This window comes from Coenobita brevimanus, chromosome 44 (genome assembly GCF_032717465.1).
Source record: "Coenobita brevimanus isolate Jiangsu-jjx chromosome 44, ASM3271746v2, whole genome shotgun sequence".
Classification (NCBI taxonomy): domain Eukaryota; kingdom Metazoa; phylum Arthropoda; class Malacostraca; order Decapoda; family Coenobitidae; genus Coenobita; species Coenobita brevimanus.
In genome coordinates, this window is record NC_136997.1 from 19,583,577 (window position 1) to 19,651,076 (window position 67,500).

Sequence of the window (67,500 nt, forward strand, 5' to 3'; positions counted from 1 at the left end):
AAATATACCATGAAAGTCATACAAGTATATGTACCAACTTCTCAAATCCCAGATGAAGAAATAGAAACATTCTATGATGACATATCCCAGATTATGGAATGAAGAAAAGACAACATATATTATTCTCATGGGAGACTTCAATGCAAAAGTTGGGAAGTCGAAAAATGGAGAAGCATGTATGGGAAAATTTGGAGTGGGAGAAAGGAATGAAAGAGGAGAAATGCTGGTAAATTTTGCTGAAATGTTTAACATGAGAATAATGAACACATTCTTCCACAAAAGAACAGGAAGAAAGTGGACCTGGAGAAGCCCAAATGGATAAACAAAATATGAAATCGACTTCATTATAGCAGATAAGAATAACACGATCACAAATGTCCCAGTTATCAACAAAGTAAATATAGGTAGTGATCATAGAATGGTGGGTTGCAGATTCAATTTCAGAAATGAAAGAAAGAAGATGATTAAAGATAAAAAGATATGCCCAATAACAGTAAATGAAAACAAAGAAGCCTTTCAGTTGGAAATAAGGAACATATTTCAGGCTCTAAGTAATGTTGAATGTGACACTGATGAGTTGAATGACAGACTAACAAAAGTGCTAAGAGAATCAGCAGAGGTAGTAGGAAATCCTAACACAATCAAAGCCAAGAAGTATTCAGAAAAGTCACAGGAGCTTATGAAAAAACGAAAGGAAAGGAAAGGAAAGACAAAGAAAGACGAAATAGAACGAGCAGAATTAAATAAGTTTATCAACAAAAGACAAAGAGAAGAAAAAAGAAAGAGAAGCATGGATTAGATCAAAGAAACCATAAAAAATGGAAAATGTCTGAAACAGATCCGACGTAAAATAGCTCTAGGAAACCAACAAATGACATCACTGAAAGAAAAAAAAACGGCGAAATCATTAAATGCAGAGATAGGATGGTGAAGAGAGTTGAAGGGTTTTGCAAAGAACTGTATGCATCAAAGACAGTAGTACCAATAGCTAACTTTTCAGTTGACACAAGTGGAATACATGAGGTAACACCAGACGAAGTAAATATTTGTCTTAAAAATATGAAAAGAGGGAAGGCTCCGGGAGAAGATGGAATAGTAACAGATTTACTGTTGGATGCCGGAGTAGAAGTACAAAGTAGGCTTGCTCAATTATTTACCCACTGTATAAAACAGAATAAAAAAATCCCAAAACATGGTGTAATGCAATAGTTATCTTACTCTACAAAAAAGGTGAGTCAAAAGATCTTGGTAACTATCGACCCAATAACTTATTATCAGTCATTTACAAACTCTTCACTAAAGTCCTTACGAACAGAATAAGAACAATTTTGGAGGAAAACCAACCTCAGGCATGATTCCGAAGCGGGTATTGGACCCTTGATCATCTACATACAATGAAGCAGCAAACTGAGAAAACTATAGAATATAATAAACCACTTTGCTAGGGTTTTGTTGATTACGAAAAGGCTTTCGAATCAGTGGAGCACATAGCAATTATATATTCATTGCGAGAACAAGGAGTGAATGAGAACATTGTAAACCTGCTCGAAAACATATACAGTACCCTCGTGTCCAACACGCGTTAGTCCAGCACGATTCAGGTCCAGCACGGAGAGCAAATAATTAGTATTATTTAATATGATTTAATTACTGCAACACGAGTGTGTGTTAGCATAACACGGACAGAGCTCCGAGAAGTGGGCGAAATCCGCAGAGTTCAGCTCTAGCACGATCACCCCCGGTCCAACACGGTCATACTGGACATTCCCATGATGATGATAGCCAATGAAAACTTCTGATCAAGTAGCCTTCCCCGCCCGCTATCGTGACGTGCTCGTGATGCCGCCCAATTAAAAACGCTTCTGGTGTCACGTGATGTTTTGTTTAAATTTCTCCCGCCACAGTGCCACTCAGTTACATAATTGCATTGGAAGGTGCTTTTTTCTTGCCTGCATTTTCTGCCCTTGTTACTGCATTTTACCCTGCTCACGATGCCTAGGAAGCCTTCTGAGAACCCCAAGAAGCGTTGGCACCTTCCTCAGGCCACCAAGCTAGAAAGCATTGAGAGGAAGAAGGGGAGAGGAAAGTTGACATTGCCAAGGCCTACGACATGAATGAAGCCAACGTGAGGACCATAATAAAAAACCAAGACAAGATCCTGGCAGCCGAAGGCTACACGGCACTTCATACCAGGTTTGCCGAGGATACGATGGTAAATCGGAACGGTAACGTTGTAAAATTGCCGACGATACCACGGGCATTTGGAATTCATCTGGATGGATTCCTGCTGAGGATACGACGGGCAAAACAGTGTGACCAAAACCCAGGCGACTCGACAGAGAATGTATCGTACTACAGCACTGAACATTTAGCCTGACACTGAATACATATTAATATTTTAGAATAAATCGTTTTGAAACCCTTCTCATCAGCGTGTGTACCAGTTTATAAACAAAGTTGCTTCTCCTTATTCTCTACCGAGTCAGCGACAGCGATCACTTTCCACAGTCACGAGACGGGGCTCTGGCAACAGTGTGAGAAGCATGCCGTTTGCCGAGGATTACAGAGTGCTAGGACAGGCAGAAGCAGGGCCTTCCATGGCTGTGGACGAAGATAGTGATTCTGAGTGTGATTTCGAAGGATTTATGAGGGAGGTTGAGGAGGAGCAACAGCCATTACCCGCTAGTGACGCCAGCAGCCATTCTCCAGGGACCCAGTAGGACTACCTACAGCCTTGGATACCAACTTCCATTCCCAGCAAGCCCACCAACACTATCCTAAAAGGTTAGTTATCATTCATAGCACAGTACCATTTATTATAATTACAATAGTACCAATATATGTATAGGTATATGGTAGGTATTTAGGGTGACTTTTCCTAGGGTTGCTGACATAATTCATTTTTCTCCATAAGCTCTGTTGTTAGTCCAACACGTTTTTGGCCCAACACGTGACCCATGCATGACAATATTACCATGTTGGACGCGAGGGTACTTAAAGAGGGAACTGCTACAGTTAAATTACATAAGGACTCTGAAAAAATTAAGATTGAGAAGGGTTTGCGTCAGGGAGATACAATTTCACCAAAATTATTTACAGCATGCCTAGAAAGTATTTTCAGAAAGCTAGACTGGGAAAACAAAGGAGTGAACATTGATGGAGAAAAGCTAAACCATTTAAGATTTGTAGATGACATTGTCCTAATCTCAGAAACAGCGGAGGCATTGCAAGAAATGTTAAATGACCTGAACAGAGAAAGTCTGAAAGTAGGACTGAAGATGAACCGAATTAAAACTAATGTTTAATCCACAATCGCCAAAGTGTTATCAGAATAAGCGATGAAATTCTTTAAGAAGTTAAGGAGTACAACTACTTGGGACAAATGCTAAAATTAACAAAAGATCATGATAGCAAAATAAAAAGATGCATTACAATTGGATGGAAAGCTCTCGGTAAACATAGAGACATTATGAAAAGTAGTTTGCCAGTTTGTATGAAACGAAAAGTATATAACGAATGTATAATTCCAGCTATGACGTATGGTTGTGAGACCTGGAAACTGACAAAATCAATGGAAAATTAATTAATCCGTTCTCAGAGAGCAATTGAAACTTTAATGTTGGGAATATCTTTAAGAGACAGGAAAAGATCAACTTAGATGAGAGAGCAGACTAAAGTCAAAGATATTATAGAAGTTACAAAAGAACAGAAATGGTGGTGGGCAGACCATATAGCAAGAAAAAGGGATAACCGATGGAGTAAGAGGCTGACGGACTGGACACCAAGAGAATGTAAGTGTAGCAGAAAAAGGCCAGACAGGAGATGGAGAGATGAGATAGAGAAATTTGCAGGGATAACCAGGCAAAGATTGGCTCAGCCAAGGAATTCGTGGAAAAGGTTAGGGGAGGCCTTTGTTCAGCAGTGGACTAGTTATGGCTGATATATATATATATATATATATATATATATATATATATATATATATATATATATATATATATAGATATATATATATATATATATATATAGATATATATATATACAGTATATTTACCAAAATGTCTCATCATTGACGTAGTACCACGTCATTACAATGAAAGGAAGTCAGGGTGAATGACTAAAGGCAGTGTCCACTTTTTCTAAAGTTACCCATTTAGTTTCTTCGTTTTCTTCCTTCACAAGATCGCAGAAAACATTTTCATGGTTAACCAAACAAATTGTAAATTACGGTGGCATTTATTTGACATTATATTATTCTCTACAGTATCCCTGCAAGCCTTGTCACACCCTTCCCTGCTGACTCTCTGCCCCCTCTCTGGACACGTACAACCCTACTAGTTATTTATAAGCCATTTTGACACTATTGCTGACCGTCCATCTATCCCTCCTTTCTCCTTTGCTGAAATACTTACTAGCCCGTCTCCCATCCTTGCCCCTTCCTACCTTACCCATCCCATCCATGTTTATACTGTCTTCTGTAAATACCGGGAAGGAACTGTTTATCTTGCTTATAATTATTCTGTTTCTCTCATATTCGCCTAAGAAGAGGTGTTAGGGAGCTTGCTGAACCAACGAAAAGACTGTCTACGTTGCTCTCTCTTTCTCTCTCTCTCTCTCTCTCTCTCTCTCTCTCTCTCCTTACATATATATATATATATATATATATATATATATATATATATATATATATATATATATATATATATATATATATATATATATATATATTTACGCGAGAAAACATTATTATTTTTTCTCTGTAATTTCCAAATTAGGGAAATATATATAGGAATTTTTTAAACTATAATTTCCATCACGTAATCACGTTTATTAAACATATCTTGAGAGACTGGCCAGTTTTCTGGTCGGTTGCTCCCTATCACCTTTTCATAAACGATTCATTTTGCTTATTACACCATACTGTCCCCATCCTTTCAGTAACGCCATACCCTGTATTAACAACGTACAACACGATATTTACCAAAAACCAAAAATGAATCGCTAAGGAAGAGGTGCTAGGGAGCTCTTTACCAACGAGAATGCGGGGCTTAACCCTTAGCAGCCGGGGTGGGGGTGGGTCCCGGCCTCAGCGATTTCCCAGATTTAGGAAAAAGTACCCTTACTTCAAACCTTTATATCTGCCAAACTATAATAGCTAGAGAATTCAATGAAGGTTCATAAGACTCAGCATGAGTCTTACGAACCTTCCTCTTTCCAATGAAGGTATCCCGAGTCTCTAGGTGGTCCCGTCGATGAGTAAGGATGAGTTGAAGACGAGTGGTTTTTCACGTTTTGGCGCGCCGTTCCGAGCGCGGGCCACACTGGCCATGGCATTAGCCCAGCCGGCTAGCGTTGGCAGTACTGATTGGAGAGGTAATTGTAACACTGCCCGAGCGTCCTTGGAATGCGGAATAGTCCACTCGTTTTTTTTTTTTTTTAACTCCTGCTCACCACCGTGAAAATGAGTCATCACCCAGTTCATGTGGCTCACCCAAGGATTTACCGCCCACACCACCACGCCACTAAGCCCCGTAGGTGTGTGAGAAAAGATATATCTCGTCGTTATTCTGTACTCACTTCTTCCGTAAATAATCATATTTCTCCTTTACTAAGACACTTAGAACTGCACTTTACATCACGATTACGGGTAATTGCACTTTGACAAGTAAATGCTGTTGCTCTTTCATGCATTATCGTAGAGTATGAGGTAATTATTTGTACTGTAAATCAGACTGTTTTGTACTAATCAGGGTTATAGTGAAAATCATATAAATGTTTTACACAACTAACATTATTTGTACTTACACAACTAACATTATTTGTACTTCGTATCACAGATACATTGATGCTCATATTTGGCACAATCCCCCTGAGTACTGAGTGAAATAATTAAGGTATACCGAGGCAGGTATTGTTCATTGTGGCCCGCTCACAAATGGTTTTCTTTCACGTAACAGGTAGGCAAACTCAAGGTATATCCAATAATTTTCTAACCAATATTCAATAAACAGTATCAACTCCAGTATTGCACTTACTATAAATCACTGATATGCACTTGCAGAACTTTTAAAAGATTTATATCTTAGCACTCTCTATAATTCACTGACAATATCACACATTTCACTCATTTATGAAAATACACTAACTTCTGCACTGCTGTACACTATTTACATTTCCCCACACACCTGCTCAGTATTCATACCACTCCCGGAGGGCCTGGTTGTGGAGATTCTGCCCTTGAAGTGGTAGGCTGAGGTGTGGGGCAGCACATGCAGGCTGCGAGAGTGTGGGGGAAACGGCTCTGTGGCGATTTTTTTCCTCAGATGACCGCCAGGTCTGCGTCACTTTCCCGATGTCCTGGGTCATCTTGCACCGCCTCATCGCCGAAATCATCACTCTCGTAGACTGTCCCTTCCTCCTGGAGAAGTCGGAGAGCCCTCTCTGGCGTCGGAGAGCGAGTAGGGGTTGGAGAGCGAGAGAGCTCACTCTCCACGGGGTAGCTTTTTTTTCTCCTCAGAGGACATACTCGTGCTGAGTGTACGAGAGGAGACAGTATCGTCAAGGGCACGTTCTATGGCACTATCACTAAGCCCTTTACCTGGCAATAAGGGCTGAACTTCGCGGGGATTGATGAGGCAATCGGCCCTTCATGCAGTGGGACAGAATCGGACGATGTCAAGGAAGAAGACATAGCACCTCTCGCTACCACTGCCGAGTACAAACTGAACCGTGCAACCGCAGGGTACCTGGGGGTCCTACCTACCCCGTAGGTATCACAGAAAATGGGCCTGCGCTTAAACAGTGGCGGGAAGGTGACTGCGGTATATCAAGTCAACCGGCGGCCCTCCACACCCTGAATCCTGTTGTGCATACACGTCAGCCGGCGGATAGGGGTTAAGCTCAATATAAATCGCTAAGGAAGAGATGTTAAGGAGCTCTTACTGGACCAAAGTATGGGTCTTTAGCTCAAAATAAATCGTTAAGGAAGAGGTGTTAGGAACTCTTATCGGACGAACACACGGGTCTTTAACTCAAAATAAATCGCTAAGGAAGAGGTGTTAGCTAGGGAATTCTTTACCGACGAGGAAGTGGGCCTTTATCTCAGAATAAATTGCTAAGGAAGAGATGTTTGGAAGCACTTACCCGAGGAAAATACAGGTCGTCAGCTGAGAATACGTGGAAGCTGATCTTTATAAAATAGTCATGATTTTTTTTTTTTTTTTTTTACAGGATACATAACAAACGCTACGACCTTATCATTGCATTTATTTCTGTTTAATCATTATAATCTCTTTAATAATCATAATCTCTTTAATAGTTATGTGTATGATCTCTAATAATTATAATCTTTTTAATAATTATAATCTCTTTAATAATTATAATCTATCAGTATTATGCTAATAAAAACCAATGGATTTTTTTTATATACCTAGGACATGAGCAAAATTGAAACCTTACTTGCTTTTGTCTTTATTTTATTATTTTACTTATTTTGGGGGGAAGGGAATTAATTTTAAATGTGGTTGGTGCTGGCTCTCACCGTCCACGTACTCAATGTATTGCAACCTTGAGATTCTACAGTATGCTACAGGTCAAATGGTTACGTTGGGTGGTAATCATGTAACCAAAAAACAAAAGGCACATATTTGTAGTCCGGACTAGCGTATACTACTACTATACTACTAATACTACTACTAACTCCAGTACTTAAGAATAGTAAAGGTAATTTAACAGAGAGGGGGGTGTGAGTTGGGAGCAGGGGAGTGAAATGGCGGGGGACAGGGCGACTTGGAGGCGATTTGTTTGTGGCCACCCCAAACGGGATTGAGGCGTCTGGCAATAGATAGATAGATAGAATTTAACAGACTAATAATTATAGGCCTGTAATGCAGTCATCTCGTATATTAAAAATGTTTGAGATGATAATACTGGATGTTTTAGAAGAAAAAGTTATTCCATGTTCAAGGCAGTTTGGCTTCCAACGAGGTATGTCTATGACATATGCTTGTTTCTTGCTTAAAGAGATAATGATTAAGTACAGTAGCAAGGGTAATAATGGGATTATAACTTTTATTGACCTCTCACAGGCATTTGATTTAGTTAACCATTTCGTTTTAGGGAAGAAAATGTTAAGGTTGAATATTCCAATAGATGTTGTGTACATAATTATGCACTATTTAAGTACCAGATGGCTAGTATTAAATGGAAGGGAGCGCATGGTGCACCTTATGACGTGGAACAGGGGGTTAGACAGGGTGGCGCTCTATCTCCCTTTTTATTTGAACTGTACATACACATTGCTTTATCAGAAATTTCAAGCATGAGCCAAGGATGCTTGATTGGTGTAAACAGAATCAATATTCTAGCTTATGCCTATGATATTGTGCTATGTGCAAATTCCATTGCAGCCATGAATAATTTGTATACAAAATTTTCATCAATAATAAGTGATATAAAGCTTAAAATTAACAAAGATAAAACAAAATGTATGCCCCTATGATCAAAGGTAAAGCAAAATGATATAACTCATTTAACTTCAAACAGCGATAAATTGGAGCTTGTCTATGAATATGACTATCTAGGACACATATCAGGCGTGAACTTAAACATGACAAAGATGTAGTGAAAGGGCTTAACAAGTTTTATTCAAGTTTTAATTGCATTTTTAGAAATTATAGTGGTGTAGATATTAATATGTTATTCCAGACTAGGGTCTGTCTCTTTTAAACCATAAGGATACAGGATGATCATGTATATGTCAAGAGGGGGCTTACAGTAAAGCTTTAAAACGAATGACTGGAACTCCAGTCTATGCCAGCAACCATGATGTGACTGCCTCCTGTAACCAGCTGTTACTGAGGCACCATGTGGCCCTCACACAGTGCCGCTGTTACGAAGGGTGGATGCAAACTAATAACGCCATCATTAAATTTAACCTGCCATATATAAAACTGGGTTTCTTTTGTAAACATGTTATAAATTATTTTAAATTACACTACACAATGGACATTACCTGTCACACCATGGATATAATTCGATCACGAGTATCTTGGGTGCAGAACCATGAGCACAGATGAAACCATATAGTAATTTTAAGGTGAGGCAACATTATTTCTTTTGCACTTTATTAACTGCTAATTTTTATCGTATGTTTTTTATATAAACATTGTTATTATATAGAATGAGGATTTTATTGGCAATAGGGATATGTATAATCTATTTTAACTTGTATGTGAATCATCTTGTTTTATGAAAAAAAAAAAATGGGGTTTTTGACAGCTGCTGCTGTTACCTCTCCTCGCTAATCATAAACAACGACCAAATGCTATATCCACAGCAAAGTTACTGCTACTATGTTCTTTATTCGAAAGGAAAAACTGCTATGAATATGTCAAACGTATACCTTAAGTAGTAACTTGTCGCACACTGTACTTCAGTATGTAATGTATGAAGATTTTATAATGTTTGGTATTTATCAACTTCTATTTTATTTTCTAAGCAGTAGCACTATGAAATAAAGATATGATTGATTGATTGACTACTACTAGCCTACTGCTGCTGCTGCTGCTGCTACTGCTGCTACTACTACTACTACTACTACTACTACTGCTGCTGCTGCTAGTACTTCTACTACTGCTGCTGCTGCTACTACTACTACTACTACTACTACTACTACTACTACCACCACCACCACCACCACCACCACTACCACCCCACTATTACTACTGCTACTACTACTACTACAACTACTACTACTTCTTCTAGTAACACAACTGCTACTACTTATGTTACTACCACCACCATCACAGCTGCTACTACTACTACTGTTACCACCACCACCGCCACTACTACTACTTTTAACCAGCCCCATCCCGACCAATATTGGACAAAAAAAATTTTGGCTCAAACCTCCGCTTTTGGTGAGAAACAACGAGAATTCATAGAGAAATCGCTCACCTGAGGTTTAAAATACTCGATACAGGCAGCGGGACCCCGTACCTTACTGGGTTTTCTATCAGGTTGGCTCCAAAGAAAACGAGTTCTATGGGAGGGTAACCATTCCACACCACTCATAATCGGTATTTATTTATTTATTTGGTACGAATTTATATGTAGTATGAGAGTATATTTGTTTTCACATAGTAATATAGGCAATATAAGCATTGTTTCACTCACCAAACACATCAACATACCTGAAATTTTTGGCGACATTACCTGATCATCATTTCTGACTGTTTCTTCCTCTAATGCTACGTAAACTTTGTCCTCCACATTGTCATTGATTGGGGAATCACTTTGGTCTTGAATTTCGTACCGGGGCACGACATGTCTTTACTGGCCAGGTCACTGGTAACAGGTGAATTGTCGAGACAATGGCATGCCGGGGGGGGGAGGTCATGCAGGGTAAGGCATTGTCCCTCCCTGGCATCTTGTAGAGGAAGGTCTCCCGTGTATACATACCAAAAATCACGCGCAAAAATTGAAAATTTTGCAAATTAGGGACCTTGCAATTGATGCGCATTTATATATGTCAACGGGACCCACAGTGACAAAACGTGTGGACATATGTATACATTAACGGGACATGGTGGTTTAATGCAGTTATTTCATTTATAAATAATTGCACAGTACATCAGATATGCACTACTGCTACTACTGCTGCATATTCAGTGCTTCAGCTACAACTACTGTACTACTACTGCCTTGATGATGACGAAATGTATTTTTTTTTTTAATGTATCGAGATATATGAAATAAAGCAGATTGATTGGTTTACTGACTACTACTGCTACTATTACTACTACTACTACTACTACTACTAGTACTACTGTTACTACTACTACTACTACTACTACTTCTACTACTACTACCACCACCACCACCACCACCATCACTACTACTACTTATCCTACTACTACTACTACTACGTCCCTTCGGTGTAAGAAAGGTATTTATATTTAATACACTGGTCTATTGGTAGCAAAAATAAAAAATAACCATCAAACAGGATGAAATAAGAAACTTTCTACAGCACATTCACTCTAACCTGGCAAGGCATCCTAACCCCTTTCAGCTTAGATGGCCAAGGTCCACATTCCCGTCAGTTAAGGAAGCTCCATAATACCTCTTCCTAGGCAATTTATTTTACTTATTATACCTTCCTGTCCTCTTCTGTGTTACTTAAGTCATTCTAATATCACCGTACTCTGCATAAATAACGTATAAAACGATATTAACCAGTCATATCCAAAAATAAATTGCTAAGGAAGAGGTGTTAGGGAGTTTTCTTACCTGACGAGAATATTATGAGATTATTATTTATCAGTGGAATATATTCATTTATTTATTTATTTATTCATTCATTCATTAACAGTAGTAGTAATAGTAGTAGTAGTAGTGGTGGTGGTAGTAGTATCGATGAACGTAGTTTATCGTTGTTCACCACTGCCGCCAATGTGGATAAACATAGCTGAGGGGATTGATTAGATGGAGAGATGTTCCGTAGTTAAATGGCTTTCCCTCTGTCACCTGTGGAGTGTAACATGGGCTGCTGCCAATAAAACTGTGCATCGTCAGATAGAGTGAATAGGTAGGTCTCTCTCTCACCTTCCCCCTCTGTGTATCGTAAGCGAGGTGGGTTACAGAGCACTCATGGGTTAATCATGTGCACAGTACTGTCTAGGTGGCGTGCAGATGTATGTGCCCCCTGCCCCAGGCATTAGTGTGGCATTCTGTGTTATCCTTCCTACTCGTTGTGCAGTGTTAATAACATTAATTCCCGGCAAGGTCAGTGTTATAGGTAAGGGGAAGTGCAAAGCCAAACTAAAGCAGGGTGCCAGCCCTCCCAGTAGTAGCTCACAACACAAACTGCTACTGCACCCATTGCTGTCCCCCTGACTGTTGTACCCAGTTCCACACACTTCCCGTGCTCCCCACTCAGGTTTATTTCAAAGATCTGAGGTGACGTATAATGGAGGTTTATTCCAGAGACAACTTCTATACCTGTGATCTGTTAGGTGGCAAGCCCTATACTGACTCACAGCGAGCAGCGGGCGTGGGAACTGTAGCTTAAGTCAGCAGTTTAGAGAAGTGTGCTGATTTCATCAATGGTACTGGTTACATATACATATATATATATAGGTTTTAGGGGTACATAGTATGGGTACAATACTTCCCCGGTAAAAATGGAACTGGTGTCTCCTGACACAGTGAAGGTAGGAATGCAGTGGAAATTCAATAATTATGAAAAAAAAAAGTGGGGGGGGGTGTTTAGTAGGTATATAAGTAAATGGGTTAATTATTATTGGTTGATAAAAACAATCTATAGGAATTGTAGCAAGGCACAGGAATATAGTATATACAATACATGGTCATGTGAAAGAAAATAAAAAAAAGTAAATACATAGGAATAATATAACAATGGGTATATAGACATATGATGTAAATGCACAGTACGTAGGTACAATATTAAAAGAATAGACTGAAGGGTAATATATCATTTGTGGAGCACATATGTGTGGAGGTCACTATATTTATAAGGATCCCATCCGACTACATGATGCACACTATTATTGTCTTTGTCGTATGAATCCATATTTGGTTCAGTAATTTCACACTGGATTTACTGTTCCACATATATTCTATATGGTTATGCTACTAGTAGAAAATATTGATAGTATTTTGGCTGTCACTACTTTTTTCTGTTATTCATGAACTGTTCGTTTTCTGTTTGGTTACACCTTTTTAATATAATGTAAGGCGTTTCTGTTCAGATTTCTTACATATTATATTTATTTTCTGATTTTCTTTTAATAGAAGGCATTTGGATGCTTCTGCACTTTTAGTTACCATGGATGGACACTAAACACTGCCTTCTTCTACAGCCCGGGGAGGCTGTACAACTCCTGTTGCGATTCTGATTTCTTGAAGGCGGCGTTCCATTTTCCTTACACAACAGTGCATTGCACAGATCATAAGAATGAAACCTATCAAAGAGATGGCCACTGGGGGAAACACAATTGTTGGATGTACCCATGAACGGCTGAAGGCCATAGAAAACTGGTCCATAATGAAGTCACTTTCATTTTGAAAGGCTAGCATGCGCAAGTTTGCAGAGGTGATAGAGATATTATCAAATGGTAGAGTGGAAGTCATGTTGAGTGGTTGAAAGATGTCATAGGTGTGATTGCGGACAGCTTGGTGGTAACGAGTGGCATAAGTGATCACAGATTCAGATGTGACTGTACAATAGTCAGGTGTCTTATAGAGACCATTAGCAAGCACTGAATGAATAGAAGAACCAGGACACATGATGGTAACAGGATAGGAACCGTGAAAAAGAAGTACTGGACATGGTTAAGATGAGCGTGATGGACTGGAAGTTCTAGAGCCGGTGCAAAGGAACAGGCAGAGTGTACAGAATGGTTAAGAACTAAGGCAGACTCGCAGGGCGCGGCGCTACTAGGGAATAGTTAGAAGGTAAGCAGCATAAAAGGCGTGACGTAGGGGTTAGGAAAGAACATTTGGTGAGATCTTTTGAGGAGATAAAGGCAATGGAAATGTGATCATGGGATAGAAGGAAATATTCCGAGAGAACAGATGCTTGTAGTAAGGAATTACTAAACCTGAAAGGAAAGGGAATAAGTTGGAAGAGGTTAAAGGTGATGGCAGAGCGAAGAGGAATATGAACCATGACATAGTTTGCAAGAAGGGATAGTAGAATTCTAGAGAGGAAAAAGAAAGTAGTGGAGACAAGTCGAAGGTAGAGTGAGCCCATTTCAATACAGAACGAAGAGCAGAAATAGGTACTAAGTCCACAGTGACACGTCCATCAACAGCATCAACTAGAATACGAACCAAGGTGGAAACTTGAGAGAGGAGAGTCAATTGAGAGTTGGAGGTTGTCGAGGTGAAGTTTTAGATAGACGAGCTGAGAAACAATATTAATCTTAGAAATCTGTTGTCTGAGAATGTCTGTGAAGTTGTTCAGAGTGTAAGTGACTTCACTGAGGTGGACTGTAATTTTTTGCAACATAGTGTGTTGGACTTTAATGACTCCACTCTGAGATTCTAGGGCCGTGGCCAAGTGAGCTAGGTCGGATTTGAAGTCAGAAAGGTCACGAGCTATAGCTACGCCAAATAAGCCACTACGAATTTCACCTCCCAAGTCAAAGAGAGCTCGTTTTACACATGAACGACCTACTGGTGTCTGACTAGAGAACGTGTTGTTTAGTTGAGAGAACCTGTCATAGATGTAAGTCAATTGCCAAGAAAGTGGGAGATACAATGGGTACCAAGGTTGATTAGGATTGTGTTTCCCCATGATGGTTGACAGTTGGGCCCTGATCTCGTCCAATTGGCGTGCGAAGTGAGGAAGGGCGATGGCTACGTCGGCCAGGGGCTCTAAATCGTAGCGCAATGAGATGACGTTCTCAATCACCATTACATCGCCTCCTGAGCCGACTAAGGCCCCGGGACGTACTCCACCATCGTCCTCACCCCACCCAGACCCTATGAGGGTCAGCACTGCCATCAGGTAGACCGTTAACATCTTACCTAGAAAATAATTTTGAATTAATGAGAGAGATCATGAGGATGTTTATGTGCGGAGCGCAGCTTTGACCGATAATGATTGGGTGAAGAAGGTTCAGACTGAGGAACAGGTGGAGAAGAAGTAGTGGTAGGTTGTGCAAGGGACTCTTCCAACACCAGGCCTCGAGGTGCACGCTTTAGGTCATCTGCATGCACCCACTTGGTATCTTTAATTGACAATTCTTTTACTTGAAATTTGTTACCTTGTTTATTTGTGACGCGGTGGGGGCCTGTAAATATGTCATCCAATTTGGAGGTGCGAGTATAGGAACTAGCAAAGACTAGATCTCCAATGTTGATACTGATAGGTGAGGCAGACTTATGTTGGCGTTGCAACATGTCCTCCTGAGATGCGGCCAGATTTGCCGTGACATAGTGATGGATTTTCTGGAAGTTCATCATTTTCACTTTCATGTAATCATCCACATTATAAATGGGATCAGGCTTTGAAGATAGGATGGAATAGGGAAGGTCTTTATCGAACCCAAATAAGACAAAGAAGGGAGACTCACCAATGGATGAATCGATGGAACTATTAATAGAAGTTGCTACTTGGGGTATCCATTCATCCCAGGAGGCACTATTTGACCCTAAATGTCTGAGACACTCCAAAACCTTTCGGTTGTGTCGCTCTACGAGGCTATTTGAAGCTGGATGGTTGGGGACAACATTGCATTTGTTGATATTGTACTGTTTACAAATTTCCTCCAGAAGACTGTTGTTAAACTTAGTTCCATTATCTGTAATTATTGTGCTGGGTGTAGTAAATTAGCAAATTACGTGGTCGATGAAGGCACGCGCTACACTTTTCGCGGTCTTATCTGCAAGTGGTACTAGGACACAGTAGCGAGAGAAATGATCAACAGCTACAAATAAATACTGAGCGCCTGATTCCATATGCGGAAGTTTTAGAAGGTCAATAGAGACAGTTTCCCATGGATGTGACGGAATTGGGTATTGTAAGAGCGGTGCAGGTAATCCGGTTGATCCTTTGTGACGGTGGCACTAAATACAAGAGTCACAGTGTACATTGATATCCCGACGCATAGTTGGCCTGTAGTATGCATGATGTGCTTGTCGCAAGCATCGATCTTTACTTGGATGGGATGCATGAGGTGTGTCATGAACTATTTGAAGTACCGCAGATATTAGATCAGTAGGGACAACAAGTTGGTGAACTTCCCTATTGGGCAATTCCTTCCCTGTTAGAAATGTTTTCCTGTATAAGATATTATCTTTTAGCATGAACTCATCAATTGGTGCTGACAGAGTAGGTAAGGTAGAATTATCTCCCGGTTCCATGAAATAAATCACTTTGGACCAGGCAGGGTCCTTGTGCTGATGATGTTGAACGACTTTTGTTGTTAGTGGGGTGTTATCAGTGTTGTTTGGCCGCACTGATGTGACAGCCGCTGCCATATTGCGTGAAAGTGCGTCCGCAACCACATTCGATTTTCCTGGGACATACTTAAAAGTCGGTTTGAAGTCCTGGATGATGACAGACCATCTAGCTAGCCTACCTGTGAGGTTACATCCTTTGAACAGATCGCATGGAGGTAGGTGGTCTGTTTGGATATGCACTGGGTAACCATATACTATATCTCTGAAGTGTTTCAAGGACCAGACCACTCCCAGAGCTTCGAGATCTGTAACACTATAATTACGTTCGGCAGGGGTGAGGGAGAGACTAGCATACGCTAATACCCCCTTCCTTGATCTTTGATCCAATTGCATTAAAACTGCACCAAGGCCTGTGCCCGAGGCATCTGTGCACAAAAGAAATGGTTGTGTATAATCAAGAAATGCTAAAACTGGGGCATTTACAAGAGCTGTTTTCAGTGCTTGGAAGGCTTGTGACTGATCGTTTGTCCAAACGAAAGGCACATTTTTCTTTAGTAAGTCAGTCAGAGGAGCGGCGATCTGTGAGTAACTTTTGATAAATCGCCGGTAGTAACCACTTAATCCCAGGAAACTCTTTACAACATCTGTACTGGTAGGTTCCAGGAAGTTGATTATCGCCTTAGTTTTATCGGCATTAGTATGAATCCCTTGTGCATCAACTACATGCCCTAGAAATTTAATTTTCTTTCTTAGGAAGTTACATTTACTGAGGTTAATCTTCAGACCAGCCAGCTGAAGGCGCTGAAATACTTGCTGAAGTTTAACAAAATGTTCAGGAACGGATTTGCTTACAACAATAATATCATCTAGATAGGCGAAGAGAGAATGGCCCATCATGCCACAAAAAACTGAATGGATGAGTCGCATGAATACTGAAGGGGCATTCCTTAATCCGAAGGGAAGTCTCTTGAACTGAAAATGTCCCGAAGGGGTACTAAAAGCTGTTATAGGGCGAGATGATTCTTCCATTTCTACCTGCCAGTAGCCACTGAGTAGATCAAGTGATGTAAAGACTATGTTGTTCTCACCTAGTGACTCCAGTAAATCAGTCAGGACTGGCAATGGAAAACGATCGGGTACAGTAACTGAATTTAGTCAACGATAGTCCACTACTGGTCTAAATTGGCCATCTTTCTTTGGAACTAAGAAAAGTGGGCTATTCCACGGACTGACAGAGGGTGCAATGATATCTTGATCTAACATTTGTTGTACCATCTCGTGAGTCTTGTTCCTCGAGCTGTGAGGCAATCGGTAGGCTGGTAAGTAAATCGGTTGTGTACCCTGGACCAGTTCTATGTTGTGCTTCACTAAGTCTGTCCTACCCATAGGTTCTCTGGGTAAGGCTACTACGTCTCGATATGATTGCAATAGATTGACTAATTGATCTTTATGTTGTGGATGATCATCACAAGTCAGGCTTGAGAGTAGGTCAGGTGAAAGGGTTGGAGCAGATCCCTTAGAATTAATGGCATACACACCGATTGGTTCACCATCATTATCATCATGTTTAGTAGGTATGGAGATTGGTACCTCTTGGCACTCCCTTACGACCGATTGGTAAACCAGAAAGTCTCCAATCTTTATACCACTTTTAAGTTTGATAGGAGCATTACTGGTATTTAATAAGTACAGGTGACTTAAGTTATCCTCCAAAACAGCACACAACGCCGACTCATAAATTAAGCCATTCACACAACACGTCTGGTAATGTTAGTACATTCACTCCAGCTGTCGCACCTACAACACGAACAGAGACTTTGGTAAACTCATGCGGCAACAAAGTTGTGCACTGATTTGTTACTACACACTTTGTCTCTGCATGTTCTAGAACATCATTCAAAGTTTGTGAGGTAGGTAACTGAGACGCGTCTGAGTCGGCTTGAGTGCTGTCATTAGAGGGGTTATCATGATTTACTGTTGAGTGATTAGAGGGTGCATCAGTAGCAGTTGGCGAATTTACTTCAACACTCCCAGGAAGTGGGGGATTTATTATTGTACTCTCAGAGAATGTTTCTCTGAGGAGCATTCACCTGTACTCTCAGGTAGTGGTGAGGATAGTGGGGACTGAATGACTGAGTTACTATGGGAAAGGACAGGACGCGGATAAGCCATGCCATATACTGGAAAGCCATAAATGTCTATACTAGTAGAAGACGGGATTAGAGCTATGTTGTATTCTGCCATGGTGGGTAAGCCTAGAAGGGCATCTGCTGGATATTTGAGGTCATTTGTAACATGAAATGTCACTGTAAAAGGTGTCAAAGCTTTATCTAACTGTATTTTCAAAACAACTCGCCCTTTGACTCTAAACTCGGAGCCATCCATACCACATAAACGAATGTCCGGTAACTCAACAATGCCGACCCTTTTACCTGGTCCCCTAATGCTCTTTAAGGAGCTTTCAGATATCAGATTTACCATAGACCCCGTATCCATGAAAAACGAGGTTTATTCGTCTTCACTCCGCCCTAGAATGACTAAGCATGAAGAAGTGATAGGCCCTACCCGGCGGATGGGGAGTTGGTCTTCTGCATTTACGTGATACGGGCCTGGTACGAGCGCTCCCCTTCCCCCAACTGGCGACTGTTTAGGAAACGACACTCCTCAGTAGTGTGAGTCGTACTGTTCTTATGATATTTGCACTTGGGGCGACACGTTCGTGATGGCGTAAGCTGGCGACACTGTGAGGGATGACGTCGGTAATCGCGGTCGCAACTGGATGCTCGATGTCTGATATGACTACAGCGCCAGCACATGATCGAGGATTGTCTACCCCGGCGCACATTGGACTGATCACGACCGCCGGTTGGTGATCTACAACATGAAAGGGAACGGTTAGTGTTAGGTTGTCCTCTCGCACTTGGTCGCGAGCGTGAGTGATCCGACGAAGCAATGGAGGGATGGAGAAGTTGGGAAAAGGAAGGGCGATTAGTGGCCTGACGTGTGAGGTTGGATCCAGTTCGTTCCCTAATTGCCTTGGAGACATTTTGAATTTTGTCTCCTGGGTTGAATCCTATCTGTAATGCTAATTCTTTCTAGGTGGGGTCAAGCCAATTCATAAATCTCAGATAACCCAGCAAATCTCCAAAGTCATCAAGGGAAATCATAAATGTTCCCTGAATGTCTTTGACCCACTGGGTGCCACGCGACAACTGGCACATCTCAGAACTAGTGGCTTTCATTGCTGCTGCTGCCTCATACAATTTTGCACCTTTAGGTTGGACCTTCATATCCTCCTCCATTTGGGATAATAAATTGGTAAAACCTATGAGAGAGGCGGCATTTGAATGTTGACAACAAAGTCGAATTAACTCACGATGCAAGGCATCAAATGTTTCACAGTCCTCAAAATGGCCTGAACGAATCGCGGCTCCTATTGGGGACCTGCCTTGATGGAGCCTTCCCATAAGATAGGAGACTTTGAGGGGTTCATTTGTGATCTGTCTGTTACGAATGTCCATTTCTACCTTGCTGAGGAAGTCGTAAATGGACACTGAGTTATCTTCACCGGTAAATTTAGGGCGGTTAGCATCGTCCAAACATATTGACTGTAGTGGGGGGGGGGGTTGCCATGGTTGGAAGAGGGTGAGGTTGGATACGTGTGGAAGTAACTGAAGTAGTAGGTTGAGAGGTAGTGAAAGTAATGGTAGTTATGTATGGTTGAGTTGGGAGCTGAAGTGTTGTATCAGAGACAACTTGGGAAGTGGAAGTAGTAGGAGGTGAAGGAAGTTCTAGAGAGTCATTTAAAGATGAAGGTGTATCTGGATTTAATTTATCTGGGAGAAAGATATCTGGGTCCTCTAGAGCAGAAGAAGTAGTAGTAGTGGTAGTGGTGGTAGTAGTAGTAGGGGTGATGGTGGTGAGAGTAGTATCAGAATGTTCAGTTCTAGGAGTTGTCTGGGTGGATGAAGAATATTTTTGGTACGATCGACCGCTACGAAGAAGAGTCACTGAATCGTCATTATCGGGAGTTACCGGCTTACTTTCAGTTGCTTGTCGCTGGCGAACGGGAGAGAGCTCAGTTTTTCCAAAGTATGACATGTAGGGAAGTAGAGAAAAAAAAAAGAAAATGTTAAATGATAATGAGAATGAAAATTATTTTATACAATGTGAGAATGAGGACATATGAAATATGTACAATAGTAATGGGAGTAAATATTTACAATGGAGACGAAATGAACAAGGTAAATCAGATAAAAAGAAATGAGGTGAGAGGTGAGCGTGGTGGGTGGTGGTGCGGAGAATGAAGGTAAATATAAGCAATGCACGATAGTGAATAAAAGACAGATGAATGGTATTATGAGGTACAATCTGTAGAGAAAATCCGGAGAGTAATCTCTATAGAAAGACAGGGTTTGAGCTGATTAGAATAAACTATAGAAGTACATATAAGGAATACCGAAGGAGTGAGAATGAAGGGAAGTCTTGTTTGGAGGAAGGGAAGTTGAGACGGTACTTGAATGAAGGACCTCTCCCCGGCGGCGAAGGTGGCGGGGGGGTGGGGTGGCGATGACATCACAGTTTAGGCGACGAATGGGAGGCCAGCTGAGGGTCAGATGATCACCAGCGAGACGTTGATTGAAGAAAGCCAGCGATGACGTGGAGACATGCGCTCTGGGGCAAGATGCTGGTGGCCGCAGTTGCCAGGCGGTGCGGGTGGGGTAGGTTCTGCTTGGTCAGCAATGCGGAAGGTGTGGGTGAGAGGGGGCAGTTGGGGTGTGGTGGGGTGAGCCGGGATGGTAATCATAAAATTATGAAGACAATGAGGATGGAAGAGGTGACACCTGATAGTTCCTTACTGAGTTTCAGTAGAATAGCAGCTGGTGAGAAGCTATGTGTCCCGCACGTTGGTGGCGACACGTCAGGGAAGTTGCAGGAAGTGTTCACTACGGAAGAAGTAGGTGTCCCAAACACAAGGCAGGCAAAAGGCAGACGTGTGGCAGGTGTGGAGAATGCACAATCAGGTGTAGGAATCACCCCCATCGTGGCACTAAATCACGGTAGAGGCGAAATAAGGTCCGATACACCGCTGCTACCAAATTGTTTCAATGGCCCCGTGCTCCCCACTCAGGTTTATTTCAAAGATCTGAGGTGATGTATATTGGAGGTTTATTCCAGAGAGAACTGTACCTAAGATCTGTTAGATGGCTAGCCCCATACTGACTCACAGCGAGCAGCGGGCGTGGGAACCTTAGCTTAAGTCAGCAGTTTAGGGAAGTGTGCTGATTTCATCAATGGTACTGGTTACATATACATATATATATATATATATATATATATATATATATATATATATATATATATATAGGTTTTAGGTGTACATAGTATGGGTACACAGTACTGTCTAGGTGGCGTGCAGATGTATGTGCCCCCTGTCCCAGGCATTAGTGTGGCATTCTGGGTTATCCTTCCTACTCATTGTGCAGTGTTAATAACATTAATACCCAGCAAGGTCAGTGTTATAGGTAAGGTGAAGTCCAAAGCCAAACTAAAGCAGGGTGCCAGCCCCCCCAGTAGTAGCTCACAACACAAACTGCTACTGCACCCATTGCTGCCCCCCTGACTGTTGTACCCAGTTGCACACACTTCCCGCCAACACTGACACCCCACACACTTCAGCCCCGGCTTTTGGTTATCCTGCTGCATTCAATGAACCTACTACTGGAACAATTAAACGCATCAGGCTCGATGTTGCTTGTGGTGATGATGATGATGCTAGTGCCTTACACTTCCCCATAAGGGAGAGTGCTGAACTGGCAGTAAACGACCCCAACATCCCCGCACCAAGTGTCAAGCACCCAGAACGACCCTCTGCCATAAATTCACAGCCCTCCAGCCATGATGATCATGCTTCAGCCCTCACCACCAGCACCCTAACTGTGACCTCATACCCCCTTCCCCGGCCTCAGCTCTCTTCTGTCATACCACGAGACCAGTATAATTATGCGCCTGGCTTTCACCTACATGTGCACACTTGCTGTCCATGGTGTCTGGCGTCAGAGTGCTTCCACCCACCACCTCATCCCTTGACACCCTAAAGTTGTTCACCTTATGTCTCCTGCATCTCCTAACATCTACGTCGAAGGAATCATCCCGACCTCATCCAGACCCTAAAAACTGAGGGGCTTTTGGGCGTCAAATTTGTTCACCATGATGCCCTAATTACAGTAGAAGAAAAAAGTAGCTGGAATACATAGTCAAACGCCTGGCAACTGACTGTTATATTACAGTCCTACATAAAATACCTGGTTTCAAGCAAGCATGTTGCATAAACAACTCGTTGGGCTGACCCATTAACCGTGCCATTCTTGTATGGGAGGGAGAGGACTCCCCACCTCCCAGATACCGCTATGAGCAAAAATCTTATGCAGTTTGTGCGTGCTTAACGTCAGTGGTATCTAGGAGAAGATACCACTATCCTTAAGTGCAAAAGCGATATATATATATATATATATATATATATATATATATATATATATATATATATTGAAATACACACCCCTATGGATACACCCACCCTAGGACAGAACCACGGACCCTGCCCCACCCCAGAAGACCACGGAGGGGCAGGTAGAGAGCGCACCAGGCCTGAGTGAGATGGGCCCAGGTAAACCACTGCCCTATGCCCCTCTTCCCCTCAACACGGCCAAAGACAAATAAACAGTATCGGCACACTACACCACAGCCGGGCCAGCACTCGCCAGGATCGGGGTGGGACTCGTCCACAGACAGTCCCAAGCAGCACTGCGGTATCGGCCACTGTCCATAACGGGGAAGGATCAGCCACTGTACGACCTTCAGCCACAGTCACTCCCGGAACCAGCCCCACCGTGGCAGCCACTGTATGCCCTGGGTTAGGCGTGATGGCCACTGTACACACGTTGGCTGGCAAGCCAGGTAAAGGCAGAACTGCGACGTCGGCCACTGTCCACGTCAGGGAAGGGTCGGCCACTGTACACCCTTCTTCTGCCTCCTCCTCCTCCTCAGGGAGCAGCACCGCAGTATCGGCCAATGTCCATACCAGGGAAGGGTCAGCCACTGTACGCCCTTCTGTTGTTGCCCTCAGAGCCTGTGGAACTGCGAAGTCGGCCACTGTCCACATCGGGGAAAGGTCGGCCACTGTACGCCCTTCGTTCACAGTCTCTGGGGCTACCCCTTTGGAGGAAGTCCCTGGCTCGGCCCGCCTGTCATACAGAGGCCGAGAGGTACGCCCCTTTCACTCTCCTCACAGGTGCAGTCCCCAGGAGGAGCTGCCATTCAAGGAGTGGTGGCAGGGCCCAATCTCAGGAGGGGATCCACGCCCTACAGGTTGCCCCAGGATGACGCCAGGCACTGGTGGACGCCACCCGGAAGGGACACTACAGGCAGTTCCTGATGACGGTCCGATCCAGTGGTGACCGCAGCTCCCAGCCACCCAGGGACGTCCCCAGAACCCCGAGATGGGACCTCCGGAACCCATCCTGCCGACGACCCTCTGCCAGGAGCAAATGACTGCAGACACATATGTTGGCCTTGTTTGGCCCCAGTCCTGAAGGATACCTGCCGGGTCAAGACCCCATTAACCCGCCCCATCCTGACCACTTTTCCTTCACTGACTCCCCCCAATCCCGCCCATTTTGGAAAATTTTTATTTTGGCTCAAACTTCCGCTTTTGGTGAGAAACATCGAAAAATCATAGGGAAATTGCTCACCTGAGATTTAAAATACTCAAGACAGGTAGCAGTACCTCCTCACCTTACTGTGTTTTCTATCAGGCTGGCTTCAAAGAAAACGAGTTCTCTGGGAATGTAACCATTCCACACCACTCATAAACGGTATTTATTTATTTATTTGGTACGAATTTATATGAGAGAATATTGGTTTTCACACAGTAATATAGGCAATATAAGCATTTTTTCACTCATGAAACACATCAACATACCTGACCTTTTTTGGCGACATTACCTGATCATCATTTCAGACTGTTTCTTCCTCTAATGCTATGTAAAGTTTGTCTTTCACATTGTCATCGACTGGCAAATTTCTCTGGCCCTGAATTTCGTACCGTGGCATGACATGGCTTTACTGGCCAGATCACTGGTAACAGGTGAATTGCTGAGACAATGGCATGCTGGGGGGAGGGGAGGTCATGCTGGGTAAGGCATTGTCCCTGCCTGGCATCTTAGAGGAAAGTGTCCCATGTATATGCACCAAAAGTCACTTGCGAAAATTGAAAATTGTGCAAATTAGGGACCTTGCAAATGATTCGCGTTTATGAATGTCAAAGGGATGAGCAGTGACAAAACATGTGGACGTTAATTCACGTCGATGGGACGCCGCGGGTTAAGGCCTCCTTGTGCACTAGACCGCAGCCACATCCAGGCTACCTCACCTCCTGCAGTAGTCCCGTGTCCCCTGCGAGAGGGCACGCCCGATGACTAGCCTCCTACGCCCACTCGCAACTTATGATTAGCCCAGGTTCAGCAGCCCAAGAAGCCCAGTAGTGTAATACCAGTGTCACCATATAGAACAAGTACTGAAAGTGTCTGTGTTATATGTCTTATTCATATCTGTGTTACACTAGATTGTTAGTGTCCATACTCACCATAGTGACACCTCTTGTATACAGTGAGAATTATCCAAGTCTGAAACTAAAGAGTGGTACACTAGGACTGTAAGGTAAGGACTATATAGATTATGCCTATAACTCCTACATACTATTAGTGAGTATTGTTAACTGACGGTGATTACACTTGTATATGTTGTGTGCAGAAATTATTTTGTACCAAAGCCTGACATTATCCACATAACTTGTGTTGTATATAATTGTTGTATATTGTACGGAAATCAAATTAAGGCAATATATGTGTAAGGGTGGTCTAACAGGTTTTTATGCCCTGTTCCTCTGGTTGTGTGTTCTAGTTCAGGTCTCAAAAGAGGACCCTGCTCAGCAGCTAGTGTTCGTAGCACAAGAAGTCGACCTAAAAACACCTAGCATAATATATATATATATATATATATATATATATATATATATATATATATATATATACCATGGGCGTATTACAAAAATGAAAATCGCCCCCCATTTAGTGCATCCAAGGGAAGAAGGGATGCTTCCAGAAGTTCTTACACAAAAGAAAATTATATCATGCACAGTTGCATGCAGAATATAAGAGAGAAGGGGAGGAACGATTGGGCAAATATGAATTGGAGCAGATGGGGGACGTGGAAGGTGTGTGCAGGATATTCATAGAAGAAGTATGTGCAGCATGTGATGTGGTGTGTGAAATGAAGAGAAGACGGAGGGGTGTGCAAGGAGCAGCGTGGTGGAATGAAGAGGTGAGACAGACTGTGGCACAAGAGAAGAAAGCATACAATGAATGGATGAGAAATAGGGGCGTGGAAGAAGTTGAGAGGCGGAAGAGAGAGTTATATGTAGAAAGAAAGAGAGAAGTGAAAAGATTAGTAAGAGAGAGTAAGAAGAGAGTGGATGAGGAATTTGAAAAGAATTTGAGCGTAAAGTGGAAGGACTGCAGGGAAATATTCTGGAAAGAGGTGAAGAGAGTAAGACAGGGTGGAGGTGAAGTTAGCAGGGGAGTGAAAGATAAAAATGGTAGATTACTAGTGGAGAAGGGAGAAAAAGTGAGCAGATGGAGAGAACACTTTAAGGAATTGTTGAGCATAGAGGATGGAAGTGATGCGAGTATAAGTGGCTGGGGAATGGCTGGGAGAAGGAGGGAGGTGAGAAGACAGGAAGAAATCAGTAGGATAGAAGTTGTGGAAGAAATGAAGAAAGTTAAATTGGGGAAAGCCCCAGGAACTGATGGAGTGTGTGGTGTAATGTTGAAGCATGGGGGAGAGATAGTAGCAGAATGGATGTGGAAGATGTGCAGATTGGCCTGGGAGGAATGTAGTGTTCCGGAGGATTAGAAGTCATGTATAATTATTCCCTTGTAGAAAGGAAAAGGGGAAAAAGAAGTGTGTGGTAATCATAGGGGCATATGTCTTGTTAGCATAATAGGAAAAATGTATGGTAGGATACTTATTGACAGAGTTAGGGAAATAACAGAGGAATTAGTTGGAGAAGAACAGGGAGGCTTCAGGAAGGGAAGAGGTTGTGTAGATCAGGTATTCATTCTTAGATCTTTAGTGAAAAAGTTTCTAGAGAAGGGAAAGAAGTTGTATGAGGCTTTCATGGATTTGGAGAAAGCTTATGACAGGGAGGATAGACAAGGATTGTGGAAAGTATTAAGAACATATGGAGTAGATGGGAAGTTGTTGAATGCTGTGAAGAGTATGTATGATGGTGCTAAGGCTGCAGTGCGTGTGGATGGTGAACTGAGTGAATTTTTCTCTTTGAAGATTGGGTTGAAACAGGGATGTGTCATGTCTCCATGGTTGTTCAATCTGTACATGGATGGGATAATAAAAGAGGTACAAGGTAGGGTAGTGGATGTTGGAGTGGCCCTGGTGAGAGAGGGTAGTGTTTGGAAACTCCCTGTACTTTTCTTTGCAGATAATATTGTGTTGTTGAGTGAAGACGAGGGGGAGCTGCAAGGCTTGGTGGATGAGTTTGGAAGAGTGTGTAACAAACGGAATATAAAGGTGAATGTAGGGAAGAGTAAAGTGATGGTCTTTGAGAGAGGTGAAGTCAGTGAATGTACAACGAGGTTGGAGGGTGAGTAATTGGAAAATGCGAATACATTTAAGTACTTGGGTAGTGTGATGAGTAAGGATGGAGGTTTGGAAGGTGAAATGCTTGAAAGGGTACAGCAGGGAAGAAAGGTTGCTGGTTCCTTGAAAGCAGAGATAAGAAACAGGGAAGTGAGCATGGAAGTGAAAAAGTTACTACATGGCAGTATTGTGATACCAACTCTAACGTATGGAAGTGAAGCTTGGACGTTGTTGGAAGGGCACAAGTCAAGAGTGAGAACAGTGGAAATGAGTTATTTAAGAGAAGCCTGTGGAGTCACATGGAGAGACAGACTGACAAATGAGGATATAAAGGAGCGTTGTGGTGTGGATGTGGATGTGATAGGAAGTGTTAGGAGGAATACACTGAGGTGGTTTGTCCATGTAGAGAGGATGGAGGGTGAAAGACTGACGAAGAGAGTGAATGTGAGTGAGGTGGAGGGGGGGGAGAGGGAGGGGGAGGCCGAGGATGAGATGGAGGGATGGGGTGGAGAGATATATGAGAGAGGGGTGTGTGAGTTGGGAGCATGGCAGTGAAATGGCGGGGGACAGGGCGACGTGGAGACGATTTGTTTGTGGCCACCCCGAACGGGATTGAGGCGTCTGGCAATAAATAGGTAGATAGACAGTTGCGAGGCAAGGTGGGTGGGAAGAGCAGAAGAGTTGGCCGCAGCCTCCTTTCCTCCCGATGTGATTAGTGTTATGCTTAGTGTTGATGGGTCTGCCAGGGTTGTCAGGCTTGTTTTGGAAACGCCTGCTTTCCACCATATTCCTGACTTACATGGAAAGCAGAACTCCAGGGATCAAGGCTAGCAAGAAAAGTTGTACCCTTTGTTTGGCTGTGAATGCTACAGGTGACTGTAAAGTTAAGCATTTGTTGAACCACAATTTTCCCCATTCTAAGTTTGTGTGTGTGTGTGTGTGTGTGTGTGTGTGTTAAGGATGAATAACTTAACATTCAGTGAGAGCATAAGTGGAAAGGATAGGCAACAGCTCCAGTTTAGATGGATTAATTCAAATGAATGCTTAGGAATACTGGAAACCATGTAGGTTACCATTCAATATCATTTTGGTCATGGGTAACTACCTGCTATCGTCCTTACATTGTTGGCATTGGCCCACTGGGATTTTTTTTTTTTTTCTGAAAAAAAGTCTAGATCCAGCCCTTGGATCAAGAATACAGGTTTGTTACCTAAGGTCCATTAGTGAACAAATGCACAAAGCCATGACCAGGAGGGAGGAGCTGGAGGGCTTGGTGTCAGGATTCTAAAATATCATAATACAATACATAATAGCTAGTGGTGTACATATGGAATTTAGAGGTTAATTGAAAGTCATGGCTAGGGGCTGAAGGAAATGGTGTTCGCACATTCTCTCTCAGGAATGTCAGACAGCACCTCGTGATGCCTGATAGGAAAATCCCCAGGATCGAGAGAGTTCCACTCAACCATGCATTACAATCTCTCCTCTATGGGAGAGAAGGAGTTAGCAGGCAGGAGCTGGGTGAGAGAGTGAGAAGGGGGTCTGGAGAGAAGCACGGTGGGGAAAAGGGCAGGTTTGCGAAGTTAGCAAGCATAAAACACTCATCCCATTACAATCTGCGAGACTATATTACTCTTGAGCTAATTCCTTTGAAGAAATAAATTACAATCAAACCCCAGTACTCATCTTTATCTTTCTCCTGTCATCGACGACAAGTATAACTACGATTACCTCCTACAAATCAACTCACTGTTAACTACAGCTCGGCTACGAATAGGATATAATTAGCTACAAGTATGGTATATTATTTTGGCGTCAGCGAACGTATGCACCACGTCAATGAGTCTACGAGTCTACAGTTGAATCTACATTATTAAGACAGAAAAAAAATACTACAAGTTCGAGTCACACGACGCCTCACAACTTTACACTGGCAGTGGTTTGACAATATATTGTTACAACCAGTCTTCCAATTTCTACACCAATTTACAATCAGCGAACAAACGAACTACAAGTATCTGCAATTGCTACGGAACAAGTAGGCGAGAGCAGGGAGAGCGCTGACTCACAAACCACTACCCCATCAACCCCCGCCTGATCCCACCCTTCTCTCCAACCTCCCTCCACCTTCATCACCACCACTACTACCAGAGGAGACGCTGATGCAGGGGAGACGGGGCAGACGACGCAACCAGAGCCCTCACTCACCACTCACATCACTCATCGTTACTCACCATTAATCACCGTTACTCATCTACTAACAACAGTCACCAGAGTGAGAAGTCGACTTTTTGCTGTGCTAGCGTTTGCTGAGAGCACCACAACATATCAGTTAACCTGTATCTGACAACACCGCTCACCACCACTCACACCGTTCCCACCACGGTAAATCAGTGAGTTAAATAGTTACTTCATTTATGCAATACACAGTGATAGACATCAGTTTTACAGAGACTACGATACCAATCTCTGCTATTTTCTATACAGTATAGTAGAAAACTTAGCAATAAGAGCAAACATTTATTGGGTATGAGAACTATGAGGACAGAGAATATAATTTTACTCCCACACATGAAAGGGATAGATTACAATAATGACTTCATAGAGGAATTATTATCAGAATTGTCACCTATCAACTGTAGAAAATCAAATGGAGTTGGAACTATCAAACTCTATACAGAAATAATCAGTCGGACGAGGGTACACATGCACTCACACCATCCCTCCCAACCCACCTATCCCCTTTGCCTAGAGACCAAAGTGACAGTAAAACAGCAACACTATTTCCCGCACATCTCACCAGTGATGTAGTTATTCCGTCTAACTCATATATGAAAGTCACCATAAAGAGTAAAGAGAAGAATAGTACTGTTCTTGTCTTAGAAGAATTATGTAGAGTGAAGGACTCTCGGTAGAAAACACATTATGTCAGGTGAATAACGATGGGGAAACTCATGTGGTCCTAATTAATCAGATGAATAGGGAAATGCAGATAAAATAGGGGACTTGTCTATGCAACTTAGAGGCATGCCCTGCCCTTATAAGGGAAATAATTATAGCTGGAACTTCAAGTAAGATAAAGTCTACGGACAGAGAATGCATAAAGGAGAATTTGATTCACTCAGGAAAATTTGATGAAGAAAACGATCTACTAGATTTATTACAGAAACATCGACAAACTGTGGCATTACCTGGAGAAAAATTAGGGTGTACTAACCTGATTAAACACAAGATTAACGTGTACCTGGACACAAAACCAATATAATACAACCTATAGAGTAGAACACTCACAACGTACCCTTGCAAATCAGTATGTTGATGAAATGCTAAAACTGGGTAATATTGAGCCATTAGTCTCCCCGTAGAATGCCCCATTATTTTTCATACCCAAATGAAACGGAGAAATGTGTGTGGTAGTAGATTACTGTAAATTAATCCAACGCACAATACCAGACAGGTTTCCTATGCCATTGTTAAGTGACGTCTTGCAAAATATTGGACCAGAAAATGTATTTTCCACAATCGATTTGCATAATGGTTACTATCAAATATCCCTTGATCAAGAGTCACGCATATACTCTGCTTTCTCCACAAATACAGGGCATTACCAATATAAACGAATGCCAATGGGGCTAAGAACAGTGCGAGGCACATTTCAGATATTAATGAATTATGTATTGTCTGGAATGCTACTAGGACAACATCATAATTGTAACACACACAATAGATGAACATCTACAGAAATTAGACCAGCTCCTACATAAGCTAACTGATGCTGGTTTGAAAGTTAAGCAGTCTAAATGCAAATTTTGCTTTAACCCCCCCCCCATCCCGACGTTTTCTGGGCAGTGGTACGCCCCAGTCCCGACATTTTTGGATTTTTTTTTTTTTTTTTGGCTCAAACATCCGCTTTTGGTGAGAAACATCGCAAATTCATAGAGAAATCGCTCACCTGAGGTTTAAAATACTCAATCTAGGTACGAGTACCTCCTTACCTGACTGGGTTTTCTAACAGGCTGGCACCAAAGAAAACGAGTTCTATGGGAGGGTAACTATTTTATCCACTCATAAACAGTATTTATTTATTTACTTGGTACGAATTTATATGTAGTACAAGAGTATATTAGTTTTCAAACAGTAATATAGGCATTATAAGCATTGTTTCACTCACTAACTCATCACCATTCATGACCTTTTTTTCCCACATTACCTGATCATCATTTCTGACTGTTTCTTCCTCTAATGCTATGTAAACTTTGTCTTCCACATTGTCATCAATTGGGGAATCACTATGGCCCTGAATGTCTTTATTGGCCAGGTCACTGGTAACAGGTGAATTGCCGAGACAATGGCCTGCAGGGGGGGGGGAGAGGTTATGCGGTGTCCCTGCTTGGCATCTTGTAGAGGAATAGAGGAAGGTGTCCCGTGCATACGTGCCAAAAATCACTCACGAAATCACTCGCGAAAATTGAAAATTGTGCAAATTAGGGACCTTGCAATGTTGCCACGTTAATTCACGTCTCCAGGATATGAGTGCACATCATGTGAGGACGTGAATTCACGTCTCCGGGACGCGACAGGTTAAGGAAACAAAATTCTTAGGCCACAGCCTAGATGCAGAAGGGATCCACACGTCTGAAGACAAAATACAAGCAGTAAGGGATTTCAATGAACCCACAAATGACGATGAAGTGAGAAAATTTTTGTGTCTGGCGGGCTATTACAGACCTTTCATTAATCAACTCTGTCATGTAGCACAACCCTTATTCCTTCTACTGAAATAAGATGCTGTATTCCAGTGGGGAGAGGAACAAAAACTAGCATTTAATGAATAAAAGATAAACTTACAGGTGCACCTTGCTTGCCCTATCCTACTTTCACTAAACCATTTATAATTTACACAAAAGCAACTCTAAAAGGATTAGGGGCCGTATTGATGCAAGAAGATAAGCATGAAAATAATCAGCCAATTGCATTTGATAGCAGACAAATAAAAGATGCAGAGAAAAATTATTGCGCTACAGACCAAGAAGCACTTGCAGTGGTCTTTGCATTACAAAAGTGTCGAGTTTTGGTATATGGATACGAAATTAACCTATTCACCGACCATAAACCGCTCGTGGGCTTGTTCCAAGAAAAACTCCACTCTGGGCGGAGAGCAAGTTGGAAACATACAGTTGAAAACAATAATGTACAAATTCACTACATACAAGGCAAAATTAATTTAGTCACTGATGTACTATCTAGGAACCCGACGACAATTCATGTCACAATGTTAGGTCGCAAGGGAAACATCCCAAACCATGGTGAAATCTCGAAATCACAGAGACTTGATCCAACATCATCTAAAATTACATACAAATTGGAAAGTTGCAAGGACATACAATTACCCAAGCTATGTATACCACTCCAACAATTCACAATAGTCAATAATGCCATCTCCATAAATCAAGATCTATCTACAATCAGTGAATGGGGACAAAACAACCTTGTCTCTTTTAATGCTAGTAAAACTAAATATATACAGTTTACTAATAGACAGATATTGCCAGACTCGTACATTACCTTCAGTGCTACTAATATTCCCATCTCCAAAAGTATTGAAATTCTTGGTGTCTCACTTAACAGTGCCCTCAGCTGGACCTCTCATGTCAGATCACTTGCTACTCGTAAAACCGCCTCAAAGAAACTTGGATTATTGTACAGAGTCCGTAACTTCTTCGCCGATGAGCAGTTAGCTATAATTTATAAGAGTCATGTGCGCTCTCAGCTTGAATATTGCTCACCCTTGTGGAATGGTTGTGGAGAGGTTGCATTAAGACAACTAGACAAAATTCAGAATAAAGCTGTTAGAATCATTAACAACCCTGCCATTACATATAAACTACCTCCCTTGCAAGTAAGAAGGAATGTTGCCTCCCTTGCATTATTTTACAGATATTTTTTTGGCAAGTGCTCAGACGAAATTGCGTCCATGGTGCCACCTCTCCATACCTTCCCTCGTGCTACACAGGCATCTGGTAGCGCTCATGACTGGAATGTCACTCAACCATATTGCAGAACTTCTGCCTATCAGAATTCTTTCATTCCCCGAACTGTATCTCTCTGGAACTCGCTTCCCCAGAGTTGTTTTCCTCTAAATTTCAACCTACAACTGTTCAAGTCTAACTGTTACAGATATTTTATGAACAGAGGACACCAGTAATCTGGTGTATGGATTTTTTTTTTTTCTCCATTTGTTTTTCCTTCCTCCGTTCTGTTATTAAAAAAAAAAAAATATATAGGATCAACCCAGGACAACCAAACCATAGAAAAAATAATATACAGTTAGTGGTACCGAATGAAATGATACCTCGAGTATTAAGGGTGATACACGATAGTCCACGTGCAGGACATCCTGGCAAGGATAAGACAATTAGACAAGCCATGATTTTATACTACTGGCCATCGTTACGAAAAGATATATTTCAGTCATATAGACAGATGTGAGTCATGTGCGAGACACAAAGGCAGCACGTTACCACCTCCACCTATAGGGCAATATCCTGTACGTAATCGACCGTGGGACGCTGTCGCAATTAACTTACTTTTGTTACTCTTATCTTACAATAATAATCAATATCTATTTGTTGCTACAGATCATTTCTCAAGATATGTGATTTTAGCCCCAGTTGGAGTCATCACGAATTCTAGTTTATGGTTAAGCCCGACAGGTGTCCATAGTGTAGCTTCCTGACAGAAAACTGAAAATGTGGACAACTCGAAATAACATCATATATGTATATATTTCTCCATATTTCTGATGAACGTATTTTTCTCATTGATTTTTTGTACAACATGTAATATACATGCAGTATTGTACGATAACTGCAAGTGTTTCTTTGCCCTTGTGTTCGTTGTTGAGCGGCTTCGTCCTGGGGTATATTCGGTACATACTTCAATCATTTTTCTTTAAATCCAGGAGCAGCATTCAGTGAATTCATCCAAGTATTTCGTTGCAGTACATTCCATTACATGGTAGTCATTTCCTAATCATAGTAACATCGTATGTAGTATCTCACACTTATACTGAAATGTTTCCTGGCTTTAAATAAAAACAAAGCCAGCCCAGCTGACCAACCCCGGGTGTCGTCTGCATGGGGAGACATGCTGGAAGTTACCATACCGCTCAGTGCGCATGCGCTGAGTACCCTTTTAGCTGTTATGCTGAAAGTATCTGGATGTTGTCTCAAGTATTGTGCCATTTATCAACAACATTTTATGAAATACATGTGTCAGGAAGATGGTTGGATGTCTTACTGTCCTATAGATAATTATAGGTCGATATATATATATATATATATATATATATATATATATATATATATATATATATATAGATAGATAGATAGATAGATATAGATATAGACCGAAGATGAGGTGGAGGGATGGAGTTGAGAGGTATATGAGGGAGGGGGGGGGGTGAGTTGGGGGAAGGGTAGCCAAATGGTGGGTGACAGAGTGACTTGGAGGCCTTTTTTCTGTGGCCACCCTTTGAGGGATTAGGGTGTCGGGCTATAGATAGATAGATAGACGTTACAGGCAGATTGTGAAATCGGTCATTTCGTGAATTAAGGTTAGTTAATTTAGGTTAGGTTGATCTAAGATTGGTTAGGTTAGGTAAGGTTACTTTTGGTTTGGTTAGGTTAGGTTAATTTAGGCTAAAGAGAAGGGAACAGTAGCTTCCAGCATGTCACTCCAAGCAGACGACACCGCCTGCATGATTCACCCCGTGCAGTATGGAGTCAAATTCGTTTGAAAAATGGACTGTTGCACAGCTTAAGCAATACTTAAGACAAAGATCAGTGCCTCATTCGGGATATAGTAAAGGAAAACTAATACAGCTAGTGAGAAACTCTTGAACATCCTGATATACTGGATCAAGTTGAGCCAACTAATGACAAGAGTGTTCGTGAATCGAGACGGACTGCTTGTATTAATGGGAAATTATTGATATTACCAGATCCCCTTTATTAACAAAATGGGATGATAACCCATTTTCTATCCAATCAGTAAAATGTCTTCAGCATACTGCATGGAATACTGTTGCCTTCCATCTGACATTCCATTTACATTTCATCCGCGACTTAGCCCTAAAATGGTAATCGTGCGCCTGGCAGCGTGGCGGGCATCTGCATGAAGATGCCAGAGATTCCTCATTTTATATCTTGGCCAATATATATCAATATTCATAGAAAATTACATGCGTTTAAATTACCATTTACAATCTTACCATAGTTTCTGGGTATATATTAAGTCACTTTAGTAACCACTGGCTGTTCCGGAATGTGTGATAGGGACCTCAATTGGTATTTGTTAAATTTCCTTACAAATTTTGCAGTATTTGCGTAAGGATGACATTGTTTTACTAATATTAGATATTGCATCTTTATACGTTGAATAATGAAAAGTACTTTCAAGTATAGTTTGAGCTAAGGAACAAGAAAAATAAAAATCCATAACTGATTACTCTCCACTGTCTCTTGTCCCCATTTTCTGAGAACGACACTATGGACACCTGGCGGGCTAGACCATGAACTAGAATTCGTGATGACTCTAATTAAGGACATGACAGCAGAAACTGTGGCAAGGGCAGTCATAGATAACGTCATATGTAGATTCACTACCCCGAAGGTATAAGTGATAATGGGGGTGAATTTAATTCTGAAATCTCGCAAGAAATATGTAAACAATATTATGCAACAAGTGGTAAATGTCTTACCCTATCACCCAGCATCCAGTGGATTGATAGAGGGACAAAACAAAAAGTGTTAGATGTGCTATGACACATTAATGAAAATTATGCAAGTTGGGATGATTGGATTCCCAGAGTGGAAGCATCAATTAATGGAGGAATTAATAAGTCTATAGGAGACACACTAAATTTCATTATCTACTAGACAGACAAGAAATTACCTTACGAAATTCTAGAAGGTGAAAATTTGCCTACATACAATTAAGACGACTATCCTAAACTCCGTTTGCGTGAATTCCAGGATATACACAAAAGGGTGAAGAAACGATTATCGACGTCCAAGGAAGAAATAAGGCAAAAGAATCAACTATCAGCTTAGGAGACATTGTCTATGGTATCATTCACATTAGAGACAATAAACTATCACCGAAATTTGAAGGCCCATACAGAGTAATTAAGAAAACTGCAAACATGGTAGTAATTAGGTCACTGTCGAATGGCGAAGAAAAACAAATTCATGCTGATCATTTGAAAAGGGTCTCAAGGAGTTTAGCCAGCAATTATGCAACCTCGGACACAACCGAAACACCGAACATTATCGATGAAAATAAATTATAGGAAATCAATAAATACAAAATTAAATTAAGATCGCGTAACAAACATACAAAAATAGGTGCAGCTGTTGCTACAAATGCCGCAATACAAAATTTACATGAGCTAGGCATCGATTTAAACTCCTTCTATAAGTGAAACACCAAGCAAAGTTATTGTTCGCCAAGAGCCTGCTGTAATGTGCATCATCATTATCATCGAGCACAGCGTGACTGGATTAGCTAATAGATTTTTTTTTTTTTTTCCGGTAGGTAACGATGAGGGGACTTATACAATGGACTCTCATCTATATAGCAAGAGGATCAGCCCACTTAGACCCTCAACATAAATAAAAGCAAGGATGCCTCAGCCCCAATGTCCTTTACAGCAATCGTGAAAGATATCATGAGTAGGCCTACTGAAATTAGTTTGGACATCTTATATGAATTACCGGTATTATTGGAGAAAATTGCCAAGCCACTGAGGACACTGGAAGTTATGATAAGAAGTTGTGTTTCAGAAGCTCATAACACAAAGGAAGTGACTGAAATCGTGAAGTTAGCGAAATGGAAACGAACAAGCTAAAACAACCATGCTCATCATGATCCAGGATATCCCATCTCGTGGAACGGAGGCATTTATGGACACGAACAACATCAAACGTACACGTGAGAGGCGCGGTTTGTTCGACCTGGGTGGTGCATTTCTAGGGAACATTTTTGGCTACAGAGAAAGATCTTCAAAAAATAATAATAATAATAATAATATAGCTCAGGTATTAACATATCGACAAAAGCTAGTTGACAGTAAAAACACAGCAATGAGGACGATTGTGAAAAATCTCAGAAAGGCAGAAAGCATAACTCACCAGAGTGTGGACAAATAAATGGAACGGATGGAAATATGACACTTTTTCAACACTTCTCGGTAATCATGGAACATACTGACATAATAATACTCCAGTCAGACAACACTAGAGTTCGTTAACAAGCACTGATGAAATTGCAAATGCTGGTAATAGCAAGATCACCATTAACCTACTTCCAGTTCACGATCTACGTCAGATAATCAGTCAAGACATATATAAACATGGTTTGAAGCCTTTATCCCGGGGCAGAAATCTCATGCTTTATTATCCATACTTAGAAGCGACTTTAACACCAGTATCAGTAATAGTTCATGTGCCATTCATAACATATAATCTGTTCACAGTCTATAGAATGTACCTCTTTCCTTCTGAGAGTAATGACACCTTGGTCATCAACGTCAACACAGACACCGAACTCATCATAGTCTCCAAGAGACAGGACATTCACTTTCGCTAGTGAATCAACGATTGAGTGAAAGTGTTGTACATCGTTACATGCTGTTCACCTTTGTCCTGGCTATTGGAACAGTCCATTGTGAAACGGCAATCATAAGAAATCATGACATTCATCACCATTGCAACTTCACATTTGGTCCAGATAAACTCACCCATCATCAACGCACTGGGCATTTAGTTTTTCTACTTCACTCAACACATCAGTTTTCATGATTTGTCCAGGTATACTACCATCTCATACTTCAGCATCAGGATTATACGTAGCACCTGACTATTGTCCTGTACTAATACCATCTTTGTCCACCTTAGCTACAAACAAGCACTCTGTCATCATCAATCACACACACAGATATCTCCAACCACTACATGAGATGGATTAAAACATGAGCACAAGTATTAAGTTGACCACCTAAGTTTGACACTATATAATTAATCAATGAAACAATGACTCCCTCGGAAGAATTGAGTGTGTATATATATATATATATATATATATATATATATATATATATATATATATATATATATTGTTACGTGTGAGAGATGTCCTTTAACAACCCTACGCAGTAACACTTAATACCCAGGTTCAAGGTTAACAAAAAGTAAACTAACAAAAAGATTCAGTGCGTGTAATTATGACTAAATAAAATAAACAATGAAAGAACAACACACAAATTAACTCAAGATCGTCCCGATTATAACTGCATAATTTATCACCAACAACACTCCAAAATATAACAAAGATCACAAATGCAAATTATCCACAAAGTTAAAACCCTAACTTAGTTTCCAATACAAGGGTTAACAACAACTGGCACTCTCTGGTGGATGATTAAAAACCCAGCTCCTCACTCTGCCCCGTCCAAAATCACTCTCCCGATCAATCTGCCGGCTTGTGTGAAGCCACCACCGGTAGGACTTTACGTCACCCTGGTAAATGGTGCCTCGTCCAATCACACGCGAGATCCTTCAACCAATCTTCACGTTCCAGCGCTGACGGTTGTATGAAAGTAAGAAAGGAATCTCCGAGTGCCACAGGCTCTGAACTGACGTCCCACTCCGATTAACTGAAGCCTCAGGTGAGCGTAGGTGATGAATGAAGCAGAAGTTGAGGTAGCTGATGCTTCAGGTGAATTAGTATTGGCAATTCACGTCACACCTCCACCGCTAAAAGAGAATACGACAGTGGAGTATTCATTCACTTCTTAAGCTCGCGACAAACAGTCAGCAAGTACATTTTGGATGCCTTTGATATGTCTTATTTCAAAGCTATATTCTTGCAGTAGTAAGCTCCACCTAGTTAACCTCTGGTTTTTATATCTGAACTTACTTAGGAATTTAAGTGGGTAGTGGTCAGTAAAAATGGCAATGGGGCCCTGGACAGATTGCAAGTATACCTCAAAATGCTGCAGGGCTAAAATCAACGCCAATAACTCCTTCTCCACAACAGAATAGTTACATTGGGCATTATTAAACTTTTTACTAAAATAGCACACGGGGTGGTGAATACCATGATGGTCCTGCAGTAAAACTGCACCTGCCCCAATATTACTGGCGTCCACTGCCAAGGAAAAGGATTTCTCAAAATCAGGAGCCCTGAGCAGAGGGTAAGTGGACAAGATATCTTTAGTATGCCTGAAGGAAGTTGCACACTCACTAGACCAAGCAAATTTCTTACCCTTCTTTAAGAGGTCCGTTAAAGGAGCTGTTAAATGGGAAAAGTTACGGATAAACCTACGGTAGTAGCCGATCATGCCCAAGTACCTCTGGACATCTCGTTTACCTGTGGGAGTAGGGAAATCTAAAATAGCATTGACTTTAGCTGTAGGTGGTGCCACCTGTCCATGTCCAACCATATACCCCAAATACTGTACCCGAGATTTTATAAATTCACACTTTGAGAGATTGACAACAAGATTAGCTTCATTAAGTCTAGTAAATAACATGGCAATTTGTTGGAGATGGTCAGCCCAAGTATGACTAAATAAAATAACGTCATCAATGTACACAACACAATCAGGAATATCTCTGATGACAGAATTCATTAAGCGCTGAAAGGTGGCAGGAGCATTCTTTAACCCATAGGGCATTACCTCACAGCAGAAAGTTTGATCATTTGCTACAAAACATGATATTTCTTTAGCTCTTGGAGTGAGAGGCACCTGCCAATAGCCTTTCATCAAATCAAATTTGCTAATAAACTTTGCTGTACCAACCTGATCAATGCAGTCATCCACACGGGGTAATGGATATGTGTCAGTCTTCGTTACTAAATTAACTCTTCTATAATCAACACAGAACCTATATTCACCATTAGGTTTGGGGACAAGAGTGACAGGACTGCTCCATGGACTGATTCCACGAGAAATTAAGTTAAGGTCTAACATATAATCCAGTTCCACCTGCAAGATGCTACGCCGTTGGGGGGAAACACGATAAGCAGGCAGTTTAATTGGTGAAGCATCACCAGCATCAATATCATGGGTAATTAATGACGTAAGTCCTGGAGAATCCTGAAACACATTTGGGTTCTGTGAAAGAATTGTGATTAGCTGGGTAATTTGATCAGGTAAGAGGTGGGACAACTTAGTAGGTAATTCTCTCCAGGCTGTAGAATTCTCTCCAAAAATTCTAATACCACCAAGAGTGAATGGACAGAGTTTGTCATCACCCTCAGATGGAAGACTGACACATACAGGACTAGGAGCAGTCTGCTGCAGAGTACCAGTCCCACTGTAGGCATCTCTCACAGTAGAACACTCCAAGTCGCTCATTCCCTCTGGAGACACCACTGCAACTGTGGGAGGATCAGGAGGAGATGAGTTAGGGGCCCTGTAATATGGTTTTAACATGTTAATGTGACACAGCTGATGGGGCTTTTTACGATCAGGAGTGACAATGAGGTAATCAGTCTCACCTACTCTTTTGGCTACCATGTAAGGACCTCTATACTTAGCAGTAAATGGCTGGCCAGGCAAGGGAAGCAAAACTAGCACCTCATCCCCAGGGTGGAACTCCCGAGCACGTGCTCGTTTATCATACCAAGATTTCATGTTACCCTGAGCAACCTTCAGATTACTATTAGCAAACTCCCAAGTGGAGTGAAGACGCTCCTTGAACTCCATACAGTACTTGAGAAGATTGGTTTGACACTCCTTATCAACCCACTTCTCCTTCAGCAGTTGTAATGGTCCACGAACATGATGGCCAAACACTAACTCGTTGGGTGAGAATCCTAAGGATTCTGTTGGAACCTCTCTAGTTGCGAATAATACAAAGGGTACCCCTTTATCCCAGTCTCTTCCCGTCTCTTCACAATATTTCCTCAACATAGATTTCAGTGTTTGATGGTAGCGTTCAAGGGCCCCTTGACTCTCAGGATGATATGCACTGGAGGTTATATGCTTTACTCCAAACCCCTTAAGGGATTGTTCAAAAAGATTTGAAGTAAAATTACTACCCCGATCACTTTGGACTTCTCTTGGAAACCCCATCCTGGTAAAGAATTTTAAAAGTTCTTGTGTAATCACCTTGGAAGATGGATTCCTGATAGGGATTGCTTCAGGGTACCTAGATGCCATATCCAGAATCGTGAGAAGGTAACTGTGTCCATGAGAAGTCTTTGGTAGAGGGCCAACAATGTCTATCACAACCCTAGTGAAAGGGACCTCAAACACCGGTAAGGGCACTAAAGGGGCCACAGGCACCTTTTGGTTGGGTTTGCCGGAGATCTGACAAACATGACATGTACGACAAAATTGTGATACATCTGCACACATTCCCGGCCAGTAGAAATGAGAGCGTATGCGATCTAAGGTCTTTCGGACACCAAGGTGCCCTGCTAAAGGTAAATTATGTGCAGTTTCTAAAATTAACTTACGGCAAAGTTTGGGTACAACCACCTGATGGACATCCCACACACCATGGTCAACAGGCAGATGTGAGGGACGCCATCGTCGCCACAATATCCCATTTTTGAGATAGAAGCATTCACCTAATTCATTCTCAAGGCTATCTGCACTCACAGCCTTAGCAGCCAAGTTTTTACAGTCAGCGTCCTCCTGCTGCAATGTTACTAAACCACTAGGACAACCTGGAGGTAAATCAGGTGGCGTAACTTCATCCACTGCGCGGTACATAAATGTATCGGAAAGATTAATATCGTTGCTACTTTCAGCACCACACACCACATCCTCACTTTCAGTCACAGTTCTACTAGAGGAAACAGGATCTTTGTGCTCAAAAGGGGTTGCCACACTTGCCATTGATCTAGTGACAGCACATACTGGAAAGGCCTCAGGAATCTCTCTCTCGAGCTCGCAGGTCAGTTGCTCATACACAGGGACCACAGACAGGATAGGATCCACTTTAACCCTATCCCCAGCCAAATCGTTCCCTAACAAGAGATCAATCCCAGGCATAGGTAGCTCCTCTACCAGGCCAACACTAGCTCTGCCCTTAAAGAGACCACAATCTAGTTCAATCTCCGCCAAAGGTACAGAGAAAGGCCCACCAGCACCCCTCAACACAATGTGGTGGATAGCTTGACATTTATCTGGGTTAGGATTAAGCAATAGGGACCGAGATGCTCCAGTATCTCGCAACACTTTCACCTCGTACATTCTACCAGCGATCTTAATAGTGCCCTCAGAAATAAAAGGCTTGTAGGTGTCCAAGGACTTAAACATAACACTGTTCACCGATTTGGCCTCAGAGCGCTGAGCTACACAAGCAACCACATCGCTATCCTGGCCTGATCCTTGGCTAGACTCCTCAGCTCTATTGTCAGCTACCACAGCAATTGCTTTCATTCTTCTTTCATCCCTTTCCTTAGCCCAACATTTCTCTGCCGAATGTCCCACTCTACCACAATATGTGCAATTTCTTTTGTTAGAACTACTCTTACCTCGACCCTGGAGAGTGATTCTGGCATGGGGTGGAGTCTGGGTACCGAAAGGTTTAAGAGGATTACCATCAGTAGAGTCAGGTTTATCATAGGGTATTTTACTACGAAGTTTTAAGTTAAGAACATAATCATCCGCCAGAGTAGCTGCCTCAGAGAGTTCACTGACCCCTTTGTCTCTCAAATGATTTGCTACATGAGGTTCTATTTTCCACAAAAAGTTTTCCATTAACATTAATTCTTTAAGAGAATCAAAGTCATTAACAGCCTTACTTTTCAACCAATACTGGAAAGTAGTAGTCATGTCACTAAGAAACTCCACATGAGTCTGATCAGCCCGTTTGTGTGTTTTGCGAAATTTCTGTCTATAAGCTTCAGGCCGTAACTGGTATGCGGTTAACACTGCTGACTTTAAGCGATCATAATCCCGCCTCACAGCAGGCTCCACAGACACGTAGGTAGTGCGAGCACGACCAACCAGAGCAGTTTGAAGCAAAACAGGCCACTGCACTTTCGGCCAACCCATGCCATTAGCAACCTCCTCAAATAAGAGGAAGAAATCATCCACTTTGTCTTCTGTGAATCGTGGAATTAGATTACTAGTGGTGATGGACATGGAAGATGCAGCAGTGGTAACAGGTTGGTTAAGTTGAGCCATTCGATATTCATGGTCAAGCTCAAGACGCCGTTGCTCGAGTTCACGATCTAGGTGACGTTGCTCTAGTTGGATTTTGAGCCTTTCTTGATCAAGGTCCTTGTCAGAAAGAATAGGATTCACCTCAGTGAAGTCTCGACCAGTAGCCCCCTCGCAGAGTCCTTCATTTCCTTGACGTCCATCTTGTTCCATTTGCTCCACTTCTCTCACGTTACCACCGCTGCATGTGTTTCCTATCCCCACGACTTCCTTTTTCACCATGTTAACTAGAGCGGTTTTACTCATTGTCGAGAGTGCAGGCAAATTTAAGTAGGATGCAATCACAAGCAGTTCATGAGCAGTTAAATTATCAAAATCAGATTCAGTTGGGTCACTGTCGATAAAACTTTTCGCATCTTCATTATTTATAATATGCATAGTTACCAAATTAAGCAGCTACATACACGAGACGATCCTGGTCACGGCACCACTCTGTTACGTGTGAGAGATGTCCTTTAACAACCCTACACAGTAACACTTAATACCCAGGTTCAAGGTTAACAAAAAGTAAACTAACAAAAAGATTCAGTGCGTGTAATTATGACTAAATAAAATAAACAATGAAAGAACAACACACAAATTAACTCAAGATCGTCCCGATTATAACTGCATAATTTATCACCAACAACACTCCAAAATATAACAAAGATCACAAATGCAAATTATCCACAAAGTTAAAACCCTAACTTAGTTTCCAATACAAGGGTTAACAACAACTGGCACTCTCTGGTGGATGATTAAAAACCCAGCTCCTCACTCTGCCCCGTCCAAAATCACTCTCCCGATCAATCTGCCGGCTTGTGTGAAGCCACCACCGGTAGGACTTTACGTCACCCTGGTAAATGGTGCCTCGTCCAATCACACGCGAGATCCTTCAACCAATCTTCACGTTCCAGCGCTGACGGTTGTATGAAAGTAAGAAAGGAATCTCCGAGTGCCACAGGCTCTGAACTGACGTCCCACTCCGATTAACTGAAGCCTCAGGTGAGCGTAGGTGATGAATGAAGCAGAAGTTGAGGTAGCTGATGCTTCAGGTGAATTAGTATTGGCAATTCACGTCACAGTATATATATATATATATATATCATCAGCCATTTGAGTATCCACTGCAGGACCGGCCTATCCCGACCGAATTCAGGATGATACAGCCAATGTATCTCTATCAAGTGGCTTAGGCTGTCTGGTAGAGCTTGTATGTAGGGTGAGAAGTGCTTGTATGTGTAATTGTAGTGTTGGAGTGGCTTTGGATGTGTGTGTAGTCTGTGAACCAAGTGTAATTGGCCCGCGCAAGCCGACTGGGTGCAAGCATCCTTTATAGTAAGCGACACTGGTTCAACCACGGCACCCCTTGTGTCCGCCAATGCAGTACGTGGCCAGGTGAACACTCCCAAAGTTTATTACCCTGGCGGGGCACGAACCCTGGTTCACCCGTGTACGAGACGTACACTTTACCACTGTACCACAGACGCTCCATATATATATATATATATATATATATATATATATATATATATATATATATATATATGAAAGGTACATTACATATATTAATGACTCTTACTACTGTATATTCTGGGCATGGTACTGCCATTACCTCAATATATGCGTGTGTCTGTTGTACATAAACATTTTTGCTAATATATTACTATGATATGTTTACAATATTCTGTATTCAATTTTACCACAATGTATTTATTATACATGCAACATATTACTACAATGTGTTATTTTCTACAGTATTATTATGTCCCTTCAGTATCGTTATGATTATTATGTCTGTACAATATTATAGTAAATACCATGTATTAATAATTTAAAATGTAATTAGTTGCTATATGCTGTCGTAGGTTCACCAGCAGAGCGTGACCAAGTGATGTCAGGACTCTATAATATAGCACAATGCATAATAGCTAGTAGCGTACTTATGTACTGTAGAGGTTAATTGAAAGTCATGGCTAGGGGCTGAAGGAAATGGTGTTCGCACATTCTCTCTCGGGAATGCCAGACAGCACCTCGTGACACCTGACAGGAAAGTCCCCAGGATCAAGAGAGTTCCACTCAACCGTGCATTACACGTGACACAATCTCTGCTATACGAGAGAGAAGGAGTTACAGGCAGAAGGATTTAGAAGAGAGAGCGAGAAGGGGGTCTAAATAGAAGCACAGTAGGGAAAAGGGCAGGCTCGTGAAGTTAGCAAGCATAAAACACTCTCATCCCATTACGCTCTGAGAGGCTATATTACTCTAGGGATATTCTCATTGAAGAAAACAATACAATCAAACCCCAGTATTCATCATTATCTTTCACCTGTCATTGACGACAAGTACAACTAAGATTATCTATAATTCAACTCACTGTTAACTACAGCTTGACTACGACTACGCTATTTAACTACAAGTACGATATCGGAGGAAGGTGAATGGGAGACATTCAGGTGAACTTTTCAGATGCACAAACGGGGTGGAATGGACCAACACCAACCACAACCATCACTGAATTTTGGAAAGAATATAAATCAACAATGCTCTTAACCACGACGTTGCCTCATATGACAAAATTACACCTGAAGTTATTACGTATGGCTGATCGAAAATACTCCTTCACACCTACAACTCAGTGTGTCCTCATCCTATTCTGTACAGTAGACATTGTATGATAGGGCCGAAGCTGCTCGTCGCATCTCAGGTGAAGGCTTTGGAGAAATTACGAGAAAGAAAATGCTCCAGATGCTCGATTTCCTCAAAGAAACCTGCCTGGTACCTGAGGAACAGATCCGTAAGCAGTGCTGTACCGAGGGGTACCAACAGAGCTGTGGTGTACTGAAATGATAACAGTGGTTCCAGCCATTTTTCCTATATTTTGAAATAAACTCATCCGTATTTTTCTTTTTCTGGAGGGTGGAAATGAGTGTGAGGGTTTGAAAAGCAAAAGTGGCTCACTGACCAAAATTTCTAGTGACTACGGGTTGTACGGGTAACCAAGAACTTTGAAAATCAATATGCTTTGCCTGAACCATAAGACTTTACCATGTGCAAATTAGCAAAATCCATGGTTTTATTACTGACAGATGCACTCATACGTTGATGGGTGGTAGTAGATCCGATGGCGGTACACTACTAAAACCTGTGTATCCCCTCCTGACAAAAGAATACTTCTCTGACATGGGCAAACAAAGAGGCAAGAATGAGCAGAAAATAAACAATAATTATCGCTTGAAGACAAAATAATATGAGAGGGGTTGGGCCCTTTGCCGTGCCAGGGAAAAGATAAACAAATAAGAGAGAATGTCATGAAAGGTCGAGGAAAAAAAAAAAAAGCTATGAGAAACAGAGGGACACTTGACAGGTGACACAACATCATTGGTATAACTGCCTTCATAAAATGATGTCCTTGTACTGGGCATGGGACTGTGTCAAATTGCTTGGGTCATTAACACGGCTTCAGCTCTAGCGAGACCAATACCCTTCCATCCGGTATAAGAATTTAGGAAAAACTATGGAAGTTTTACATACATTCATAAACACAATGTAATAATAACAATTCTGTCTTCAATTGTTGGTTTTTATATGATCGTCACCTGACCGCCACAGCAATTGTGTGGCTTGGATAGTGGCAAGTTACAACACCATATCTTTTAACTTGCTGTAAAGATTCGAAGAGCTAAAGAGTATTGTCGGTAGCTTAGATGTGTTTCTTAAAAACGAAGAAAAGACTGTCTGTGAGGAGAGAAGCTGGTTGGTGTTTAACAGAGAGAATAGTAATGAAAATGCCATGGATATTATAGAAATCAACATTTTTTCGTTCTTTGGATGCACCTAGGCGCACCCAAGCTTTAAATGCACAACGATTCTTTGGACACCCAGGGACATCATAACACAGGAGCTGACAGCTAGGCAAGAACAAGAAGTCAGAGTGGGTTGGAGAAGTGGGGAAATATGAAAGTGTTAATGGTGGGAGAGTCAGAAGATGGTCAAGGATAAAAATAATTGTCCATTGTTGAAATATCTGTAAGTATGCAAGCTTCATGTGAACGTTTAAGTTTGCTTTAACTGTACTTTTTTTTTTCTTTTTTTGCAGGTAAGACAGAAACAAGTGCTTGACGCCAGCAAAATTGGTGCAGGGACGTATTTCGGAAAGAGAGAGAGAGAGAGAGAGAGAGAGAGACGAGTATTAGGCAAATGGAAACACCGACTGGGGAAGACAGTTCCAGGGCTGACCTGTTGCATATGTATATAACGGTAATTACATGGATACAATATATATCTAGTAAGTCCAACTATTACAGACATTTTATGAATGGAGGACACCAGTAATCTGGTGTATGGATTTTTTTTTACTCGTTTGTTTTTCCTTCCTCTGGTCTGGTATTAAAAAAATATAAGGAAAATTCGTCAATAACAGTAGGTTTGAATAAATTTTAAGCAGTTAGCATAACAACATAATTGCATAACTGTATTCTGTTATGTGTGAGGTCCAATTAACTCTTAACATCGTATATTTTTCTGCTCCTTTCATTTCTGGATAGTCTCTTTTTCAACTTTTTCATCTTAAAGCACCATTAGAAAATTGTATCCATTACCTCCATGAATATTTGGAATTCTTGTAATTCACTGCAGTAATATAAAGTGATTAAATAGCGAATGTGCCAATATTAAATTATGGTACCGGTTTCATTAGCTAACATATAATACCCAATTCAAAATGGTAACTTAGTGATAACATTATTTATTAGTGATGTATATAGCGTGCGTATGTATTAATTTCTAAAAAAACATTATTTGTAACATGGTACGGCAGATGTACAATGTAAGAAGGGAAAAATGTGTTGAGAATAAGCAGTCAAAGGTCTCTGTGTGAACTAAAATTATACTAATTCCAGATTAACCGGAAGTGGTCTCTCCGGTTAGTTAATTTGCTAATTTTCAGTTCACTGCACAGTGTTTTATCACTGTACTCAGTTACTGTCTCACCTGCTGGTTCTTCATCACTATAATCTGGACAGTCATACCGGCCGTCACAACACTTGTCTTCAGGTATACATGATCCCTCTCGACATGTCCACTCCCCTGTACCACAACCTACGTAACAACAATAATACTATCAATTATTATTTAGTGTAAACTGTTCACAGAAATTTAGGCAGGATGTAAGGTAGTGTTTTTGGGAAGGAGGAAAATTACGGGGGTGAAAGGAACAGTGTGGTCATGTGAGGAAATGAAGTGAACTGTGAAGGAGAAGAAATCATAGACTGATTTGCTGAGAAGAGGAATAGAGTGAGAAAAAGAAGCGTAGTGTGTAGTGTGCGTGTAGTTTGGCGTTGATACTTGGAGAAACTTGTATTGGAGATACTTGTATTTCACATTAGATATATTTGCACCATTTTCTTTCCCTTTACACCAAATTGCTTCATAAAATGTTCTTTCTACATGATCACTTTCTTTTCCTCACCACCATTAAACAATCAATACCTTTTACCCGTCTTTTAACCGCTTTCTCACCTTGTCTTTTTTTTTTTTTTTTTATTTCCTTCCAAAATAGTTTTCTATATTCCCTCAATTTCATATTCGACTTTCTTCCAAACTATTCTTCCACACTTTCCTTAAGTTCTCTTACTAGTCTCTTAACATCTTCTTTTCTTACTCTGTTCCTCTACTTCTCAGCAAATCACTTCTGGTATATGATTTCTTTTCCTTCACAGTTCACTTCATTTCCTCACTTGACCACATTCTTCCTTTCACCTCCTTATTTCTCCTCCTTCCCCCAAACACTGCCTTACATGCTGCATCAGTTTCTGTGAACAACTTACATCAAATAATAATTGATATTATTATTGTTGTTACGTAGGTTGTGGAGTGGACATGCCGAGATGGATCATGTATACCTGAAGACAAGCGTTGTGACGGCCGGTATGACTGTCCAGATTACAGTGATGAAGACCAGTGTCCTGCAGGTGAGGCAATTATTGAGTACAGTGATAAAACACTGTGCAGTGAACTGAAAATTATCAATTTAACTAACTGGAAAGACAATTTTCGGTTAATCCACAATTAGTCTAATTTTAGTCCACACATAGAGACCGTTGACTGCTTATTCTTATCACATTTTTCCCTTCTTACGTTGTACATTGGCCTTACCGTGTTACAAATAATGTTTTTAGAAATGAATATATACGCAAGGTATATACATCACTAATAAATAATGTTATCATTAGGCTAACCATTTTGAAGCGGACATTATTTGTTAGTTAATGAGATCAGTGCCCTAACATAATATTGGCACATTCGCAGTTTAATCACTTGTATTACTGAAGTGAATTGCACGAATTCCAAATATTCATGGAGGTAATAGATACGATTTTCTAATGGTGTTTTAAGATGAAAACGTTGAAAAAGAAACTATCCAGAAATGAAAGGAGCAGAAAAATATACGATGTTAAGAATTAATTGGATTTTACACATAACAGAATTCAGTTATGCAGTTATGCTGTTATCGTAACTGCTTAAAATTTAATCAGACCTACTGTTATTGACGAATTTTCCTTGTAGTTATTACACATAGACTGTATCCATGTAATTACTGTTACATACGTATGCAATAGGTCAGCCCTGGAACTGTCTTCCCCAGTCAGTATTTCCATTTGCCTAACACTCGTTTCTTTCTCTTTTTTGCCTCCACCAAGGAGGTTATGATTTCACCTCTGTCCGTTTGTTTGTTGGTTGGTTGATTTGTTTGTGAGCAAGATTACACAAAAACTACTGGACGGATTTCCATGAAACTTGGTAGAAGAATGGGTCTTGGCACAGAATAGATTCCATTAAATTTTGCTGCGGATCTGAATAAAGGTGTGGATCCAGGATTTTTTTTTTTTTTTTCACTTTCTTTAACATTGCAAGGTAGGGCGTTTTTCGATATTTTCGTAAATCTTTCAATGAATATTGCATGGACCTTGATGAAAAAAAATCAGGCTTATGTAGGATGTTGGTATCAATGAATGTGTACAATTTGGCACGGATCCCTGTATAATTCTGGATCTAGCAGATTTAAAAACGCTTCAATAGGGGGGTAGTCTTTTTTTTTTTTTTTTTTTTTTTCCAGCTGCCGTACAGAAACAAACTGGACTTGACTGAATTAAAAGGAACTGCATGTTGAGCCTTGGCGGTGGTGTGCACTGCACTGAGTGCCATTCTAGTTTTTTCTTTTTCTTTCCTTTTTTTTTTTTTTTTTTTTTTTTACGAAGAAGTGACTATTTCTGTAACATCCATGGCATTATCATTACTATTCTCTCTGTTGAACACCAACCAGCTTCTTTCCTGAAATACAGTCATTTCTTCGTTTTCAAGAAACATTTCTATGCTACTGGCAATACTCTTTAGCTCTTAGAGTCTTTACAGCAAGTTAAAAGCGATGGTGTTGTAACTTGCCACTATCCATGGCTTTCAGTGGAAGTAAGGTGCCCATCCTATAAAAACCAACACTTGAAGACAGAGGTCTTATTATTACATTGTGCTTATGAATGTATGTAAAACTTTCACAGCTTTTCCTAAATTCTTATGCTGGTTGCAAGAGTATGGGTCTCGCTAAAGCTCCAGCCGTGTTAATGACCCATGCAATTTGACACAATCCCATGCCCCGTGCAAGACCACCATTTTATGAAGGCAGTTGTACTGGTGTTGTTGTGTCACCTGTTACGCGTCCGTCTGTTTCTCATAGTTTTTTTTTTTTTTCCCACGACCTTTCATGAGATTCTTTCTTATTTGTATATCTTTTCTCTGGATCATATATTAAAGCTGTTATTCATTTTAAAGCAGCCCTTTGGGAAACTTGATGGCAACCATCTTGGCACAGCAAAGAGCCCAACCCCTCTCATATTATTTTGTCTTCAAGCGATAATTATTGTTTATCTTCTGCTCATTCTTGCCTCTTTGTTTGCCCTTGTCAGAGAAGTATTCTTTTGTCAGGAGGGGATACACAGGTTTTAGTAGTGTACCGCCATCGGATCTACTACCACCCATCAACGTATGAGTGCATCTGTCAGTAATAAAACCATGGATTTTGCTAATTTGCACATGGTAAAGTCTTATGGTTCAGGCAAAGCATATTGATTTTCAAAGTTCTTGGTTACCCGTACAACCCGTAGTCACTAGAAATTTTGGTCAGTGAGCCACTTTTGCTTTTCAAACCCTCACACTCATTTCCACCCTCCAGAAAAAGAAAAATACGGATGAGTTTATTTCAAAATATAGGAAAAATGGCTGGAACCACTGTTATCATTTCAGTAAATCGCCTCCACGTCACCCTGTCTCCAGCCATTTCACTGCCCTGCTCCCAACTCACACTTCCCTCTCTCATATACCTCTCTACTCCATGCCTGCATCTCATCCTCGGTCTCCCCCTCCCTCTCCCCCCTCCACCTCATTCACATACACTCTCCTCGTCAGTGTCTCACTCTCTATCCTCTCCACGTGGCCAAACCATATATATATATATATATATATATATATATATATATATATATACCTTTGCACTTTAGGATGGTGGTATCTTCTGGATTCCATTGACGTTAAGCACGCACAAACTGCATAAGATTTTTGTCCTTTGTCATTAACACGGGTGTAATGCGGTGTTTAAAAGCCCGCGCTGCCTGGAGGCAAACCGGGGATCATCTTTTTGGCTCGCGTGTATGAAGCACGAGGGCTTGAGTTCAAATCCCAGCCAGAGCAGTGACTAATTTGTTAAGTTTCATTCCCTCTTTTACACGGGTTTAAGCATCACTCTTCCACTCACTAAAATTTCTTGTTGCAAGACGCAAGGCTAGCTTGGTACCTCTGCAATTCTTTCTTATGTTCGCACAGTACAATCCATAACGTCAAAAGCATGTATGACATCACAGATCCACTCATTCCTATTTAAGCGCCTTAACAATTCCTTCTTGGTGGCCCAAGTCAGAGTTATGCTATGCAGCTGAAACAGGGGAAAATCCAAGACCACGCACTCATAAACACACCAAAGCCCAAGGTCAAAAAAGCCAAACACGGGACGGACAGTGGGTCAGAACTGGTCAGTCGAGGCTCACCATGTGTTTGGGCAATGGAGGAGAGGCAAGGACAACTGTGGACTAATCATGGCCGCCGTGATATCATCGCCTCAAAACGTCATGTCTCCATGAAAGTCACGGCTCCCTGTGAAGAACAACACGTTCCGCACATTATCTATGCGTACAATGTTTCTCTCCGGGTTTATAGTTGCTATGCACTGGAAATCTGTTTATATCTGTGCATACTTATCTCTCGCACCTGGGGGAATGAGTGTAGTCTTTCGACAATAGTACAGCAGGATTTATCTTTTAAGCTCAAAATCTACCTCGAAAATAATACACAGTAATTACAAGTTATATGTAGAAAGAAAGAGAGAGGTGAAAAGATTAGTAAGAGAGAGTAAGAAGAGAGTGGATGAGGAATTTGGAAGGAATTTGAGTGTAAAGTGGAGGGACTGTAAGAAAATGTTCTGGAAAGAGGTGAAAAGGGTAAGACAGGGTGGAAGTGAAGTTAGCAGGGGAGTGAAAGATAAAAATGGTAGATTACTAGTGGAGAAGGGAGAAAAAGTGAGCAGATGGAGAGAACACTTTAAGAAATTGTTGAACATAGAGGATGGAAGTAATGCGAGTATAAGTGGCTGGGGAATGGCTGGGAGAAGGAGAGAGGTGAGAAGACAGGAAGAAATCAGTAGGATAGAAGGTGTGGAAGCAATGAAGAAAGTTAAATCGGGGAAAGCCCCAGGAATTGATGGAGTGTGTGGTGAAATGCTGAAGCATGGGGGAGAGATAGTAGTAGAATGGATGTGGAAGATGTGCAGATTGGCCTGGGAGGGAGGTAGAGTCCCGGAGGATTGGAAGTCAGGTATAATTATTCCCTTGTACAAAGGAAAAGGGGAAAAAGAAGTGTGTGGTAATCATAGCGGCATTTGTCTTCTTAGTATAATAGAAAAAGTGTATGGTAGGATACTTATTGACAGTGTTAGAGAAAGAACAGAGAAATTAGTTGGAGAAGAACAGGGAGGCTTTAGGAAGGGAAGAGGTTGTGTAGATCAGATATTCATTCTTAGATCTTTAATGGAAAAGTTTCTAGAGAAGGGAAAGAAGGTGTATGCGGCTTTCATGGATTTGGAGAAAGCATATGACAGGGTGGATAGACAAGGATTGTGGAAAGTGTTAAGAATATGGAGTATATGGGAAGTTGTTGAATGCTGTGAAGAGTATGTACGATGGTGCGAAGGCTGCAGTGCGTGTGGATGGTGAACTAAGTGAATTTTTCTCTTTGAAAGTTGGGTTGAAACAGGGATGTGTCATGTCTCCATGGTTGTTCAATCTGTACATGGATGAGGTAATAAAAGAGGTACAAGGTAGGGTAGCGGATGTGGGAGTGGCCCTTGTGAGAGAGGATAGTGTTTGGAAACTCCCTGTACTGTTGTTTGCAGATGATTTTGTGCTGTTGAGTGAAGACGAAGGGGAGCTGCAAGGCTTCGTGGATGAGTTTGGGAGAGTGTGTAAGAAACGGAATCTAAAGGTGAATGTAGGGAAGAGTAAAGTGATGGTGTTTGAGAGAGGTGAAGTCAGTGAATGTACAGCTTGGTTGGATGGTGAGGAATTGGAAAATGTGAGTACATTTAAGTACTTGGGTAGTGTAATGAGTAAGGATGGAGGTTTGGAGGGTGAATTGCTTGAAAGGGTACAGCAGGGAGGAAAGGTTGCTGGTTCTTTGAAAGCAGTGATAAGAAACAAGGAAGTGAGCATGAAAGTGAAAAAGTTACTACATGACAGTATTGTGATACCAACTCTAACGTACGGAAGTGAAGCTTGGACGTTGTTGGAAGGACACAAGTCAAGAGTGAGAGCAGTGGAAATGAGTTACTTAAGAGGAGCCTGTGGAATTACATGGAGAAACAGGCTGACGAATGAGGATATAGAGGAGCGTTGTGGTGTGGATGTGGATGTGATAGGAAGCGTTATGAGGAACACACTGAGGTGATTTGGCCATGTGGAGAGGATGGAGGGTAAAAGACTGACGAAGAGAGTGTATGTGAGTGAGGTGGAGGGGGGATGAGGGAGGGGGAGGCCGAGGATGAGATGGAGGGATGCGGTGGAGAGGTATATGAGAGAGGGGGGTGTGAGTTGGGAGCAGGGCAGTGAAATGGCGGGGGACAGGGCGACTTGGAGGCTATTTGTTTGTGGCCATCTCAAACGGGATTGAGGCGTCTGGCAATACATAGATAGATAGAATTACAAGAAGATCTCACTAATCATTTCTCGGGTACATTATTTCGTATTTTTTCCCCTGCAATCTCAATTATTCGTCTTAGCGATGTAACGGAGTTTGAAAACACACATATCCTCTCCTTTCACAGACTCAGAGGGGCTGGCGAGCATTTGTAAGGCAGTGAACTTAAGGGGCCTGGAAGCTTTTGCACGTCAACCTAGAACCAACCAGTTTCAAAGTGTGGTATAGAAATCATTTCATATACTCTACAGTAACCCCAAAGCATACCTTTCCAGCTGCCAACCTACTGTACATATATGGCACCTGAAGTGGAGAGGTTAATCGTTAATGTTAAGTGTTTATCACCAATTGCCATTCAACATATATCTTTGTTACATAGGGTGTGGTCCAGGAGAGTGGACTTGCGGAGATAGAACATGTATACCCCCAGACCTGTATTGCGATGCCCGCCGTGACTGTCGAGATTATAGCGATGAAGACCAGTGTCTTAAAGGTGAGAAAATTATTGAAAGCAGCAGTAAAACACTGTGCAGTAGAATGGGTGGGCAATTTACCAGTTACATGATTAACTGAAAGAGCCATTACTTGATTAGGCTTTATGCACACACACACACACACACACACACACACACACACACACACACACACACACACACACACACACACACACAAGGGGAGAGAGAGAGAGAGAGAGAGAGTGAGAGGCGACAAACTTATGTTTTTCTGGCTTATTGATACATAACAGTCCCTTTGAAATTCTGATGACTCGTTTTGGCATCATTTCAAATCCAACCTCAGAGATTTCAATAACGAATTTATTCGTCATTTTTAGGTATTATTGTTAATTATTCACCATAAATCGCGTTTAGGCGTCGTAAGAAAGTGACTCGGGCATGATGTAGCGGAATGCTTGCTCTGTTTGTGGCAAGTACTGCACAGCTGGTATGACTCATGGCTTTGTTACTTCATTACTTTATTCTTGGCGATTATTTTTTTGCGGTACGGTATAGAATTTGTTTTTGCTCAACTTCAACTCGTCATTTTGACTTTTTATTTTCTTTGTTTTCTTTTTTTGAACAACTATTTAGCTTTAAAATCGCACCAAAACCAGCATTCTGTCATAAAAATGTATTTACACTGACCGATCAAAGAAAATGATCACGAAGCCAATATGCGGCTGAGAATTAAAAAAAAAAAAACAAAGTGCATCAATTTCCTGTCGCTTTACTGCACAATAAAACACAGGAATTACCAAAATTTATATTTTATTACAAAGGTAATTTATTGTAGTTTTTCATGCTTTAAACCAGATTTATGTCTATTATAATTTTTTTTTCGAATATTCTTCCATGGCAAGATATAAATATTATGATTCTTGCATAACTTCAGCTCGTCTTTTGATTTTCGGTTTTGTTTTCCATTTTTGAAACTCCTAAGACAAAGTACAACTATTCAGCGTTAGAATGACATCAAAACCAACACTCTATCACGAAAAGTTTTTACAGAGAGCGATCAATGAATTATATCGCGGTGCGAAGATGTGGGTCAGAGCAAGAGCAGCTAACCCTAGCGCAGTTATAATTTGTCTTGCCCAGAAACCTGATATATATATATATATATATATATATATATATATATATATATATATATATATATATATATATATATATATATATATATATATATATATATATATATATATATCTTGCACCCAGTCGGCTTGCGTGTGCCGATTACACTTGATTCACAGACTACACACACATCCAAAGCCACTCCAACACTACAAATACTCTTACAAGCACTTCTCACCCTACTGTACATACAATCTCTACCAGACAGCCTAAGCCACTTGGTAGAAACACATTGGCTGTATCATCCCTACTTCGGTCAGGATTGGCCGGTCCTGCAGTGGACACTCAAACGGCTGATGAGATAAGAATATACTGTATATATATATATATATATATATATATATATATATATATATATATATATATATATATATATATTTGGGTTATAACTTTTTGATTTTTTTTTCTTTTTCAAATAAAAGGTAGCCTGTATCATAGATTAATGAAGCTTTGTTTTCAAAGAAAAAATCCCTTATTGCTCTCAGTTTTTAAAAAAGGTCACCCCAAATCAAAGAATGGATTACCATATATTTAACGTTACAACACGCAAGTTTTATCACTTTCTTAATCTTTATATAGATTTTTTCAATAACTTTATAGACTATCACAGAAGATTTTGGAACTGTTTAGAACTTTGTTCAACAGTTTGTAACGTTCTAGTATGGTTCAACATTGTTTAGAACATTCTAGAATAATGTAACTTTTAAAACGGAACGCAGTTTGCAGCATGTAACAGTTATCTTCACAGTTTGCAGGTGAACTGTCAGCAAAATAACTGCTTAGTGTGTTATTAATATATATTAAATATTTTTGTTTTTCAGGTAAGCATATGTCATACAAAAGAAGTGATACTATTGTACAGAACAAGAGGGATGTCTGGACCAATAATTTGGTGCAGTTCCAGCAGTCATATAGAACAATCTTCATTAGAAGAAAAATGCAGAATGCCAAAGTAAATGCAAGTTGTTGAACCTTACCAGTTTCTTAGAGCAAAAATCAAAGTAAGAAAAGAACGAATAGTCGAAAATTCCAAAGAAATTACAAAATTATGAGAGAATAAATTGAACTTTCCACATGTATCAGATCAAGCAATACAAACAAAACTTGACAAGGTGCTAAAATCTTACGATGAATGTGTGAAGAGAGGATAATATCATGCCCTATATAAACTGTTTGATATCACGAAAGTAAATGGTCAATGGTTATCCATTGAAGTTAAACAACTCTACCACTTACAAATGTAAAGCAAAGAAGTGGGGTACTCAACAGGTCAGGTTGGAAGTAAGGAAACCATTCACCCTTCAAAAAGACGAAAACTGCCTGATGAACCTATATTACCATCAACATCTTATGATCTTTCATTTAGTGGCAGTTGCACTGAAACTGATGACAGCGAATATAAGGATGAAGATGAGACTAATCATCCACCCAGCAGAAAACACAATAGAAACAAAGTTGCAGCTAACTTGGTGACATCCGCTGTGTATCAACAAATAATGCTGCTAAAATATGCAAAGAATTGTCACATGACGGTATTGACATTCCAGCTCCAAGCCAAGCGGCAATTTACAAGTCAGTATACAAAGAGGCTGGTATACTGAAGGAGGAAATGACTGAAAAATTACAGTTGGAAACATGGTCTTTACATTTTAATGGAAAACAGATTGATGAAAATACACGAGACTCTTGTCTACGACAAGGCCTCTGTAACGATAGTGGGATGAGTGGAAATTCTCCCACAGATGAACAAATACCATCCTTATTATCCTCATTTTATCAGTGTTATTTGCATTAGCAGGGTCGTCGTCATCGTAAAAGTGGAGGTGGCTCAGAATTTGTTGAAATCTATTCCGGCCCATTACCTTCCCAAAGAAAGGTGTGCTAGTCATAGGGTCCATAGACCAGTATCCCGGAATTTGTCTTTTTCCTACAATATCCATCAAGAGAACCAGGGCAAAAAAGATGAACATTTCACCTGTGGTAACTGGGTAGTCATATTGCTGGGAGTGCTTGCCTGTCGTACCTTTATGCTCACTTTCACGGTGCTGGCTGTTTGTGAATGTGTTGGTCTGCTATACAATTTGCTTCACAAACTCCTCACCACAGGTGGAAGAAATCCACCCTGGTGGAGCCTGCATGGAGTCCCAGAGCACTACAGCTAGACCGCCACTCCTAGGTGAACTGGTGAACGATAGGCGTGATGTCACTCCCATCCTCCCAGTCTGACGACACACCAACGTCCCAATCTTCCACTTCATCATGGTGGGGAGGAGAGGATGGTGGGGATGGTGGAGGTGGTTGGGGAGGTGGAGAGCAGTGCCCTTCTCCACTGGGCCTCCTCTTCCTTTTCCCTTTTCCCTTCCCCTTTTGCTTCCCTTTGCTTCCTTTCCCCACATCGTAGGGCTGTGGGGAAGAAGAGCAGGAATATTGCGGGGAGAAAGAGGTGCTAAGGCACGGATGCTCCTCGCCTGCCCGTTGCCCAGGTACTCCACGTGATCGGCCGGGTGCTGTGTCCCTGCCACCACCACTTCCGCTTTCACTGATCACTCCCACCACACCACTTGCACCTTCCCCAGACAAAACAGAAGCACCATATCTTATTTTTCGTCTCGCCACACCTTCAGCTCTCTGTGGCGAAAAAATTTCCCTCTCTCACCACGTGGTAACACCATGTCCCTCGGCTCCGTCCTCGTCGTCGTCCTTGTCTTCTTCAGAGCCTTCGTCTAGGGGCTGGAGAGAGGTGCATGTACGCGGTGGGGGTGCAGGCTGACCTTTCCTCGCCTTACAATATGTCACATGCCGACCTTTCCTTGGCAACGGTACCTCCTCATCACTGCTGCTTGTTTCATTCTCAAGCAGCATGTAGTCCTTGTCCTCCACATCATCATCGATTGATGAATCACTGTCATCTGTGAAGGCGTCAAAGGCAGCTTGAATATCATCGTCAGAGAGACCTCAGCGCGCCATATCTGTGCTGGGTCACTGCTAACAAGTGAGTGACTGAGACAAGGGCGCGCACGGGTCATGCTGGGTTGGGGATTGTCTCTGCCTGGCGACAGGTAGAGGAAGGTGTCCCGCATCCACGTGCCAAAAATCACGCGCAAAATTTGAAAATTGTGGAAATGACGGACCTTGCAATTGCAAAACATATGGGTACATTATTGGGATTGAGCGTGAAGAAACGTTGCAATGTATTTGTATGTTATCGGGATGCGGCGGGGTCCTTCTTGTAATTTGTGAACTTTTTCCCATTTCTCACTGGGTTTGTTTTCATTGCATCTCTAACGATAAAGCGATGATCAGACGAGAGGTCATTTACTACTTTCCAAATTTATATGGCTAATGTAGATAGCATAAATGGAGGTTGGAGGAGGAGACCATCTCATTAAGTCTGTGTGGAGGTCGTCTTGGGATGTTGTGGTTGCTTTGGACGTTTAGGTGTTTAACCCGCCCCATCCTGACCGATTTTCCAACACTGACCCCTCCCAATCCCAACCAATTCTGGATTTTTTCTTTTTTTGGCTTAAACCTCCGCTTTTGGTGAGAAACATAGAAAATTTATAGAGAAATCGCTCATCTGAAGTTTAAATTACTGGATACAGGTAGCAGTACTCCTTACCTTACTGTGTTTTTTATCAGGCAGGCTCCAAAGAAAACAAGTTTTATGGGAGGGTAACTATTCCATACCACTCATAAATGGTATTTATTTATTTATTTACTTGGTACTAATTTATATGTAGTACGAGAGTATATTGGTTTACACACAGTAATATAGCAATATATGCATTGTTTCACTCACCAAACACATCAACATACCTGACCTTTTTTAGCAAATCATTACCTGATCAGCATTTCTGACTGTTTCTTCCTCTAATGCTATGCAAACTTTGTCCTCCACATTGTCATCGACTGGGGAATCATTCTGGCCTTGAATTTCGTACCGTGGCACGACATGTCTTTACTGGCCAGGTCACTAGCAACAGGTGAATTGCCGAGACAATGACGTGCAGGGGGGGGATGAGGTCATGTGGGGTACGGCACTGTCCCTGCCTGGCATCTTGTAGAGGAAAGTGTCCCGTGTATACGTACCAAAAATCACGCGCAACATTTGAAAATTGTGTATATTAGGGACCTTGCCATTGCTGCACATTTATATACATCAACGAGTCACAGTAACAAAACGTGTGGACGTATATATACATCAACTGGAGTTGGCGAGTTAAGTTACCAGTGGATGGGGGCCTTCTAGTGTTCCTGTGCCTGTGTGTTTAGCCACGAAGGGTCTTTTATGTTAAAATCACCAGCTTTTATTGTCTTGGAGATGCTCTGGATTGGGATGACGGATGGGGAATATTCTCTGGGGAAAGATGTGGGTGATTTTATGTTTAATGCTTTTATACAATGACATGTGTAACTCTGTGTACTTTGTTTTGGTTTTACCATGGGATATATGTTGTTCTGCTTCTTTTGTGGTATTTTTGAAGCAAATGTAGTGTTGTATGAGGGTGATGAGACCACTCACCCCAGAAAAATCATAGAATATGCACGAACATCCTCTTGATTCTCCTCACATCAAGTCCAGCAAATTATCAAAATCACCAAAAACTTCAAGGTAGTAGGATCAGACCAGACCTGAGACATTCATTTTATACAATTCGACTCCGTAGCCATAAAGAATCACAACTAAATCCCTGGTACCTGGAAGAAAACAACAACTATCCTTATACTCAAGTCAGTAAGTCAGACAATAGTTCTTTATGTATAGACAAAAATCACTGATTGCTACACCATTAAAATTACATGAAGATCAATGATAAGCACCAACCCCAAATCTCTTTCTCAGACTCTCAACATGATTACCAGCCCAAGATTTCGAGCACTAAACACCTTTTCAGACTAAATTCATTTTAGATGGCTTCACTAAGAAATAACCCCCACTAAGAACCACAGCACCAAAGACAGACAAAAATAAAACTTTTGGTACAGAACCAAGATATATCCCGATATACAATACTGTAGACACAAATCAGAAGACAACTTCATCAAAAAACTCACCAACGTCCTTTCTGGTAGAGAGGCCAAAACACTCTACAGGCTCTAAAGTTCCCAATTCAGAATACACTGCTGTTCAAAGGCATCCCATAGGGTTTAGTCCTTTCATCCTCACTTATTTAGCCTTCCCCTCTACAACCTGCCAAACGCCTGACAAGAACTTCACAGTACTCTAAACCACAACAAACAGTAGGACAGCTCCAACAGTAGGTATGCTCACTAGAACGCTGGCTTAGACAAACCAGAATGACTGCTTCACCAGTCACATCAATCATCACTCTCTTTACTTCAGACAGACACGAATCTTATGTACCCTGCAGATCTTCTTCTTTACCTAGCCTCTTCTACCGAAAATCACCCCCAAATTCTATAGACTTGAGTAATCACTTGGCCTCTTCTTAACATACAATCATCATTAATTCCTTCCTACCATTCACAGCACTGTTTTCAGCCAACAGGGGGAATTTCAGTCTCCAAACAGATAAGACAGTGAATGACTCGACACCAAACTGGGTGCACACCTTAGCTACACCAAACATGGGACACCTTAAAGAACACAAAATAAATCTTTAGCAATAATAGCAGGAGACCGGTACACAGACAGCACAAGTAACTATTGTTTTCATTAAGAAACAAAAACATTTCCAATCAAAGTTTTCATGAATAAGAGACACAGTTCGTTTTTTCACCTGAAGGTTAATCCACCCACGTACCATTTATGTCACATCACCCGCCCCCAGCTGTAATAACATACTTCTTCCTCTGCTTAGCACACCACTTCATTAACACCTGTAAAAACGCATAGACACCACAACCATCTAAAGCCTCCATGAATCACCACCAGACATCAACCCTTTAGAATCTGCCGACTTAGACATGTGTGCATCTAGTCAGGCTATGATGCGTCACCACCCTTCAATGGTGACTATTAATAGAATATGCAACTTAAGGATAATCCGCAATGCCCACATAGCAGTGCGTCGTCCCACACCATAGAACACTTACTCACCTCACCTCATGCATCACAATGATTCATCACAAATAATCCATGAATATAACCTCAACCTAAGATTTCTGGCAACGTCCAATTGAAGTGATTGGTTCTCAATGGTCCACTGGGTTCACACCCAGATGGGTCAGGGGGTTACAGCAACAGGAAAATTATTCACCCTTCATAGAAATTTTATTTACTGCATATCATCATTTTTCATTTCCATCCTGTTACTTAATAATGGCCTTAACCCTTATGTACTAACCCATGTAAGTATTTTGAAAAGGAAATTTACATACATATATACAGTGACTGCGGATATTCGTTCCCGGTACATTTCCTTCCAAAAATTTGTTTCATTAGCATACACATACTCCATTCAGCCTGTAAATACTTTCTCTGTCCTGTGAACCAAACTGACTTAAAAGCTGTGCGATTATGACTGTCTTTCAGCACTGAGAATAAAAGAAAATTTTGTAAACATGCACCCCACCTTTCAGGTCGAAATTTGGCTCCCAGCTATTTAACAGCTTGTCATGAAACAGAATTCCATGAGCTTCTTATAGATGGTTCCGGATTCCTGTGTCACTGAATATCACTTATGTCCCATTTTGAAGTATTTGAGTATGATGCATATTAACTGAAAGCGTTTCTGTCTCCAATAGTGACTGTGAACATAGTTTTGCAATAAAGGACCTGCTGATGGCTTTGGATACTTTGTAACATTTGTTCCTAAACAAATTTATTCTGCACGTTCCACCTCAATATCTTTATTGTATCTTCCAATGTCGATACTAAAACGATAAAAATAATGCACAAAGGAATCATTAAGCGCAGAATGCAAATTATGTAGATGAGGAAGAGGCGTTACAATGTCTCCTGCCCCACTTTCATGTAGGATACGACCCAGAGTGATGGTACAGAATGAAAGAAATTAACTTATACTGGTGGTCCTTACAGCATGCCGACGATGGGAGCGGCAGTGCAGGGATGGCAGCTGTGTCCACCGCAGACATCGCTGTAACAGTAGACGACACTGCCCAGATAATTCTGATGAACAAAGCTGCCCAAGTAATAACTGCTCCTCTTCTCTTTCTTGTTTTCAGTCACTTTGCTCGTACTTTTATTCCACTGTTACTTTAATATTCAAAAATGTCTGTTAAATGCTTCATAACGAATGCGTCTTTATAGATTCTCGAATGATAAGGGGAAAATAATTTTAAAATGCATAATTTGTGGCTTTGGAAACACTCCGGTAATATATGAATTTGCTGATGATCTGATTACAAAGAAAGTGATTCGTACTAGAAATAAAAGTTTTTGTCTACTTTGTAAGAGCAGATTTCCTACTTGTAGAGATTATGTTACTTTGATCGTGTATGACAACAACTGATTGGCAGACGGAACTGGGCAGGACAGGTAGCAAGGGAGTTCTTTGTTGCTTTACTGGGGACTTGACTCGTCCTCTATGCATTACTATTGCCACTACTATCTTTTTCATAAACCTTCTTTGATATACTAGCCCGAACTCCATCAGAATTTGCTTTCTCGCAAATCATGTCATGACAATAAGCACCCCCATAAAAGGTTTTGAAGTGATTCTCCAGACTTTACAACATCATATCTATATTCAATTTGGAATCCACAATGCCAGTTTAGTACAGAGACACATTACAGCAGTGTAGTCGCTATGCAGGCAGGCTGTCTATGGGTGTGTTTCCCAATACAGTATACTGGTGAGTTTTCCGATAATTAGTTAACCTAAACAAAATCTAAAACTATCTCTGGCATGTTAAAAAATGTCTGATTCTTGATGTGTACTCATAATTTTTTGTCCCACCAACTATCTTTCTGCCAGACTCACGTTTATTACTTGTTGCCATAAGACATTATGAGGAGCCTATGGAAATCTAATTGGTAGTGTGTTAGTCTATTAATCCTCCTTATTAGGGTTCGATCCCACCTACTGGTTGATATAAAAGAGGTTGCAGTAGTATGTCCTATGAGCTGTCAGATGTTGCACAGTGTATACTCTTCTGGACCTTTCCATATCCACTTGTTCCCAGATTAATGACCCCAAATCCTGGACTACCTTAAGCTCACCTTCATCTGGCATTGCATTGTACTACATATTTTGCATACTCACTGTTTCATTCTTGATTACTCTTCTTGCATCTTATCTTTCACAATCCTCTCAATTTTTACCCACTTCGCAGACTCATGCAGTCATAAAAGACGTTGCATCTTCCGCTTACCACCATAGTATCAATAAAACCCCCAAGCTTATTTATCTCTGCAAGCATAGAAATCTGACTTCCTTCAGCAGGAACTCCAGTCTCTCTGACATACATACTCTTGTGTGCCTCTTTGTCTCTGAAACCTGAAGTGCTAATCCGGGGGCCTTTCTCTTAACACAAGTCACTCTGTTACGGCCCATTATCGTCCCCCCTGACACCCCTATCGACTTGTTACATCATTTACAGATTTCATGCCAACACTTCCATTCAGATTTCCCACCACAAACAACCTGTAGATGCTTTTTTTTTTTATACGAGGAAGAAGGAACCAAAGGCTGCTATTATCATTCGATCTAGTTGTCCCAAAACTGCCTTCATCCCCTCATTTGTATCATTTCAAGGTACAGGTGGGGACAAAAGTAACAGAGACACAGCCTTAGCCCTGGTACACATGACTGGGTCATTTCTAGCTGATGAATTAAAGTGGCGAGAGGTGGGGAATAATACTAGGTGGTAAGTGAAGGAAAGGTGTTGCCACCGTCCCGCTCATCCCACTGTTATGAATCAGCCCAAAACGATCCAGTTCTTGTGTGCACTGACTATGAAAAAGTTTCTTTTCTCTATACCTATACATAGAAAATATTCAGTGTCCTTTTCACTGCCTTAGCCTTGGCATTCGTGCCCCATGAATTTAAACATAATACAGTCTTTCATCTCTCTCTGCCATGTACCATTCCTCGACAGGTCGTCTTATCCTTTACTCTTCCATTTGTGTTCTTACCTGACCTTATAAATCACATCCTCCCACTCATCCTCTCAAAGAACACTCAGTTCACTCATTCTTTCCGTATTTAGGTATGTACTCATCCGTTAGCCTTCCTGTTATTCAGTCTTCCCTTTTTTTGTTTGCTTTGGTTTCATGTTTTAGGATATTAAGTCTTCCACTCACCCTCACTACAATTTAGTCATCCCTTTCTTGTCGAGTCTTTTCTTTTTCTTTTTTCTTCCTTTTTTTTTTTTTTTTTTTTTAAGGATATGTACTCTTCCTCTCACCTTTCCTACAACTTAGTCATTTCTTTCTGTCCTTTTACACTATGTATGTACACACTGAAACCTGCTTACACTGTAATTCAGTGATCTATTGGGGGACGAATTATTTAGCATTCAAAATACGTCCAGCGATTTCAGAGTTTATGCAGCCTTACTAAACATGATGACCCAAGAAAAACGTACTGGTGCTATGAAGGTTACTTTTAGGTTAAGTCTAAGTAAGTAATGCAGTATCAACATAAGGCAAAAATAAATCCCAATCGACAATCAGGTAGAACTACTGATGATCTTGTAGGTGAATTATGAAGGATACCATTTTCAACCATAAGGTCACCAGTAACTGTAGCTCCGTAGTGGACGAAAATTAATGACTTCTATGATGATTGTTCCAATAGTAGAATTTCATATGGTATTAATGTCTGGTGTTTTACTTCCGTGTGCAGTGTGGGCCTGCAAGAACGGTGAAACAATAGCCGCCCACAAAAGCTGTGATGGCAGGTGAGAATTTTTTTTTTTATGTGTGTGTGTGTGTGTGTGTGTGTGTGTGTGTGTGTGTGTGTGTCCGATTCTGGGCATAGGCTTCAAAGCCTGCTCAAAAGGCCCAGTAGTCCTCCTACATACCATACACCTCCACATGTTATCACGTCGGCGCTAACACCCACCGACCATATTGAACACATGCTAGGGCTGTCTCATACAGGACTAGTGTATTGGTATTAGCGAGGGTATTTTTACGACATGTCGGCGGGTCTTCTGGTAGATTGGTAAAGTCTGCTTTACATGAAATTCAAAGCCTTAAACTGTTCCCTGCCCCAGCGGAGAATTGAACCTGGGTCCGGTAGGACCGCAGGCCACCTCTCTACCGATTGAGCCACCGCCTCTCCCGCCGCGCCAGTGAAAGACTTTGTGGTCCCTGGCTCAGTTTATGAATGTATTACCGAAATTGTTCAAATTTTTTCAGATGTATTTCTGGATACCCCATTTCGATACCCCCAGGAGGTATCAAGGCACTACTTAGACGAATCTTGTTATAATGAGGGGAACAGTGAAAACTTAATCTAATCTCATAGCTTGAATAAAATCGTCTGAAGGTAGCAAAATTGCAGTAAATAATATGTGATGAGACGAAAGCAGAGTCTTCATTATATATAGACTTCTGACTACACCTTGTTCTTGTTGTACAATTTAAGTGCCTCCGATGCGAAATGTAATTATTCTGTATTCAGTATTTAATATGCTCTACTATCATTTGAAAAGTTTTAATTAATAACAATATAATGTATGAGCCCTGAAACCCTTCCTAGCATACGTGAGGTAAACATCATAGTGGGTCCATTGGTAGAGTTTAGAAGGCGTTGCTCAATGAAGGTCAACGCTTTCAGTCAAATGATGCATTTTTTATTTGATTATTTCTACCTCCAGAGGATTTATTAACTTAAGGATAACAATTTCCGTCTGGAAGGATTAAATATATCCTCCATTAACCCCTTCAGTACAAGACTTCTCCCCTTAGCTGAATATAATCGTCAGATACCATGAAGATTGAACAAATAATTCGTTCTTGGGCTGCAGAAATTCAAAGTTTTAACCCGTTGGATCTGATTTTATTTATTTTTTTTTTCGCTGTAAATTTTGGAGCATCTTATTCAAACTAGAGAAATCTTGCCCTGAAAGGGTTATACTCCTTTTACTCCAACTTGGCTAGCTAAAAATACCATCTCTCCTCTGATTCTGAGCTTTAACAGTATAATGTAATGATGGTCACAAAGAGGCTCCATAGAAAAGATGTTTCTTCAACACTGATCAACGTGCAATGAGTTGCAAAATGATAGTTATCTGGGCCAAGTTAAGGTGAAAGGAGTGTAGTGAAGGCTATACCTAATCACCAGTTTGAAGTCTTTCATATGCTGAAATAAAGCCACTGGGAGTATCAAGAATGTTACAAGAACCACGTCATCGGAACACAGTGGTTATTTTGACTCCTTCATACATACAGTAGGGTGGTCCTTAAACAGCGATCCACTATAGTAGCCGCAGCGAGAAATGAACGCTGTGGTGGGGCAGCCGGGATGACCGGGGATTCCCCCACTGTAGCCATATCCACATGTCACCGACCATAGAGGTAGGATGTCACCGACCATCGGCCACCGCTGCAGCCCCGCTCCATGATCCTTACCCTGTGTCTCTGGCTTTCTCTTTCTCTCTCGGTTTCTATATAAACTGGTGTATTTCCGAAACTAATTATGAAATTATTATGACTTTTGTTCCACACCATCTTTGAGGTAAAAATCAAGGAGAGTTTTCTGTATAAAGGTTTCCCCCCCCTCCTAAATGTGGCATATGAGCGGGGGAGTGCAGCCTTGCCGATAC

General features: G+C 41.2%; 1 protein-coding gene across 1 annotated transcript; it reads right to left on the bottom strand.

Moving 5' to 3' along the window:
• Positions 1 to 23,351: 23,351 nt before the first annotated feature.
• On the bottom strand, positions 23,352 to 43,117 carry LOC145397999 (uncharacterized). The gene is made up of 4 exons (XM_080270967.1): positions 39,989 to 43,117; positions 39,515 to 39,811; positions 39,037 to 39,166; positions 23,352 to 23,467 (listed from the first exon to the last, which is right to left on the bottom strand). The coding sequence occupies exons 1-4, from the start codon at positions 43,115 to 43,117 to the stop codon at positions 23,352 to 23,354; spliced, it is 3,672 nt and encodes a 1,223-aa protein (XP_080127093.1).
• Between the last annotated feature and the right edge of the window lie 24,383 nt (positions 43,118 to 67,500).

Coding starts and splice junctions, on each gene's coding strand:
- LOC145397999 (XM_080270967.1), bottom strand. CDS start 43,117: ATGGTGAAAAAGGAAGTCGTGGGGATAGGAAACACATGCAGCGGTGGT. Junction 39,812..39,988: donor CTGCTCCTAGTCCTGTATGT/GTCAGTCTTCCA, acceptor AATGTGTTTCAG/GATTCTCCAGGACTTACGTC. Junction 39,167..39,514: donor TGGATGACTGCATTGATCAG/GTTGGTACAGCA, acceptor TCTCGGGTACAG/TATTTGGGGTATATGGTTGG.